At 37.4% G+C, this 72,089-nt stretch overlaps 2 protein-coding genes and 1 long non-coding RNA gene across 3 annotated transcripts; 2 read left to right on the forward strand and 1 right to left on the reverse strand.

Moving 5' to 3' along the window:
- The first annotated feature begins 18,621 nt into the window (after positions 1 to 18,621).
- On the forward strand, positions 18,622 to 19,446 carry LOC106797183 (rhodocoxin). The gene has a single exon (XM_014771242.3). The coding sequence runs from the start codon at positions 18,752 to 18,754 to the stop codon at positions 19,220 to 19,222; it is 471 nt and encodes a 156-aa protein (XP_014626728.1). The 5' UTR covers positions 18,622 to 18,751; the 3' UTR covers positions 19,223 to 19,446.
- Positions 19,447 to 24,254: 4,808 nt separating this feature from the next.
- Positions 24,255 to 26,935, forward strand: LOC106797184 (uncharacterized). The gene is made up of 2 exons (XR_001386327.3): positions 24,255 to 24,589; positions 26,612 to 26,935. It is a non-coding gene; the product is annotated as an uncharacterized lncRNA (long non-coding RNA).
- A 21,901-nt stretch (positions 26,936 to 48,836) lies between these two features.
- Positions 48,837 to 49,732, reverse strand: LOC121173939 (uncharacterized). The gene is made up of 4 exons (XM_041011793.1): positions 49,630 to 49,732; positions 49,084 to 49,557; positions 48,937 to 48,999; positions 48,837 to 48,841 (listed from the first exon to the last, which is right to left on the reverse strand). The coding sequence occupies exons 1-4, from the start codon at positions 49,730 to 49,732 to the stop codon at positions 48,837 to 48,839; spliced, it is 645 nt and encodes a 214-aa protein (XP_040867727.1).
- Between the last annotated feature and the right edge of the window lie 22,357 nt (positions 49,733 to 72,089).

Raw genomic sequence — 72,089 nt, forward strand, 5'->3', positions numbered from 1 at the left:
CTCCTGAATGAAGTCCTTACCGAATTACGAGGTCTTAGTTCTTATGTTGGTGAACGTTTCGACTCATTGGATACACGCTTTGCCGGCATGGATATTCGCCTCACACAAGTTGAAGAAGATGTCTCCTTCATCCGTACTTGCTTTGATCCACCACCACCGCATCCATCATCCTCTTAGCTTAATTGTTATTATTATGACTAAGTCTTATTAGTAATTAAGTATTATTAGTACTTTGTTTTATCGCCGTGTATTTGGCTTTTTGTTGCTCTAGTTATCGTACTCTTGCACTATTATTATATTTCTGGACTTTGCTTTGGTTGGTTATGACAATGTATGGATTTATTTTGGTGTAATGTTTGGCTCTGTTTGGATTTTGATTGTGTTGCTTAGTTCTTTTTGATGTTGCCAAAGGGGGAGAGAACTTGACAGAACTTGGGTTAGAAATCAATTAAAATCATTAAAGTTAGGCATAGGCATACATGCCAAAAGATAGGGGGAGTAAGGGCTGTGTGAACGTGCTATCATCTTGTATATGGTTTGTCTTGATTTCAGGATTGTCATCATCAAAAAGGGGGAGATTGTAGACAAAGGATCAAGCTGATGTTTTGATGATGCCAAAGGGTTACATGTTTCACAAAGCTTTATTCAAGACAAAGAAATCAAAGATATTCAAGATGGATGATCAAGACAGTCTCTAGAATCTTAGAAAGGGTATATTAAATAGGAAGGGAATTCCAATTGAAGTAGCAAAAGGTTTGGCCAAGAAATTTAAGTTAAAAAGTCTTTTACAAGAAATTTACTCTCTGGTAATCGATTACTAGAGGATGTAATCGATTACCAGTGGCCAAAACTGATTTACAACAGCTATTAAAATTTGAATTCAAAAATTTGCACTGTGTAATCGATTACACATATATGGTAATCGATTACCAGCAGTTATTTAATTCAAATTTTAAAGCTTGTAATCGATTACACAAATACTGTAATCGATTACCAGAGCAAATTTTCAGAAAATATTCTCAACAGTCACATCTTTTTATGTGGTTCTTGAATGGCTATCAAAGGCCTATATATATGTGACTTGAGACACGAATTTGCTAAGAGTTTTTCAGAACAAAAAGGTCTTATCCTCTTAAAAAGAAAAATCGTTTTATCCTCTTACAAATTCCTTGGCCAAAACACTTGTGATTCAATAAGGAATTATTTGAGTGCTCAAATTGTTCAATCTATCTCTTTCAAGAGAGATTTCTTCTTCTCTTCTTCTTTATTCTGAAAAGGGATTAAGAGACTGAGGGTCTCTTGTTGTGAAAGAATTCTAAACAGAAAGGAAGGATTGTCCTTGTGTGTTTAGAACTTGTAAAATGAATTTACAAGATAGTGGAACTCTCAAGCGGGTTGCTTGGGGACTGGACGTAGGCACAAGGGTGTGGCCGAACCAGTATAAATCTGAGTTTGCACTTTCTCTTCCCTTAAACTCCTTTATTTATTATTGTTTTATATTCATATTCAAATTGTTCTATTTGAACTAATATTTAAGAAATTCATTATTAAGGGAATTTATAACTTGAATAGAAAGTTAAATAGAATTTTTAATTGAGGAAATAATTTGTAATATCTTAATTCAACCCCCCCTTCTTAAGATATCTGAGACCACTTGTCCAACAGTCTGTTTCTCTGCTTTAAAAAAAAGTGGAAGAAAAAAGAAAAAAAAAAGAACTTCAGATGTCTTCCACTCTATAGATCTTCAATGTCCTCATGTTTTCTCGGTTTCACTTCCTTGGTTTTCACCAGTTGCCCAATCGAATTGCAAGATCGCTCGATCGAAATTAGTGTCCTTATCTTTACTTCCCCTTCATTTCCAATAAAAGATAAGTAAAGAGGGGCAACTGTCATACCCTAATTTCATCCGAGGACTATAGTTTGTTGATCTTTTGATCCTTGTTAGTCAACTTACAATTTTGAACGACAATTACAATGCGAAATAGATGATAATTCAATGTTTTGATCAAGAATGTGAAAGATACCGAAAGGGAGGGGCAAAAGGGTCATTTCAGGGGGTTTTCTGAACCCTGGCTTAGCCTCTGGCTTGGCTGGACCCCCAAATAGCTTAGGGGTGAAGTAACCAACTCGCCTGGGCGAGCAAGGTTACTTCAGGTTGAAGCAACAACTCACCTGAGCGAGCTGCCATGACCCCTAATGCCATCTTTAGCTATAAATAGGTGTGAGGGAGGCTCAGTAAAGGGTTCCAAGGTCCAGCATTGAGAGATTTTGAGAGAAATCAAAGAGAAGAAGAAAGAAAAGAAAAACAAGGTCGAGGCGCTACCGAATTACGACCATAATCGACTTCTACATCGTTCTTCATTCGTCATCCGGTTAGTTTTTGTTTTAAGGATTTGAATGTAATCTATGCACCCTTAGGGATACTTTTTCTTATTTTGTGAATCTTCATCTCCTTCTTCTATCATCAGTAATCTCATTTTCTTCTTGTAAAGTTTTAACCGATCATTAGTGTCGCAAATTATCTTTAAAAAAGATTGAAAGTTAGTAAACAAAATCAAGATAAAACCAACTCATAACTATTTTATTTTCATCAAATATCACTTGAGGTCGCTTCAAGGTCCAATGCCTTAACGCCTCTCTCCTCTTTTCGAAAATAAAAAGATCGTTTCAAGGTCCAACGCCTTAACGATTATCTCCGCTTTTCAACATTTAAAACATCATTTCAAGGTCCAATGCCTTAAACGACTTTTGTTCGCAATTAAAATCAATCTTTCAAAAAACATAAAATCAATGTAACACACAAACTTTCAGACTTAAAGAACTACGTAGGTCTGAATTCCTCATCGCACTTGAGGATACGTAGGAGCAAGGGCAAACACCTTTGTCGACCCCAAAAAATTAAAAAATATAAAAAGGGAAAATACACAATTTTGAAGTCATGTTTTGCACACTCAATTAAAGGTTGTCGTCCCTTGTGGCAGGCGCATGGGGTGCTAATACCTTCCCCTTGTGTAAACAACTCCCGAACCTTCATTTTCAAAATTCGCAGACCTTCATCTTTTTGGTTTTTTCTAACGTTTTCCTCGAATAAACGTTGGTGGCGACTCCACGTTGGCTTTTCGCCTCACCCTCCTGCCGAAGGGTAGGTTGTGACACCACTCTATTTCCCCCACTAAGGATATCCAACTTGGTCATTGCACCCCCCATGTACATACATAGCTTACATCATCACAATGACATTATCAACATCAACAACATCTCATCTCAATGTCATTATCAACATCAACATCATCTCATCTCAATGTCATTTATCAACATCAAAATCATCACATTTCATTGTCATTCTCAACATCAACATCATCTCATCTCAATGACATTATCAACATCAACATCATCTCATCTCAATGTCATTTATCAACATCAAAATCATCACATCTCATTGTCATTCTCAACATCAATATCATCTCATCTCAATGACATTATCAACATCAACATCATCTCATATCAATATTATCATCAATAACAACATCATTTCATATCAATATTATCATAAACAACAACATTGTCTCATATCAATCATTATCATCAATAACAACATCATCTCATATCAATATTATCATAAACACCAACATCGTCTCATATCAATTATTATCATCAATAACAACATCATCAGTAACCACATTCCACACGTACATACATATAAATTTAATGCCTAAGATTCACACTCCCCCGGTCTTCAGACAACATAAGTCAAATAAATCAATAATGTCATTTATCAATAATAGATGTATCACATCCCATTAATCGAAAACATTGTCTTTCTTGAAAACCAGCATGCACAGGGACAAACATATATTCCTATAATTGGGTTCCCTGACCCTAATTTTGGTATCAAAGCCATAAATTATAATAAACTCCCCTCACCTATCATAAGCTCTCTGTCAGCTCCTTTCTGCGTTGCTCAAAGGCCTCTCACGTTCATGTTCATCAGTCCAAACACAGAGTTCTATACACTAAATCAAAGACAATTTAGTATAGATTTCAAAAACAAGTTTAATATCAACATTCGGGGGTCAAATACCCTTATCAAAATAAAATGGGCTAAGGGGGGTTTCAGGTTCTACTACAAAGAAACATCATTTTGAAATTACGATCATGCCAATGTGACCAGGGTTCAGCGAAGGTCCCAAAAACAACATCAATTTTATAAAAAGGTAACTTTTACAATATCTCATTTTTAAGGGATTTTCAAAAGAAGTGTAAAAACATCCTATTACGGTACCTAAAACACAAGAGATACTAAGATAAGCTCAAACTAACTAGGAGAGAGGTATAAAAGTCAAGGTTACCTCAGATAAACTCTGAAAGAAAAGGATTGAGAACTTGTTACTCTATTGAATCCTTGAGGTGGATTCTAAGGATTTCACTCAGATTAAAATGCTCTTCTCCATTCAGTGGTTTAGCGACAAGCAATGGCAACTTGTGGTGGCCATCGGTGGTCGTGGGTGGTGGAGAAAAAGATGTTAGGGTTTAGGCGAGCGTTTGGAGAAAAGAAGAGTGAAAAATCATGTTTTGCATGCTAAAGAAAGTATTTATAATCTACAGATCTCACTTAGCGAGCTCATCTCGATGAGCAAAATCCAACTTTTAGCGCTGAGCGCGACATTTCATGCTAAGCATAATTTCTCCTCGAGTTGGAATTGCACTTAGCATGCTTGTCTTGCCAAGCGAGATGTCCAAAAGTGTTATTTTGTAAATCCCAATGGTCACAGAGTGAAAATGTGGGTTACAAACCTATAGTCCATATTTGAAGGCGATCCAACAGTTAACGAGCCCAGGATTGCGGTTTTACCGAAACAAGTTTAGGTAAAACTTCAAATCTCACAATTTCAACATAGGTCAATCAAACTCCACATAACCTAACATCCACATCAAGCAATCACACATAGATAATTCACACAAAACTCAAACTCATCCAATTCAATCAAATAATCATATAACACAAGAAATACATTAAACATCGATTTTCAATTAGCAAAATTTCATGGTGTTACAGAAAGGATGGTAAATTTAAAATCTCAAGAGAAGAGTCAAAGTGTTATTGGTTGTGACTACAATGAAGAAGTCAACATGCTCATTGGATGAAGAGAGAAACTTCAAGCCATGAGAAGTAATCAGAAATTAAAGGACAAGAAGAATGTTGCAAACATGAAGACCTACACAATGAACATGACATGAAAAACAACATTGTCGCAACACACTCAAAATGGAATTTCTCTAACAGGATGAGTTCATTCTGGACATCGTATTTGGAGTTCCAGAAATGCAATTAAGTTGTTCTTGGTGGCTATGGAAAGCTTGAAAATGAGCTTCAACTTTCATAAGCAAGTATTGGTCTAAAACAACCTGGATCACTGACAAAATTGAGCCTGAAGTTGCAAACGCTGATATGCCTATACAACTTGATATGTGTGCAGTAATTTGAAGACTACTTGAGTTACAAATGATCTTAGTGTTTGTGGAAAGCTAAGAGAAAGATATACATCTTTTATGAAGAAGTCACAAGCTAATATGACTTGTATCTTGGAGTAAATTCATGATCAAGATAAAGATGTCATTTTGTCCTCACAATATAACATAACTGCAATGCTTTGAAGATTGCTTATATTGTAATGGTTCAAATGACATGATACCAATGCCTAAATGTCAAGGATAGAATTCGCTACAACTCTCATGAAGACATCAAAATCCAATTTGGCCATTCAAAGGGTCAAAGAGATAAAAAAAAAATTGTAGTAAGTATAACATGCTATAGCAAGCTCACACCAGAATGTTTGGCATACAAGTTTGTCATGCCATCTAATCAAAGTATTCTTATACGAAGAACATTCATTGGTTTTCCATCTACATCAAAGAACTCTCTCAAAACATATCATCATATGCAGGAAAGCTATGCAAGCCAACATATTTGCAAATGATACATATACAAAGAGCATAACATAGTAAGTATATCATGATTTCAAAACAAGCTTGGAATGGATGTCTTAACTATGCTTTCAAGTGAGAAGATTTAGAAGATTTGAAAGAATCCCATCTATTAATGAAGTCAATTCTTCCTGTTAGACATTAGACGATCTATTACTAGACGACCCAAACATCTCTTACAGTTTTGATGAAAACAAAGATATAAATTTATATTAACCATTTTGTTGTATGTAAGAAATAGGTTTAATGACTGGAAGCAACACTAGGAGATACATATTCATTACTAGATAAGTTGTCTACTAGAAGCACAAAGTACTCATCCAGTCCATCCAAACAACGAGTGGAATAAGCACTTTATTTAAATTATCTATTTATTCCAGTTTATAGGATTATGTTTACAAGGAACATATCTACGAAACTACCTTTTATTTCCTTTTATATGATTAACGGTCATATTGAGTTATGATTAACAGATATGGAAAGTCCCAACCCTATCAGACAGAAATACGCAGTATCCGCTTAATTTAGGAAACAAGATTAATCTGCACAACAGTCATATCATGCAATTTTGAAGATACTCTCCAAAATTAGGAGTGTCTCTCTACCTATAAATATGACGTCAAAGATTGAAGAACATCGATGAACATAGTACATATAAAGACAAGAGTCATGAATCAAGAAATGAGAGAAAAGAAAAACACTTGTTGAGAAACACACTAAGCTTAAGAGAATCCATCCTTTGTAGTATACATAGTATTAGTGAAACATAAGAACCTTATTGTAAATCTACTCTCTGAGTGTTGTAAAGAATCTCTGATTCTATATCAAACTTCTATTAGTGAAAACCAAGAGTGGCTTAGTGACAAAACAATACTTGGGTGTTCTTAAATTCAGGGGGATTCTAAGGGTTGTGGCAAGAGTGGCCTTGAGAATACTTGTAAGCCATAAGTGATAGGAAAAAATACTTATTGTAATCAAGGTTGATCAGTGGAACCCATTACTAGTTGGTAAAGAAGAACTGGATGTAGCTCAGGTTGAGAGAACCAGTATAAAACAAAGTATTTCTACTACTCTTCATTAGCTTATTAAAGTATTTCATTGTCCATTATTGTCACACTCTGGACACAAGGTTTTTAGTGAAAGACAATTCCTCCTTTTGTCATTGGACAAGGTTTTTTTTATAAATTAGTTTATTATAACCTCTTCCATTGCGAAAAGGTCTAATATTTTGACTAACATACTATTCAATTGCCCTTTTAGTGTGATTTGTCGTATTTCACTTCCCTCTGAAGATCTCAATCTTATTATATTCAAAGACATCAAGAAGGCCTTACTCAAAAGATCTATCAAAGACTACATTGAGCATACAACATCATAATGAAGTTGTACTAGTGTCAACATCATAATAGGGTAATTGAGGACTTTGAGAATAAGAACATCATAATGATAGTCTAATGATATACTAGAATCAAGACAAGATAGATTATGAGATTACAACATCAAAATGAAGCTACATCAGAGTCTACATCGGAATGATGAAGAATTTGACTATGAAAATTAAACTTCAAAATGGTGTTCATAATGACTCAAAATGTGCCTCAAAGACAACATCAGTTCTTCCATTTACTGCCACACATGCAGATGACACATCAGAAGACTGAGTTTAAAAGCATATCACTTTCCATATGTTGTCACACACACTGAAGGCACATAAGAAAGTGAATGCTAATTGCATTTGAGAATGCACAAGTGGAAAGCTAAGAATGTCCTTGAGAAGATCTGGCGTGCAACATTAGAATAAAGACTGTAGAAACTTTGTGAAGTCTGAACCAAGGACAGAACACTAACACAACAACAACAATAACCTTCACATGTTACCTATGCTAATGTATGCTAATTAAGAATGAGAAATCTCAATATGCATTGTATCTTTTATATTAGTCTAAACATTGTTTTTGTTTAGCAGAATTTTTAATGACATTGATCAATTCATGTTCCCTTCATATTCTTGTGCTTTATCCATGAAGGTTTTGAAGGCATAATGATTTCCAATAGTCCTTTTGCCCAAGTCAACCCTTATTTACAAAATCACCATTTAGTAAAAGGGGAGTGTATTAGTTTCTAGAATACATGGTATTTTGGTAAAAAAAGAAAAAAGTTTATAAAAAGGAGTGTATTAGTAATAAAAGGTAATGGAAATAGAAACTGGCTTTACAACAATCTAGTCTTACATACGTTGTAGGGAATTGCTTTGTGCACCCAACATATTTGTTGTGCACCCAACATTTTTTCTAAATCTCAAAAACTACCCCTGCTAACTTCTTCTTCTTCCTTTTCCTTCTTTGTGCACCATCTTTATGCACCATTCATTTTGTTCTTTGTTTTTATTCTCGTGAGAGGTGCTCGTTCATTCTTGTGTCCGTTTTGGTCGAGGTGCATTGGTTACGGTGGTTTGTTGGCAAGTGGTGGTGGTTAGTGTGGCTGTTAACAGTGGGGGTATGTTTAATTTTTTCAGCAACTTCGATCTAGTTTTATACGGATTTGTAATCCATATAAAACATACAGATTGACAATCCATAATCCTTATATAACTTACAGATTGTCAATCCGTAAGAACTTTTTTAAAAAAATTTATTTAAAAATTTGTTTTATTGTTTTTTAATATAATTAGTTTTATTATTTATAATATGTTTAAACACATATAGTTTCATAATTTCTAACTTTTCATTTTTAAAGTTTGAAAGTGATACTTATTTTTAAAAAATCTATAGTTATATTTTATTTTAGTCATTTTATTTTAAAACTCATTTTTTAGTCCTTATAATTTTATGAATTACAATTAACAACAAAAATATTAACAAGTAATTCGTAAGTAATTTATCGCAACATAATTTGTAATAAAAAAGATTTGATATTTATAACTAATTTGTAGGTAATTATTTATGTATATATATATTTTTTTTTGTAGCGAGGACTAAAAGGTAAGTCCCTAAAAGAGTTGATTTTTTTTTGTAGCTAGTACTGGATGAGTATTTAAACATTTATAATATTTGTGTAAATATTATTAAGTTAGCTACTTCATGGAAGAAGAAAAAATTATATTGTGTCATATATTAGTTTATGCAAGTATAAATTGTAATATATATATATATATATATATATATATATATATATATATATATTAATGTATTGTATTATTAAATGCAGTAAAAAAAATTAAAAAATTGTGTGATAGATATGTATGGTGTCATTAGGGGTCGTTTGTTTGTCATTGAATTTTTTTAATGTTTTGTTAAGATGGACGAAGATTAATGGATGTATGACAACATAATGTTTGAACAAGTTGATATGAATGAAGAAAATGGAGAGGAACCTGGTGTGCACCAACATATTGATTGTTCTTACACCTTCGATACTTCTCAAGTATTGATATGATTTTGTTTTTTGTTAAAGTAAATGAATGTCCCTTGAAGACTAAACATGTATTATCCCTTTTGTAGGTGTTTGCTACCCGTGATGGTGTTTTGCATTGGGCTCACTCTGTTGCATATGATATTAGTTTTGTAGCAGTGATTATGAGGTCAGATACAGATACTAAAATTAGAGGAAGAACCTCATTTGTTTTAATTGGTTGTGAGAGGAGTGGAAAATATAGGGCCAGAAAGAAAGATTTAGTATAAATAGTTACTAGCAGTAGAAAATGTGAATGTCCCTTTAAGCTACGAGCGAAACCAGTGGTGGGAGGTGAAGGATGGATGGGAAAGTTAATATGTGGGATTCATAATCATGCATTCGCTAAGTCATTAGTTGGACATCCATATGTTGGTCGACTAACTAAGGACGAGAAGATTATTATTGGTGATATGACAAAGTCAATGGTCAAACCAAGAAATATATCTTCTAACATTGAGGAGCACAATGCCAACAGTTATACAACAATTCAACAAGTATACAATCCAAGATATGCATATTGTTCTTCCATAAGAGGCAATGATATTGAAATGCAAAAACTAATGAATCTTCTTGAACAGGATCAATATAGTCATTGGCATAGATTAAAGGATGAAGATGTTGTATGTGATATATTTTGGAGTTATCCCGATACAATCAAATTATCCAATGCCTGTAATTTGGTATTTCTCGTAGATATTACCTATAAAACAAACATGTATAGGTTGTTGTTACTTGACATTATTGGTGTGACATCAATAGGGATGACATTTTCAGCTACTTTTGGCTATTTGGAGGGAGAACATGTAAACAATGTTGTTTAGGCTCTAGAATGGTTTTGAGGTATTTTTCTAAGACATGATGCACTCCCTGGAGTCATTGTTACCAACAAAGATTTAGCATTGATGAATGCAGTGAAAACTGCTTTCCCTGAGTCTACCAATTTGTTGTGTTAGTTTCACATTGATAAGAATGTGAAGGCAAAATGTAAAACCCTTGTTGGTAAAAGAAATACATGGGATTATGTCATGGAAGCCTTAGGAAGTCTGGTGGATTGTCCTTTTGAGTAAGAGTTTGATGACTGCCTTATGAAGTTTGAAATTGCTTGCTCACCATGGCCAATGTTTGTTGACTATGTGAAGCAAACATGGTTGATGCATTTAGGAAACACAACAATTAACAGGTATGAAAATTGTAAATATATTTTGATGTTAAGGTTTAAGGTCTAATAGATAAAAATAATTTGTTTTTGTTTACTTGTTTGTGTATTTCAAATGCAAGGTTGAGTCTGCTCATCGAGCCTTAAAGAGACTACTGCAGAATAGCTTTGGAGACCTATGTAGTGTTTGGGAAGCCATGAACAACATGATCACACTGCAACACACTAAAATTAAGGCATCTTTTGAGACAAGTACACATGCAGTTGGACATGTTTCTAAAGTTACCTTTTACAAGAAACTACTTGGCATGGTATCAAGGTATGCTTTAAACTAGATTGTTGTTGAGTTTGAGCGTGCACATTATGTTGGCACAAACCCTTCTCGTTGTGGATGTATAATGAGAACTACTCACGATCTTCCATGTGCATGTGAGCTATCTAGATATGTCGTTGGTACCATACCACTTGACACAATTCATATGTTTTGGCGAAGGCTAAGTTTTACAAACCAAGGTTTATCTGAGCCCAAAGTCAGCACAACTGAAGAGATGGAAACCATATCCAAGCAGTTTGAAGAGGTTGATGTATGCGGCAAAGTTACTCTAAAGAGTAAACTTTGGGAAATTGCCTACCCTGATGTAAATTCTATGTAATTGCTGCCATATTAGGTATAGGTGAAGATTCTTGGTCTTTAGTTCGTAACCATTTGCTTAAAGAACCTTCAAAATGGTCTGATGAGTATATCAACCTGCTTGGTGGCATAGATAGATTTGAGGAGTTAAAGCGGTCGCTACTTGTTGATGGCTTATCCATGGTATATATAAGTTTTTTGTTATGTTTTGATGGATTAATTTTGCTTTAAATAAATTTAATTAAAATTGTTACGTGCAAGTTACCATGGATAAGTGGATGAATATAACCGACATGGGTTACGTGATTGTATCAAGGTATAATGGCATCCTTGTTTCTCTTTCTCTCCAACAAAGCATGACGTTTTTTCCTCATAGAAGTCAACCAATAAGAGACTATTTTGTACATCGCGTTATATGTATTGGTCATATGTATGACAATCATTTTGTTCTACTAAACTCATGATCATCTTGCTTGTGTAATTTTTGTAATAAAATGTGTTGTGATCATTTGAATGTGTATGTGCCTATGTAACAAGTATTTCTAAGAGACACTTGTCCCTTACCGCCAGTAGGTTTGTTATGGTCAACACATTGTCATTATCATACAAAGCAGCAACCTACATCTTATATTAGTATAATGTAGCAATATACCAATTTGATGAGGTTGACAACGCACTATGTTGATTTAGGAGAAGATTAAACATTTAGTTATAGTTAAGGCAATGTCTATAACTTACATACTAGTGAAATAATTATGAGGTTGTCATGTAATTGATGAATCAAGATTGATTCAAAGATGTTTTGATGATAACAAAGGTGATGACAAAAAGCTCAAAGGTCAATTCATGATAATCAAAGAATGAGTTCAAGATTGAATCAAGAACACTTCAAGGTTCAAGAGGAAATTTGATTTCAAGAATCAAGATTCAAGGTTCAAGCTTCCAAGAATCAAGATCAAGATTCAAGACTCAAGATTCAAGAATCAAGAATCAAGAGAAGACTTAATCAAGATAAGTATGAAAAAGTTTTTTCAAAAACTGAGTAGCACATGGATTTTTCTCAACACATGTTTACCAAAGAGTTTTACTCTCTGGTAATCGATTACCGGATTATTGTAATCGATTACCAGTAGAAAAATGGTCTTCAAAAAAGCTTTCAACTGAATTTACAACGTTCCAATTGATTTCAAAAAGCTGTAATCGATTACAATGTTTTGGTAATTGATTACCAGTGTGTTTGAATGTTAAAATTCAAATTCAAATGTGAAGAGTCACATCCTTTCACATAAAAGCTTTGTGTAATCGATTATATTGATTTGGTAATCGATTACCAGTGATAGTTTTCTGAACAAATCAAAAGATGTAACTCTTCAAATGGTTTTTGACCTTTTCAAATTGGTTTTAAGTTTTTTCTAAAACTCATAACTCTTCTAAATGGTTCTCTTGACCAAACATGAAAAGTCTATAAAAGCAAGACTTTGATTTGCATTTCAAGCATCTTGAAAAACCTTTACAATACAATCCTTTACAATCTTTGAATCTCTTTGAACTTCTTCTTCTTCATTGTGCCAAAAAGCTTTCCAAAGTTTTCTGGTTTTCTAAACCTTGAAAACTTGTGCTATTCATTCTTTTCATCTCTTCTCCCTTTGCCAAAAAGAATTCACCAAGGACTAACCGCCTGAATTCTTTTTGTGTCTCTCTTCTCCCTTTTCCAAAAGAACAAAGGACTAACCGCCTGAATTCTTTTGTATCTCCCTTCTCCCTTGTCAAAGAATTCAAAACGACACAGTCTAAGAATTCTTTTGATTCTTCTCTTTCCCTTATACAAAAGATTTCAAAGGACTAACCGCCTGAGAATTCTTTTGTATCCCCATTCACAAAGTTTCGAAGGTTTAACTGCCTAAGATCTTTGTCTTAACACATTGGAGGGTACATCCTTTGTGGTACAAGTAGATGGTACATCTACTTGGGTTTGACTGAGAACAAGAGAGGGTACATCTCTTGTGGATCAGTTCTAGTGGAGGGTACATCCACTAGGTTCAAAGAGAACAAAGGAGGGTACATCCCTTGTGGATCTTTGCTTGTAAAAGGATTTTTACAAGGTTGGAAAAGAAATCTCAAGGACTGCAGGTCGCTTGGGGACTGGATGTAGGCACGGGTTGTTGCCGAACCAGTATAAAAACTCTTGTATGTTTGTTTCCTTCTTCCCTACTCTTTTAATTTCCGTTGTGCATTTTAATTTTCGCTTTTACTTTTGGTTAAGTTTCTCCTCTACTCTTTATTCACTTAACAAATTAGTAAAAGCCTTAGAAGAGTAAATTTTTAATTAGTAAAGGTTTAGGAATAATTAATTCAACCCCCCCCCCCCCACTTTCTTAATTATTATGAGGCCACTTGATCCAACAGTAATATGGTAATTAACATGTGTTTCAATGGACGTTCATATAATTATTCCTTTTACATATTTGTCAACTATGAAAATATTCATATTAGAAAAAATAGGCAAAACATAAAAGGAAGAAATAATTATGGGTTTTATGGTTTATGGGGTTTAAGATTCATTTATTGTAGGGTTAAGGGTTTAGGTCTGACTTTGTTAATTGTAAGGTGTTTATGGTTTAAGTCTTAAGGCTTAGGGCTTAGGGTTTATGGTTTACCTAGGGTAAGTGTTACAGTTGATTTATTTTACAGTTAGGTTGTATCAGTTAGGGCTTATTGAATTTAGGGTTTAGGGTTTGCTTAGTTAAGAGTTAGTTGTTAGGGTTTAAGGGGTTAGTTAGTTTATGGTTTAAGGTTTATGATTTATGGTTAATGGTCTAGGGTTTATGGTTTATTTAGTATATGGTGTAGGGTTTAGGGTTTAGGGTTTACTTAGTTTATGGATTAGGGTTTAGGGTGTATGCTTCACTTATTTTAGGGATATGGGGTTAGTTAGTTTATGGTTTAGGTTTTAGGCGATTAAGGTTTATGCTTGCTATTTAACTGAGGATTGAGTGTTTTAGGTTTACTCATTTTAGGAATTATGGTTTTGTTGGTGTAAGGTTTAGGGCATACTTATTTTAGGGTTTAGGGTTTATTTATTTTATGAATTACAGTTTGAAACATTGTAGCTAGGTCAAGAACTTAATATTCACATACTACATAAACGCAAATTAAAACCTTAGTCATAACATACTTGTTTGTCAAATAATAACAAACATTAAACATTGTTTAGTCAAATTGCATATATATTTCCTATACAACTTAATCAATCCCAAGAATCTTCATGTGTTTGGTGTATGCCGCCTTCGTCTCGACAGAAGATAAACATTTCGTTGCTCAGTACACCCTTGGTGATTCTTAGGCACTCCTTGGTTAGTGTGTATGCTTTAATTCCAATAGTAATCATCCTCCTGTTGATCAAGTGTTCCAACCTTTCTACTATACGTTGGCAAGTGTCCTATGACATTGACAACAAGGTAAAAAGTAATTATTGTATGCATGACTCATAAAATGACTAACAATGAATTCAAATTATATTATACTGCTGCATGTCGAGGCTTGTCTACATCAGTAGGTGTAGGTGCAAGTGGTTCTGCCATAGCTGCTGTATCGACGGGGATGTCTAGGAGGATCCTCAGGCTGTGTAGGACTCATAAAGGGGCAGATTGTTAGACAAATGGCCTCAGTTATCTTAAGAAGGGGGGGTTGAATTAAGATAACAAGAACTATTCCCCAATTAAAATTTCACTCTCTCTTTTTGGATTAACAATGCACCCTTAACATGAATTACTCAAAAGACAATTCAAAATAAACTTCTTTCAAGCCAAAGATAAATAGCAATAAATAAAAGAAGTTTAAGGGAAGAGAGAAATGCAAACTTGATTTATACTGGTTCGGCCACTTCCCGTGCCTACATCCAATCCTCAAGCAACCCACTTGAGATTTTTCACTCTCTTTGTAAAACTCCTTTTACAAAGTCTGAATCACACAGGGGCAACCCTTCCCTTGTGTTCAGGAATCCTTTACAACAAGAGACCCTCGGTCTCTTAATCCCATTTTAGAAGTAAGAAGAAGAGAAGAAGAAATCTCTCTTGAAAGAGATAGATTGTACAATGAAGATCAATCACAATTCTTTATTGAATATGCAAGTGTTTGACCAAGGAATCTTTGAGAGGATAAGACATTTCAATTCAGAAAAACTCTCTTAATCTTTTGAGAGGATAAAACTTTTTGGGCAATAAAAACTCTTTCACAATTCGTGTTTCCAAGTCACATATAAATAGACCTTTGATGGCCATTCATAAACCATTTGAATAGATGTGACTCTTGGAAGTTATTTTCTGAAAATCTCCTTTGGTAATCGATTACAGGATTTGTGTAATCAATTACAGGTTTTAAAATTTGAATTAAAACGTTTATTAACTGCTAGTAATCGATTACCAATATTGTGTAATCAATTACACAGTCTAAAATTTGAATTCAAATTTTTAGTAGTTGTTGTAAACCATTTTTGGCCACTGGTAATCGATTACATCCTCTGGTAATCGATTACCAGAGAGTAAATTTCTTGAAAAACACTTTTTAACTTAAATTACTTGGTCAAACCTTTTGCTATATCAATTAGGAATTCCCTTCCTAAAATACTAGTGATCATCTTGATGTTGTGTCTTGTATTCTTGAATCATTGTCTTGAATTTAAACTTGAAAGGCGCATTTGCATCATTTGGATCAAATCATCATGATCATCATCAAAACATCAAAGTCATTTGCTTCTACACAAATATCATATAGAATCACTCCATGTAGTCAGTTGCACACTGTCTAGGAGCAACACAAATCTGACCCACCGGTGCAAGGTATTCAGAAAACTGCATCCTTCTATCGTCAATCTTCTCTATAGATAAAGCTGGAGCAACATGGTGTGGAGGAATTGTTTGCACATAACCAAAATGTCGCACTACCCTCTCTGGCCGGTGTATCACAATACATGAACCACATCTAATTTGTCCGAAAATAAGGAGATAAGCTCAAATTCTTTGAATGCACGGTGATCACCATAAGGAATCCAACAGACAACATTTGACGTCAATCTATCCAATCGCTTACGATACGTTGACACTGTTAATGCCTTCCCAGACTTCCACCAACAAGCACGCGGTTTCCTTTCATGATAATCCTTATCGGAAACACACGAAACAATAGTAGGGAAATGCTCGTAGATCCAATACTGCACATATTTAAAAAAAAATTCTAATCAATAGTAAATATAAACTATAAAACTAATAATTGAAGTTAAACGAAATTATAAATACCTGTAATAGTGTGATATATCCTACAAGTTGCCTAGCGGATTTTTTTGATGCATCATTCAAATTGTCATACATATGGACCAATGCAATCGCTCCCAATGAATAGCTTCCAGATTGGCTGAGGTTAGGAAATGCGTCCAAGAATACCACATGCACATGTATGACACTCTTGTTAGAAAACAGTGTGCAACCAACTAGATGCAACAGATGTGCTCGAGTTGCTACAGTCCACTATCTTGCGTCACATTTGCTATGATAAATGTCTCGCATCCAAGATAGGCGAACATATGCCCCATGGCATTGAAATGTCTCATCTTTTGCTTATTGTGTACTGACTTCAAGCAACTCAACTAACAAGTCCACAACTTGGTCTACATGAAGAGCATCAAAGGTATGGAAGGCTCCTGTAATGGGCAGGTGTAGCAAAAATGCCACATCATCGAGGGTGATAGTGAAGTGACCTCTCCTACCAAAAGATGGAAACTACTAGTTTCCTTGTGCCACCTCTATGCAAAAGTAGATATAAGTCCCCTGTCACCAGTGCCCAAGGAACATGCAATCAGAAGACTTAATCCTGTGACAACCATTATGCCTTCAATCTCTGGTGCATGCCTTCCAAATTTTTGTACCTTCCTCCCATGAGAGGACAACTTCAACTCAGGACGTTCTTGAAAAAAATAAAATAAATTACTTCAGGTTAAATGAAAAATAGTTATTCAAATATTACATAATTCAAGTAATAAGTACCTCTCATGCCCAAACTGTGGCTGCCACATGATAAACATAATCTGTCAAAACTGATGTATCATGGGACCTACCTGAAAAACCTTGGGCATCATCACGTACATCATCAGTAACTGACTCCTAAGGCTGTTCATAAACCTCGTCAGTTGGATGATCAACATCCTCAACAACAACTGCAGCTGCCCATTATCTACGTGCAGATGCTGTCGACCTTCAACGCTGAGGGGCTTATTCCACATCACCGCTAACTTGTGTCCCTAAAGCTCTTCTTGTAACTCTGCCTAAAGCACGACATAATCATGTGGTTCTAATCATAATCTACAAATTTAAATAGTAATAACAATTAATTGTTGAAATAATAGTTGAGTTTCATAAACTAACTAAGAAATTGACTAATAAATAAATTTGATTTAAAATATTTAATAAATTACTATTTAATAATTCATAAATAATTATTTTATTATTTTCTAAATAACTTTTTTAATACATTTATATATTCATAAATCAATATAGAAATTCTTTTTTAAAATTTATAGACTTCACATCACTAATTCTAGTAAACTAAAATATATGATGAAAATCTAAGTACAAACTTGTTTTTTTATTTCTAATGAATGACTATTTATTCTTTTTACAAATTAGTATTTGAATACTTTTAAATATTTATAAACAAATGAAGAAATTTAAATTTTATACTTCCAAACACTATATATATATATATATATATATATATATATATATATATATATATAATACTATTAATGTAATAATATTTATACGATTATATCAATAAAAAAATTTGTCATATAGATTTTCTTGTTTAACTAAATTGTACAATATATATTTATAAAAAATTGGAATTTTTTATATATAAAAAATTTATAAAAAAAACTATTTTAAATATCAAATATAATTAAATAACTTATATTTTAAAAATAAATAAATAACAATAATATTTATACATTCATTTTTAAATAAACAAAATACATAAATTAATTAATTATTGAATTAATTAATTAATTATTAAAAACCAACTTCAAAAAACAAATATAATTGATTAAATAAATATTATAACTACAAAAATATTAATTTATTTTTAAATAATAATAATTTATTCAATTATTATTTTATTAATTAATAAATTTTTAAAAAATTAAATAATTATACGGGTTGAGATTTCGTATAATGCATACATATTGACAATCTATATAAATTATACGCGGCGACGCAACGAGAAGAACTGAAGAACAAGAAGAGGAAAAACACAATAACACAGCTTAGGGAGAGGGAGAGTTTTTCAAAATTTTAAGTAAAGGATAATTTAGTCAGTTCACTTAAAATGCTGGATGTACCAGAGATTGGAATGGGTGCACCTAGGAATTTGCTACCTTGTATTCCGCCCATTTCACGGCCAAACCCAATCATTTCTTTTGTTCCGATTTCCCAACCAAAAGACCACTCTCGACGAGCTTCCCAAAACAAGAAGCACCAATGGCAGTCGCGAATCTGCAGAGACTGTCCTCGCAAGCGCACCGCCTCCCCTCCCTCTCGTTCTTCTCCAAATCCCTGATCTACCGCCGCACCTCCTCTTCCACGAAGAAGGTCGCCGACCGCATCGTACGGCTCTCGGCGATCGACTTCGTGGGAAAGAAGCACGAGGTGGTGGGCCTGGCCGGCCAGACCTTGCTGAAGGCCCTGATCAACACGGGCCTGGTCGACCCGGAGTCCCACCGCCTCGAGGAGATCGACGCCTGCGCGGCCCACTGCGAGGTCAACATTGCCCAGGAGTGGCTCGACAAGCTCCCCCCTCGCTCCTACGACGAGGAGTACGTCCTCGTCCGCAATTCCCGAGCCAGAGCCCTCAACAAGCACTCCAGGCTCGGATGCCAGGTCCTCCTCGACCTCGACCTCGAAGGTATGGTCGTTGCTCTCCCCGAACCTAGGCCCTGGGACACTTCCTAAGTCCAAAGCGAACCTCTTTTATTTTTATGGCTCAATAATGTGATCCATGAACCTTTGGAAACATAGCAGAACTGTGGTTGAAGCTTGTATTGGTTTCTTCTTGTTATATTTTTGGTGGTTTTAGACTCCCGTGCCTGTTATTGGCTCGCTATGGATAACTATTTGCAAACTTGTGTTTTGTTATTATGATGATTATGATATGATGAATAGCATTGTTATATTAAGGTCTTGCTTTAACTTATAAGTTTGTTTTGTGGCCTTTCTTGTTTCTCTTCTTCGCTTAGATTTTTTTTGATGTCGTGATAAAAAGGGGGAAATGGAAAATGTGGAATCGTTTTGCTGGTGGAGGAGTTTGTAAATGGGTGATTAGGGTTTTTCTTTCTTGCAAAAATTATAGGCTTAAGGTTTTCGTGGTGAACCTGTTTGCAATTTAGTGTGCTTGATTTTGCAAGCTTGTTGACTACCTTTGAATGTTGTCAACTTAACCAGTCTCTAGGTCAGTGTTATCAATGGAGGACAGCAGAAGGCCCAAATTCCGCCATAGCAAGCCTCCCTTCACGAACTGTCTATGGCAGTTGGCAAAAGAATCTTCCTTGCCATTCTGCGGTGGTGCCGCCATTTAACAACATTGCTCTAGGTTAATTGTCTGATCTGAGGTGGATATTCTTGGATTCTTAATTTTAGTTATGTGTATTTGCAATGATTTTTAGTAGCCTGTTACTGCTAAAATGGTGAGTCGGACAATAGCTAGGCCTATGCAGTTGTCTGAGTTTGGGAGGAAAACTGATCATCTTTCGTAAGATGATGTACAGTAGCTAACAGTCCTCATGGTGCTACATTAGAAGCACCCAATGTAGATAATTATAACCATACATATAAAATGACAGCAATGGAATTCCCCTATAACTATTAACATCATGGTTACTTGAGAGAAACAGTGGCAAAAGAGTATGCATATTTGAGCGCAGATTCAAATCCTAAGTGAATTTAAGAGAAGCATCCAAACAGTTTTTTAACATAAAAGTTTCACATTTTCGAATAAATTTTGGAAGACTAACATTGCAAAGTGCAAACAGTTGAGTCACACACGTGTTGGCTAACTGTATGTTTGGTTCTGCTTATTTTTGCAATTTATGTTGAACCAAACATGCTATATAAGTCTTAACATATACAAACTTGAGCTTATTTTCACAAGGACCTGCGTGTAAATGGCATTGGGGTCAGATACAAAAGGCCCTAGATCACAGGAAGCCATACCGAAGTTATCCCTTTTTGGTTAATTTGATAGACGGTTTGTATTTGGTGTAATGACTGATGAATGTGTTATTTATAATCCTTCTATTGGAAATAGTTTTGACTTCTTAGGTTTTGATGATCAAGTAGACTCAGGGCAGTGTAAAGCTGGTGTGCAGGAACCTATTCTTAAAGAATATTGGGCTTTGCAAGTGTTTTCACAGTTAATTAAAGAATCTTTAATTTGGGAATATTACTATATGTGAGGATCTCAACCAAATAGGAACCCCCCCCCCCCCCCCCCCCCCCCCAGGACTGAATTAGTGTTCTTTAAGCTAAAGAACTAGTTTTGAATTTTGGATATGAAGCAGTTGTTGCTTTTGAAAATACATTTGCCTTTTCAGGTGTAGGAATCTAGGAATGTATTACTGACATAAAAGTTCAATTTTGATTGGCCAACACTAAAAACACCTAACGAACTACATATGTGTTTTGTCCAATTATTGACCCTTAAATCCTTCATGCATGGTTTTTCCTTTAAAGTATAATGATAATTTAATTTAGAGATGGTTTATTAAGCTACAATTGATGTTATTTGGTAGCAGGATGCTAATTAACCGTGATTGTATATCCTATCTGTAGCTGAATGCACACTGTGGCTTCCTCTTGAGTCTTATTTAATTAATGTAGTAATAATAAATAGATTCTTGATTAAGAGGTTGAATTTTCAGATCATTCTGCAGTGCTCAAAAGTTAGTCATTGCATAGTGGTTAAATAGAGAAAGACAGACAGCGATAATTTGTAATGTGGAATTTGGACCTGAATTTGCTACTATTTCCCTATCCATGCTTGATTTTGGTCCGTCACTCTCTTCCCCGATGAAGTCATTACTCCAAAAATGGCAATTTATCAATGTTGTACCCATATTTGATACCAATACGAGTGCCAATACATATAAATCCAAGGAATATCTTCCATTTTTTTAAAAAAAATTGCGTCATACATTTAAGCTACAACTCTGACATTTTGAATAGGAATAAAATTACATACAGCTCTATTCTTTTCCTATTTATCTATCCTTAAAGCTATAGTAAATAGTAGGCAATTGTATAGAGCCAAGACATCTTTTCAGCATAGTTGCTGATAAAAAAAAAATCTTTTCAGCATAGTAGTCAATTGCACAAAATAGTGGCGCTTTAGCAGGATAGTGACCTGGAGCAGCACTTGAGCACTACAAAAATGGAATACAATATTAGCATTGTAGTTTTGGATAGCAGCTGTTATTTTCGTGATAGCATAGGAAATTGCAACTTTCCGGGGCTGTAGTGAGTGCTATACAATGCTGGGTGCGAAAACACTATCTTGTTCTCTGCAAAAATGTCATCTAGGGCTCTTTATGGGGCACCAATGCCCCCAGCCTCCTTCAATGAATGTGAGGCTTTAAATAAATCCCTATTTTCCCACCCACATTTGTGTACTGTACCAGTGGCAAACACCCTTCACAGACACTCATGACCGGTCACCATTCTCCGGCATCTTTGGATTTTAAATTTATGTCCAATTGTCTAGGTTTTTTCCTATCTTTACTAGTCTACCTCCTCTACATTCTAATGAATATTTAGCACCTCCGTTCACACCCGGACTCTCTTTATATTCTGAAAATTGGTTCTCAGAATATATTTTTTGTAATCCCGAATGTTATGGTGTAAAGGGGTATGAAGAGAGAGAAGGGGGAGCTACGAATTTAATTTCTCTTTGTTATGTTCAGAGTGTTTGGGTCAGCGTTCAGGATGCACGTTTTTAAGCAAATCCACGTCCAAATTCATAAAATGACGCAGAAGCAAGCATCCACATTGTCTATTTGGCAGAGTTGTGCTGTTTGGCAAATCGTTTTCACAGTTAAATTGAATGTGACTTTCATCTAAATTTAGGTTAAATCCAAAGTTATCTCTCTCGCTTGTAAAAAGTTTTAAATATAAATCAAGTTATATTAAATATATTTTTAACTAAACTTAAGTTGACAAAATTTAGTTCAACGAAACGCTACTTTTTCAATTATAATTCAAACATATATTAAGTCTAAATAGGCTGCCAGTGACAGAGTTGGGCGTTATGGGTCAAAAAGTATTTGAAATTCTTGTTGTGACTAGCTCGTTACAGCTGGTGATCAATTGGCGCAAGTATAAAAATATATTCACTTAACTTGCATAGCAAAGATCTTGTAGAAAACAATTTATGGGATTCTTGTTTATGGATATGTATGCCGGATCTTGTAGAGGGATATCTGTGGGCTTGAATTAATTGCCAATTGCCATTGGGTAATTGCTTGGGGAACCCAGCATTTTTGTTGGAGCACCCAGCAATTTTCCAAAATGCTGAGAGTGTTGCTAGGTGCATTCAGCATTTTTACTGGTACACCCAACACTTGTAGTGAAAAGGCCGTAATACTACCCCTGACTTATTTTTTTAAAAAAATAACGCAAGACTCTCTCTCTCCCGCCCCGCCTGCATTTCCGCTTCTTCCTCCTGCGTTTTCTTCTCTTTTTCCTCATAGCGTTTTGTTCTTCTTCCTCACCTCAGCCATTTTCGTATTGTTGTTGCTCACATCACCAGCGTTTCCATTTGTTGTTGCCGTTAAGAGGAGGTTGCAGGAAGATGTTCTTCTTCTTCTTCGTTGAGGAGCTTGCCACCATTTGTTGTTGTCGTTTCCATTTTTGCTGGTGCACCCAGCACTTGTAGTGAAAAGGCTGTAATACCCCTGACTTATTTTTTTAAAAAAATAGCGTGAGACTCTCTTTCTCTCGCCCTGCCTGCGTTTCCGCTTCTTCTTCCTGCGTTTTCTTCTCTTCTTCCTCACAGTGTTTTGTTCTTCTTCTTCCTCACCTCAGCCATTTTCGTATTGTTGTTGCTCATGTCACTGGCGTTTCCATTTGTTGTTGCCGTTAAGTGGAGGTTGCGGGAAGAGGTTCTTCTTCTTCTTCGTTGAGGAGCTTGCCACCATTGTTGTCGTGAATAGGAGGTTGTCGTGGTGCATTGAGGAGGCTTCCGCGAAGAGCAATGCCGCCGTCCACCATTGAGGGAGCTTCCTCACCGTCCACCGTCGAGGTAAGCTCCCTAACCATGTCGTTTCCACCATTGTTGCCGGAGTTAGGATGATCGGATAGGGTAGATTGTTGATCTGTAAGTGGAGATGTGTGTGTTACGGATCAAGTTGATCCGGAAGATGCTTACGGATCAACTTGATTCGTAAACTTTCTTCAACAACTTACGGATCAATAAGCATCTTCCGGATCAACTTGATTCGGAAGATGCTTACGAATCAACTTGATCTGTAAACTTTCTTCGAGCAGTTTATGGATCACCTTGATCTGTAATCTTCAATCTTAATTTTAAAAATTGCTAAATATTTGATAAATAGTGAGTTTTTTTTAAAAAAATTAGGAATTTTGGTTATTAGGATCACCTTTGAATCTATGCTAAATATTTGATAAATAGTGTCATTTTGGAGAATATCAATTGTTTTAATTTGATTTAATGCAAATATGTAAGACCCTCACTTTTTGCATACAAATTCCTCACTTGCTCTACTATAAAACCCTCCATTTATAGCTGGTGATCCTCCAAGAACTATTCCTATCAAAGGAAACCCTAGGAACTGAGCCACTACCAATTGTACGAGGAATGACATATATTCTGCTTGGTGAATATGGTGCATACCTCTAATACATCCAGTATTATAAATGCACCTTCAAAATTTAACTTCAACTAATATTAACATTGGGTTTGATAGATTTTTAATTGTCTAAAATTTCTAAAAAAATACACATTTAAACTAAACTTTTGAAATACATAAATGTAATCCTAACAACTTTGCAAATAAGTAATTGACTGAATGATAGCCCTACAGTCAATGAAATCCTGACAACTTGCATGACTTTGAGTCGATGAAATTTGCGTTAGACCAATGAAATTTGAGTGAATGAAATTAGTGATGGAATTTGCGGTACTGATTTGCAGATCATGGTTAGGACCAAAGGATTAGGTCGTGCCTTAGGTCACGTTATTGGTAGAGGTATGGGCAGAGGAGATCGTGATGATTCCGATGATGCTCCACAACGTCGATGACGGGAGAGGTATTTATAATATTGAATTTTAGTTAGTTGTTAATTATACTTTATGATTGAAATTTGTTTTCCTTTAAAAGATGATGTTAACGAATTGTGTGTTCCTTTATACTTCAATTCAGGAGTGTCCTGAGTTGAAGCTGTCCTCTCACGGGAGGAAGGTCCATAGTTTAGGCAGGCTTGTCCCTGCCATTGAGGGACTAGTTGCTAGGACAGGACTAAGTCCTCTGATTGCGTGTTCGGTAGACATTGGTGATCGGAGACTTTTGTCTTCGTTTGTTGAGCGGTGGCACCGAGAGACGTCTAGTTTCCATCTCCCTATGGGAGAGGTGACGATCACATTGGACGACGTCTCGTCTCTTCTGCATCTACCCGTGATTGGCGACTTGCATGCCTTTCAGCCCTTGCACGTAGATGATGCGGTACAGATGCTGGTGGACTTATTGATGGTCTCTACAGAGGCTGCCAGGGCTGAGACTGGACAGTGTCGTGGACCGTACGTACGCCTGCAATGGGTACGTGATATCTATGAGCGCCGATGCCAGGCAGGTCATTTGATGTAAGCTCCATTGGAACTTGTAGGCCTAGGATCTTCTTTATCAATGGATTCCTTTGCTTCTTGGAAGATGAATGTCAGCGCAATGGAGAACGAAGAGAGAGAGGAGACGCCACTTCAAGGAGAAGATGAGTCTAGAAGAAGCTCACCACCATAGGAGGCCATAGATAAGAGCTTGGAGGAAGAAGGAGATGAATGAAGGGAGAGGAAGAGAAGAGCACGAAATTTTGTGCTCTAAAAGAGCTCTGAAATCTTAAGTTTAATTTTCAACTGATCAAAGTTCAAAAAATGCACACACATGACCTCTATTTATAGCCTAAGTGTCACAAAATTGGAGTGAAATTTGAATTGAATTCAAATTTCACTTGAATTTGAAATTGAATTTGTAGAGCCAAAATTTCACTAATTATGATTAGTAAATTTTAGTTATGGTTCTGCCCACTAATCCAAGATCAATTCCAAGATTTTCCACTAAGTGTGCTTATGTATCATGAGGCATGTAAAGCATGAAGGACATGCACAAAGTGTGACTATATGATTACAAATCTTTTTAGAGCAATTTTAAAATTTTCTCACTGGTAATCAATTACAAATCTTTGGTAATTGATCACACATTTATGTAATGAGGAGTCATGACTTTTCAATTTGAATTTTTGTAGTTTCGTTACAGGTAACGATTACAGATAAGTGGTAATCGATTACAACTTTCAAATTTCAAATTTCAAACTTTCTGAAAAAGCTTTTTTTTAAATAATTTTGCTTTTGGTAATCGATTACAATGTCTGATAATCGATTACCAGTGGAAAAATGTCTTTTTCAGAAAATGTTAAAAATATTTTGAAACCTTTTTATTATCAATTTAAAAACTATGTTGTGATGCCAAACCTTTGCAATCACTAAGAAACTCTTTTAACAAAGATAGACTAAGACTTAGCTTTCTTCTTGATCTTTGTTTTCTTGGTCTTGATTTGGACTTGAAATAAAACTTGTGTTGCTTTTGTCTCATCATCAAAACCTTCTTCATACGCATACGTTCACAAATCCTATTTTCATAAATTTCTTGGTGGTATTATTAGTGAAAATATATTCGTCAGATAACCATTTCAATTTTGGGGTATTTGATTTATATAAACACACTTTACTATTGTTTGTGGTTGTTGTCAACACACATTATTACACTGAAACAAAATGAATATGGACCATGTACTGTTATCAAATTGCATTGTTTCTATACTCCTTTGTTTTTGATTGATGTACCATGTAGTCTATTATGAATCCAATTTTTCATGTTCATATTTCATCTTTGTTATGCTACCCTTCAAAAGTGGGTTTTCAGAAATTAATTTGCACTTTTATTAGATTTTAACATATGCTATAAAGTTTGAGCATTGAACACTAATTGCTGATTTTAACACCTTTATCTGTCTAATTTTTAAATTCTTTCATATCTAACATGAACTTAATGTTAATTTCAGGATATGCATAATATAGCATGTATTATTTTATGGAAGAAAAAACGTTCACCCACCTAATTTTGGAAGATGTTGCGGAATGTTGGATTGTATACAATGATTGGAGAAAGTCAGCAAAAATTGACTCTGGATGGAGGACTTTTGCTCAATAACAAAATTTGTAGGCTGGAATACAAATTATCTTTGAGTTTCCAGATCCACTAGCTAATTTCATTTTGTTTTGGATATGTTTATAGCTTAAGTACATTATAGTTGTTGGATATGTAGATTTTTGTTTATAACTCTTCATGATGTAATTTTTGAGATATGCTGGTTGGAATCTTGCTACAAACAATCTTTTTAAATTTATCATTTTGTCAATAGACAATTTGTCATATAAAATGTGTTGTGTTTTGCTTGATTTTGAAATCAATTTTAACATCTTTATCTGAAATATTTTATTTTATATTAATTTTAGTTTTCCTTTTCTAAGTTTCCAATCAAGTGCCAAAAAATTATGTGTGATGTTATAACTATACTGTAGATTTAATTATGTGTGATTTTGGGGTATTGAACTAGTATTAAATTAAAAAAATAAGATAAACTATAAAATATCATTTAGCCTATATTTAATAAGTTCTTGTTTACGAGGATTTGTGTCATAAATTTGATAATAAAATTTATTACAATAAACAAAAATTTATTTTGATAAGCTTCAATAAAACCTTAAGTTCAAAAACTTTATAAGAGTCTTGAACTCTTTTTATTAGCTGAAATAAGCTTCTAATTAACTGTTCTAAATTCTGTCAAAAATAAAAATAAACTCTTCCAAATGTCTCTTAGAGTGCGTTTGAATAGAAAATTTTAACTAAAGAAACTAATTTATCAGAGAATTTGAATTTCCGTAATTTAGAATTCATTGTTTGAATGTTTTTTATGAAAAATTTAAAATTTTGGAATTTTAAAACAGAATTTTGAACAACTAAAAATCTGGAATTTCAATTTCCTTCTAAAAGGTGAGAAATTGAAATTCTCTTATTACAATCTTCTTCAAGAAACACCGTTTTAGCTTTTAAAATATTGATCGAGTGTGAGCATAGAAGAACACATATAACTAGCACATCAATTATATCTTCTCTTTTTTTTTTCATTCATTTTTTTCATCCTCATAATTTTAATTTTTTTTATCCATACACAAAATTTTGAAAATAAAAAAATTTCAATTGAAGTATTTGAAATTCTTAAAATTTAAAATTTCTCAGAATTTTAAATTTCCACAGCCAAACATACTCTTAAGGTGCAGAAACTCAATGTTATAGTAAATCAGTTACATATACCCACGCTTTTGAATTATTTTCATGAGCCCTCCTTTTATTTTGTTTATTAATTTTACGAAAAATTATTTTTAAATGAAAAATATACTTTTATACCAATTTGGTTCAATCTTATCCAATCCAACTGGGAACAAGGATATAAACCTTTCCGCACGCCTTTCCCAAGTAAATTATGAATCAAACTCATTTTAAATCAATTAATATATAAAAAAAACCCTTAAAAAATTAAGAAATATAAGAATTCAATTATATTTTTAGTGTAAATATATAAGTTCAACTTTATAACCTCACTTTTATTATAACTTAATTATTATAGGGCGAATATATATATCCATAAATTTGTCTTGTCCTACTTATAGCTAGAGTTTAAATTTGGTCAAATCAACAAGTAAATCTAAAGTATGACTTTTTTTTCATGTCTATTATTAAGTAACTAATCTCAATTTGCATCTTTCTAATTTTCAAATCAACTTTGGCTAGGATATGATTCCTCCATTGACTTTATTATTAAAATTTCCCTTATTGATTCAAATTCTACAAAATTACGTTGAAAAATACACAAAAACCATAAGATTTAGAAGAAAGATAAAGTATTAAAAATCTAAATATTTTTAACCGTGTATATAGAAAAGATTTTATTAAGAAGGGTTGGTGATTTACATGCTTCAATTATAAAATGATTAAAAGAAAATTAAATCTTAATATTTCTAATCTAGCCTGAAAAAAAAAAAGACTTTGATTAGAGAGAGAACGCCCGTTTTTTAATAATTATATGCTTTAAAAGGATTGGCTAGTTTTATGCTAGTAGTCTATGTACATTGAAACGTAAGTAACATATCTTCAATAAAAAAAAAATTGATATATGGCAATTTCCTTTATGTTTTATCTTTACTTTTTGTCACTTTGTTTATAGCTGTAAGCCTTTAATTTTAAGTCTTTATTTTCGCTTTTATCAGCACTTGTACTGGTTGAGCTCTAAAATAGGGACTTTCTTTAATAGGCTAAGGATCCAAAGTAGACAACTAAAGTTTGTTCCTTAGCTAATCAATTGAGCATGAGAATGTGAATTAAAGTTGGAGTTAATTAATATGCTCGGGTAATCAAAGAAAAATTGCAAACAAGAAGAGAATTATAATCCGTAAATTGGCCACCAAAAAGAACAATTAGGAAGAAAATGAAAGCCCCTGTCCTTGTCGTTTTACGTGTTTCATTATTCAGTAAATCAAAGAATACTCGAAAAAAATCAAAGCCTAATGGCCCCACAAAATATAAAGAATTTAATTTTTTTTTTGTTTTCAATACAAAATCCTCGGAAATATTGGCAAGAGATATTTATTTCCTCTATTCTTTGTTTGTTACGCATGAAAACTAATGGACTGATAGAGAATGATGGAAAAAGGAAATAAGTCTCAATAATTCCATCATTCGATGTCAACATGAGAGGAAAGAATAAAAAACAAAAACACGTGAGACCCACTCTTGTAGTAATCTCTTTATGTTGGGAGAGAAAGGAGAAAAAAAAAGTTGTTTTAGGAAAAAATACTAAAATAACTTTATTTTTCTTTTGCTTAAAAGATGCATGTTTTATTCTTTTTTTTTAAAAAAAAAAAAAACTTACAAAATCACCTTTTTTTTTAAATTCATTTTTTTCTCTAAATGAAACATGTCATTACATTAATCAAACCCCTCCTAACATATTTGAATGCCGCAAAGATTGTTCTTTTCATACTCATTGTTACCTAATAACATCAGATTGAATCCACATAACCAACACTTATTTATAATTATAAAATTATTCAAAAATTCTTGGCATGTTCTTGAAATACCAAGTTTAGTTCAACGGTGTTCCTTATCATATTTGTGATTTCTTTGTTTTGAGTTTGTTACAACCAAGTAGTTTATTTGGCCTTTGAAACCCTCAGTTAGTGGGCACTAAGGCAAAATGGAGATGGGAACTCATGAGGGAGAAAGGAAGGTTATGAAGTGAGATTTTTTAGTCAAAATATGGAGGATGGAAAAGTCTTAATTGGAGATTCAACTAAAATCTTCAATTTGGTGAAGAGATTTGTGCAAAACATGTGGGGTTTCAAATGATTCTATAACATCCTTGATTGTCGACTTCTCGGCAGCTCGTATACTATGACACTTCACGCGGTGACACTTCACTTAACTTCTCGTTGGTCAGAATCCTCCACCGATCAAAAGCCTTCGTAGGTAGCCCTTTCCAAGACTTCAAAAATCAGCTTTTCCTGCTTTCAGGATCAATGATTGTCCCCATAAACCAACACGAGACTTTTCAGCGTGGCTTGTCTTCACTCACACGCTTTCTGGGAAACTTTCCAGAATGTCACCCATCCCATAATTACTCCAAGTTAAGCACACTTAACTATGGAGTTCTTATGTGATGGGCTACTGAAAAGTAGATATATCTTGTTTGTATAGGAAGTACTAATTGATTCATTTAAGTCATCAACAACTGCATAATTCCATACCTGCTTAGCCTTCAGATCTTTCTCTTTCTGGTGTGATTCATTGGGGTGTTACAGATTCTAAATGTTTTGATTTCATGGTGGTGTGGAAAGCGGGAAAGGGTGATACAATTAATTTTTGAAGAGATCATTGGGTGGGACAACAACCTTTTGGCCAATGAATTTCCTAGATTTTTTCTAAATCCTACACAAAAGAAGGAAAATGTCTTAAACATGGTAGAGTGGAAGGAATGTGGAGGTGGAATTTCAATTTTCATAAAGAGTGGTTTTTATGGGAGAAGGAGATTCATGATAGGTTTTGTTTGGTGCTAAGGGGAGTTTCGCTACATGTTGAAGAGGTGGACTCGTGGCTATAGTTGCAAGATCAATACGGTAGCTATAGTGTCAAGTCATCATATGTGGTTTTAAGTGATAGATTGTTTGGCTCAACAATGGATGATATTTTGGCTCACACTTGGAGCTTGAAAATCCCTCAAAGATAAGTATTTTTCTTTGGACACTTGTTAGAAATTAGCTACTAAGTGGTGATAATTTGGCAAGGAGAAATGTGGTTGTTGGTAATGGTGTGTTTGTTTTGTCAAAATAAAGAGGAGTTTGTGATGCACACATTGTTTTATTGTCATTGGGATGAGGATATATGGAAAACATGTTATTATTGGGTGGATCTAAAAGTTGCTTTCTCAACTTCTATCAACATGCACTATAGCCAACATGTTTTTATGCTCGAGAATAAGGAAAAACAAGCACGGTGGAGATTGGTTTAGTGTAGCATTGCATGGTCCTATGGAACAATAGAGATAGCATTTTTTTCAATGGTCATGTATTTCAAAAACAAAAAGTTATGGCAGAGGTTCTCTTCTACTGCTGGTCATGGCTAAAGAATTTTGATAATTCTTTCTCTTATTCGTATGTGTAGTGGTGTGTAAGTCCAGGTGTTTGTTTGATGGGGTAGTGATTTGTACACATAGGGTGGGTAGTGAGTTGGATTGCCTCAATTGGGGGTGTTCTTGTAGCTATATCATGCCTCAGATCAAGGAGACCTAACCAAACAGATTCAAGTGTAAAAGTGTCTAAGTGTGAATTTGTCCATCCTAGGGTTTAGCTTAGGTTTATATATATTTAGCTGTATTGATTGGGTAGTAGTATCTTAGGAAAAGACATGGGTAACTGGCGTAACGGTTAACCCAAGATTCTTGGGTATGCATTCATGGTACATTACTCTCCAATTAATTGATGTAACGACTAGCCTAAGATTCCCGGGCACATATTCATGGTGCAATACTCTCCAACTATGTAATGCCTATCTTAACGTTCAAATAGGCCTTAGTCAATTTGCATCTAAAGGGTTTAATTAGGACTTACCGAGTGTGGATATAGACGATGGTCGATCGACTAGGCCAAAGGTGTAAGACCTTGAACGAGTCACATAAGAATGAGAGGGATCTAGAGGCTGTACAGGTACGCGATTGTATAGTTGAGGATGACTTAAAGGAATTAATTGGTACTACTTATACAAACAAGATGCATATACTTTTTGGTAAGAACTCCACAATTATGCGTGCTTGACTTGGAGTAATTATGGGATTAATAACCTTCTAAGAAGTTTCCTAGAAAGCATGTGAGTGAGGACAAAGCACGTTGAAAAGTCTCATGTTGGTTTGTGGGAACCTGAAACTGGCCAAATACAGGCTAAAGGCCCAAGTGGAGAAGGACGAAGGCCCAAGTGGAAAAGGACAAAGCCCCTGAGTGGAGAAGGATGAAGGCCCAGAGGCAGAGGCACTACCAAGACTACTAATTAATGATGAGAATCCTGAAACTGGCCAAATACAGGCTAAAGGCCCAAGTGGAGAAGGACGAAGGCCTAAGTGGAGAAGGACAAAGCCCCCGAGTGGAGAAGGATGAAGGCCAAGAGGCAGAGACACTACCAAGACTACTAATTGTTGCTGAAGGCCCAAACTAACTTGAAGGTCCAAGTTAAATAAGTTTTCAGTTATAATTTTTTATTTATTGTAATTTTGGCCCAAACTGTTTGGAAGGCCCATGTCTATTTTTATCTTTTTGTTCAGATATACTATAAGTATTTGTTTTTGTTTTCAATAAAGAAACTTTTGGCATTTTTCATAAAATTGGGTGAGAGTTTCTCTCTAGGTTCCTTGTTGAACCAATTATCAGACTTATCAAGGTAATCCTTGTGGCGTCTACCCTGACTTATCTTCCTTCACCGGAAGTGGCGTCTATCCTGACTTATCTTTCTTCACTGGAAGTGGCGTCTACCCTGACTTATCTTCCCTCTTTGGAAGTGGCGTCATCTAAATCTCCATAGCCGGTATCAAGCGATCCGCTCCTAGTCAGGTTCACATCATCTGGTATCAGAGCTTCGGCTCTTGATACAGGTTCTATCCTATCCTATTTTTTTTTCTTCTCTTTGTAATTTGTCCAGGTTCGTGTTTTGTCCTTGTTCTGTTATTTGTTACTTGTAGAGGGTTATGACCATTGGAGTGTTATGACCAATGAGGAGTTGAGTGAAGTGTCATAGTGTGAAAGCTACCAAGAAGTCGACAATTAGGGGCATTACAAATGGTATCAGAGCAGACCTCTCTCCTAGTATAGGCCAGAGTCCTTGACCCTCCCTTTGCGGTTTCGTCGAGGTAACTGTGATTTCTATGCCTTCTTCTAGCCTACCATTGTATCTCTTATGATTTGGTCATCATTATTGGATGTTCTTATGTTTCCTTTTAAAAACCCTTGAAAATGAGACGTTATAAAAATTTTCTTTTCATAAAATTGATTTCATTTTTGTGACCTTTGTTGAACCTCGATCACATTAGCATGATCGGAATTTCAAAATGATGTCTCTTTGATGTGGACTCCAAAAACACCATTTTAGCCCCTTTTTAAATTGAACGGGTATTTGATCCCAAATGTTAAAATTGACCCTGTCTTTGAAATCTATACCGAATTGTCTTCGATTTGGTATATAGAGCTCTACATTTGTACCAACAGACGTGAACCTAAGAGATCTCAAAACAACGCTACAAGGAGCTAACGACAGGATATAGATAGGTGAGGGGAGTTTATGGCTTGTTTTTAGCTTTTGATACCATAGTTGGGGTCTGGCAACCCAATTATGGGGTTGTATGTTTGTCCTTGTTGCATGTTGGTTTTCAAGGAGAAATTGTGTTTTAAACTAATGGGATGTGATATATTTGTTATTGATGAATAAAACTGTGAATATTATTGGGTGGATCTAAAGGATTATATTGGTATAACTGCATGTAACTGTAGTTTGTTGAATTTATTGAAAATGTTGATCGATTCTAATGCATGTTAATTTGTTTTGCAGAGAGAAAAACAAAAAAGGTGATGGCTCCCACAAAGCGTGAGATGGCATGACTTTTGGCCAAAAAGGAAAAGAAGGAACAGGAAATTGTTATTGTTGCAGTGAATGTTGTTAGTAGGTCAGCCACTCCAACTACCCCTCAAGGAAATGCTAATGTGGTTGAGGATGCCCTTAAAACTTGAAAAAGAGCTCAGACCTAGGTGGAGCAATAAGATTACATTCAGGTTAATTCTGAAGAATTAAATGGTTATCCTATGGCTTCAACGAAGTTAGGTGGTCAGTTTCTGCTTGAGGCAATAGGGGAGAACTGGAATCCTCAAGAGTTTGCTAATCCTATAAATGAAGTTGTGTCCTTTTGAGACATTGCTTTTCCCCACTCTGTGCATAGTTATACTCATAACTTGCCAGAAGTTGCCCACCCTATGTTGGAAAAACATAGCTCCATCAGCATTGTAAAAGAGGTGCATGTGGAGGCCAATCAACCAATTGTGATTTTATGTGAAGTGGAAGATCGAGGAAGGGAATTAATGAAAGAGATAAAGGAATTTCTAAAAGAAAGGGATCATCTAGCTGCTAAGGCTGAAAAACTAAGGAAGGGTGTTGCCAATGTGAAGGTTGTCCGAGTCGCCTTTGATCAAGCTAAGGTTAATAGGACAAAGGATTTTGGGTGGAGAAGGAAAATGAAGTGTTCACCAGTCTAGAAACTATAGAAAAAGGATAAAATTGAGCTTCAAGAGAAGGTAACTACTTTGGAAACTCAGGTTACATTGACCACGGACAAAATTGATAGGTTGAAAGGCGAACATGTTACGACAAATATTGAATCAGGTGAGCAATTTGTTGTTGGATTTAGCGCTACTATGGAGCAAGTTAAGGTCTTAGTAGGAAATATGAACTTTGATATGGTCGGCCCATTCAGAGAAGTAGTAAATGGGGATACTGTGGAGGCAGCCAACAGAGACGAAAAAAATCAACTTTATTTTTTTGTTGAGTTCCATTAGTTTAGGAAGTGTTGGCCTTAAAAACACTTTGTTCCCTCATTCAGTTTGTCTATTTCAATTTGATCATATAGATATTCAATTGCAAATATTAAAATATTCTAAGTTTCAAAAGTTACAAAATGATTATATGAATACCAAGTTGCCAATAAATCATGTCGATATCGAGTTATAAACATTAAATATTTTGTTAAAAAAGCTAAAAAGTTTGCAAGTTGAGCATATTGATATCGACTTATGAACACAAATTTTTATAAGTTAAATACTTGTACTTTTATGAATCATTCGTCTATCAAGGGGCTAAAATAAAGAACATAATGTTGCTAAGTTAGAATCACAATTTTGAATAATTAACAGATGGTCGAGATCACAAAAATAAGAACAAGAAATTGCACTGAGATGGTCGGTTTTAATTTGTTTTAAGATGTGTCGTATCCGACCATGTGTGTTTATACCATGGTTGGTTTTTATGTCATGTCAAATTCGACCATGTGTATTTATACCACGGTCATTTTTTTGTTGTGTTGAATCGTCTTGAATTTGACCATGTGTGTTTTGTAATAGTGAACATGATATATTCGAATGTCGAGCATACTTTAATTGAATTGTAATACTTGGTAATTCAAAACATCAACAAATAATATTAGCTAAAAGCATACCAAATAATATTAACAGAGACCAATCGATTGAGTGTGATTTTATGTGCAGTGAGAGATTAGACGGAAGCAAACATCCCAACAAGATTGGCACCTATCATTCCATCCGCGGCTCAAGTAAGCATACCAATGTGGTTGGCACCCTTACTTGTTCCGATCACCACTTTATTGAAAGGAAAATAGAACAAGAAATATGAAAAAATGAAAAGGAAAAAATGCACCTACACGACAATTATCAACTATAGTAGAATTGAAGGATGGAAGCATTCCATGTACTTGGAAATATATAACCTATTAATGTACTAAGTTTGTATGTTCCTCTTCCAATGACTTGGGTAATACTATAAGGTTTGACCCACTTAAGAAATAGTTTGTTCAAGATTTGATTTGGCTGGGCTTTTTTCAACACTAAGTCACCTTCCTTGAATTCCGTAGGGACAACATGGGAATTATAGTTCCTCACAGCCCTCAGTTTGACTACGGCTTCTTGGCTATCGGCCAACTCCCTAATATCCTCTATAGTATCTTGTACCCCCTCAGTTAGTTTTTGCCTTAAAGTATCTCTTGGTCGGCTGTTTCCATGCTTGAAACATCTCAGATGTCGATTGTAATGACCCGCTTCATCACTACAATATCACTACTCTAAACCGCGTAAATTTCAATTTTTTAAAAGAAAACTCTGTTAATTTGCTTCTGAAAAATGAGAGTAAATTTTTCGTGATATACATTCACCAAACAACGCACAATTAATTAAATGGATATATATATATATATATATATATATATATATATATATATATATATATTAACTCGGTACACATCATTCACATAATGGAAAGTAAATTAGTTCATACATATAATTAAATTTGTGATTTACATCCTCAATTCAAAAAGAATTATAGAACTAGCTACAAAGGAGTTGATTAAATAAACACAGCTCTCTCCCAAAATAATCCCAATGTCATCACGTCACCTTGGCGGCTTCATAAAAGAATCTCGCGTCATGCACTTTACTGTTGTCCATCTGCTCCCACAAATGAAGGTTCGCGATCATCATAGGTACCAATCACATTGTACAAAAATTGCAAGTGTGAGTTTATTATAAAAGAAATCAACACAAAAAACAAATGACCATGATTAGTAAGAAAATATTAACAAATACCATAATCATACACAAGCATCCATTAGTCCAACATACACTCAACAAGTAGTCATCAGCCTTCCACAATTCCAATCAATCATGCTTAGTGTGATGTATGCACCTAATCTCAACTCTCAAATGCAATATGGTACCATTCGTCGGGAAATAGTCTAAGTGTGTCCACACAACACTCTCACTTAGGAAAACTAGGCAACAAGTGTCGAGGTCACCCTGTCGTGCACAAACAACTCCGCCCCCCCATGATGATCAGCCTGAGTCTCAAAAGAAGTTCCAAATTGAGTGACATCCCCCCAAGTACAAGTATTCCCTCTCATGAGAAACTACAAGTACTTGCTGACAAATTTTATACTATTTTCATGCAATACGAAGTATGAAACATGGGCACCATCAATGCACTAACCATGGATAATTAAAGATTCTAAGTCATCCCCCTCCAGAAATGCTTAAAGCTCTTTAACCGCTCTATTTCCCCCACCTGGGATATCCATCATGGTCATTGCATCCCCCATGTACATACATAGCATACATCATCACAATGATATTTTCAACATCAACAACATTTCATCTCAATATCATTATCAACATCAACATCATCTCATCTTAATGACACTATCAACAACAACAACATCATGTCATATCAACATAATCATCAATAACATGATTATCTCATATTAATATTATCATAAACACCAACATCGTCTTGTATCAATTATTATCAATATCATTTTCAATAACAAAATCATTCTCTATCAACATTATCATAAACATCAATGTCACCTAATATCAATTAATATGATCAATAATAGTATCATCAGTAAATCACATTCCGTACATACATACATATATAGTTCATGCTAGAGATTCACATTCCCCAGGTCTTCAAACAACACAAGTCTAATAATAACAATAATATCATTTATCAATAACAGACGTACACACATCCCATTAGTCGAAAACATTATTTTTCTTGAAAACCAGCATACACAGGGACAAACATATGGTCCCATAATTAGGTTTCCAATTATGGTATCAAAGCCATAAAATTATAATAAACTCCCTTCACCTATCGTGAGCTCTCCGTCAACTCCTCTCTGCATCGCTCAGAGATCTCTCTCATTCACATTCATTAGTCCAAACACAATGTTTTATATACCAAATCGAAGGGAATTTAGTATAGATTTCAAAAGAAAGGTTAATAATAACATTCTGGGTCAATTGCCCCTGTCAAAACAAAATGTGCCAAGGGGTGTTTTGGGTTCTACAACAAGGAGACATCATTTTGAAATTCCGACCACGCCAATATGACCGGGGTTCAACGAAGGTCACGAAAACAACATCAATTTTATAAAAAGATAGTTTTTACAACGTTTCATTTTCAAGGGTTTTTCAAAAGAAGTGTAAAAACATCCTATTACGGTGCCCAAAACACAAGAGACAATAAGAGAAGCTCAAACTAACTAGGAGAAAGACATAGAAGTCAAGATTAAATCAGAGAAACTATGAAAGAAAAGATTGAGGGCTTGTTCTCCACCGAATCCTTGAGGCAGATTCTGCTCCAATTTTTGTGGTGGCCACTAGTGGTCGTGGGTGGTGGAGGAGGAGTTTCTAGGATGGTTTGGCAGAGTTTTGAGAGAGGGAGGTATGAAAGTCGTGTTTTTTACGCTGAGGAATGTATTTATAATCTATAGTTCTTGCTTCTCGCTAAGTGAGATTCCATTTTTGGCTCTAAGCACAACTATTTGCACTGAGGGCGACAATTTGCGCTGAGCGTAATTCCCTCTCAAGTTGGAATTATGCTTAGCGTGCTTCTCGCGTAATTCCCTCTCAAGTTGGAATTGTTAACCCTCAAATCCCAACGGTCCGAATATGAAGATATGGGTTGTAAACCTACAGTCCAATTTTGAAGGTGATCCAACGGTTAACGAATCTAGGATCACAAGTTTATCAGAATAGATTTAGGTAAAACTTGAAATCTCATAATTTCGACTTAAGTCAATAAAACTCCACATAACTCAACATCCACATCAAGTAAATCACACATGGCTAATTCACACAATACCTCAAATCATCCAAGTCAATCACATAATCAAATAACATGAGAAATACATTTAAACATCAATTTACAATTAGAGAAATTTCAGGGCGTTACATTAATTGATGTCACCATGCTGCTAGTTAGGCATCCCACTAAGCACATCGCCAATCCTTAGCTGGTAATAACCTTAACCGCTTGCATTACGTGCCCAGGGATCTTGGAGCAATAGATAGATCAAATTTGATTATCCCATGTGAGAATATAGCATCGGTCAATTACTGTCGTAACCTACCCTTCGGCGGGAGGGCGACGCGGGGCTCACAGGTGTGTCTTCCAAGGGAGGAAGGCGCACGGAGTCGCCACCAACGTTTATTCGAGGAAAACGCTAGAAAAACCAGAACATGTGGTCTAAGAAATTTAATCGTGAAAGGTTCGAGAGTTGTTTTTACGCACGGGGAAGGTATTAGCACCCCATGCGTCCGTCACAAGGGACGGCAGCCTTCAATCAAGTGTGCAAATATGACTTCAAAATGATGTATTTTTCCCTTTTTTATGGTTTTTAGCTTTTTATGGACCTTTTTGTATTTTTTTTTATCTTTTTGTGGTCGACAAGGGTGTTTCCCTCACTCCTACGTATTCCTCAATTGCGATGAGGAAATTAGACCTACGTAGTTCTTTCAGAACTAAACGTTGGTTAAGTTGTTTTTATCTTTTTTTCGCAAGATATATTTTAACCGAACAAAATTCGTTTAAGGCATTGGACCATTTAAACGATCTTTTGGTTTTTGGAAAAGAGAGAAACATTAAGGCGTTGGACCATTAACGATCTCTTGGTTTTGAAAGGAAAGAAACGTTAAGGCGTTGGACCATTAACAATCTCTTGGTTTTTGAAAGCAGAGAAACATTAAGGCGTTGGACCATTAACGATCTCTTGGTTTTTGAAAGGGGAGAAACGTTAAGGCATTGGACCATTAACGATCTCTTGGGGTGGTCGACAAAAGTGAGGCTTTTGCTCCTACGTACCCTCAATTGCGATGAGGAAATCAGACTTACATAGTTCTTGCAAAAGTAGTAAAGTTATGAATTGATTTTATGCTTTTGAATGGTCCATGTTAATCGATAAAAGCAAAGAGGAGCATTTAAGGCGTTGGACCTTAAAACGGTTTTAAGTGACTTTTGTGGAGAAAGCTTGATTTGTGAGTTGATTTTAGCCTTAGTTTCACTTTGGTTATTAGTCAATTCATTCAAGGAAACTTCCAAAGAAAAATGTCCGATTGATTTTTTTGATTATTTTATTCAAAGATATTTTGATTATTTTATTATTATTATTTCAAGATATTTTGATTATTTTATTATTATTTTGCCTTTTTTTATTTAACTGAGGTTACAGCGTGAACGATCGGCTGGATTATATTTTAACAGTGATTAAACGAGATTACAACACAAATGATCGGTTGAAATTCATTTTATCATTTATTAGGCGAGATAACGACTTAAATAAACGGTAAAAAGGTCGTTAAAAGCGGAAGAAAAGAAAATCGAAAGTGAATGAGATGAAGATGAAAGCAAACAAAACAAGAAATGAATTGAAAGTCTCAGATTCAAACACTTACCGGTTGAAGACCGTGGAACGAACGAAGAACGGCGGAAAATCTTCACGCATTTGCTCACGGGAACGTCTCGGAAGCGTTACGGCAGCACCTCGGCTTGGATTTTCTTCCCGGAAACACGTTTTTTCACCCAAAACAGCTGAAATGCATATAGCCTAGGGTTCATGAACATTTTTGAAACAAGCCCCCTCCCCTATTTATATGGAAAAAGGGAGGTGCTTGCCGCCCGAAGGCTTCTTGAGAAAGATTTCTGAGCACACCCCAATTACTAAGTTCACCCCATTTTTCGTACTTTACGGAAAAGTTACGAAAGCCTTATGGGAGCGTTTTAGACTTGATTTTCCTCTTTTTTCTCTTCCCTTTCACCAATATTAAGTGAAATATGCTAACCCAAGGTTTTCAGAAATTTTACGAAAGCATTATAGAAGCCCCGGATGCCATTTTTTTAACAAAATGGAGGTGGTTGTCGCTCAGAGGCTTCTTGAGGAAGATTCCTAAATGCACCCCGTAATTGATAAGTTCACCCCCCTTTCTAGAATGTTCTGGATGAAGGTTCCTGAGCGCACCCCCTATGTTTGATAAGTTCACCCCCGCTTTTGTGTTTTTGGTTGTTTTCTTTCCGAAACGTCCCAGAACTTTACGAATTCCACCGTGATGAATGTTAAGCCTTCCGAAGTGATCATCAATGGTCCCCGGATAAAATTAGAGTGTAACAATTTAATTACACACACCCCACTTTGCTAAATACACTCCCATTTTTGTGTTTTTGGCCGAATTCTCCCTGAAACATCTCAGAACTTTACGGATTCCACTGCGATGGATGTTAAACATTTTGAGGTCGTCAAACGAAGGTCGCATGCCGATAAACAATGGTCCCCGGACGAAATTAGGGTATGACAGTTGTCCCTCTTTACTTATCTTTTATTGGAGATAAAAGGGAAGTAAAGATAAGAAACTAATTTCGTTCGAGCTGAATCTTTACCCTACCGGCCACTAGCGCAAATCCAAGCAGTAAGAGCCGTGAAGGCATGAAGGCATTGAAATTCCTTCTTTTCTCGTTTAAGACAATTTCAATTTCATTTTCACTCTTCTATTTTTTTAAAGCGTGCAAACAAAGGATGTCAAGTCCTACGAAGCACATTGGAAAAAGATATTAAAGTTTTTGAGGTGAAGACATTGTCGTCTTCAAAATGCAAATGAAGACATTGTCGCCTTTTGAAGGCATGCAATGACTGAAGACATTGTCGTTTTTGAAATGTAGATGAGGACATTGTCATCTTTGAAGGCATGCAATGACTGAAGACAATGTCATCTTCGAAATGTAAATGAAGACATTGTCTCCTTTTGAAGGCATGCAACGACAGAAGGCATTGTTGTCTTCGAAATGTAGATGAGGACATTGTCGCCTTTGAATGCATGCAATGATTGAAGACATTGTCATCTTCAAAATGTAAATGAGGGTCATTATCGCCTTTTGAAGGCATGCAATGACTGAAGACATTGTCGTCTTCAAAATGTGTGAGGACATTGTCGCCTTTGAAGGCATGCAATGATTGAAGACATTTTTGTCTTCAAAATGTGTGCGATTATCATATAGGGTGTCTCCGCATTTTTAATAAAAAGAACTCCCTTAATTTTGCTTATGGAAATAGAAGTAATTTCGTCCCACATACATTCATCCAACAACACACCATTACTTAAGTGAATATACATAATTATATAGAATAGTAACTCGGTACACGTCATACGCATAACGAAAATTAAATCTGTTCATAAGTATAATTAAAATCCAAGTTTTAGATCTTTAACCCAACAAAAAAGAACTTGAAAACCAACTATGAAGGAGTTGATTACAAAACACAACTCTCTCCCAAAATAATGCCAACGTCATCACTTCGGCTCGGCGGCTCCTCACCAGAATTTCACTTCCTGCACCCTGTTGTTGTCATTCTGCTCCCACGAACAATGTTCGTGATCATCACAGGTGTCAACCACACGATACAAAATTGCAAGGGTGAGTTCATTATAAAAAGAACCAATACCAATTCCAAATAATCACAATTAGCAAGGAACATAGGCAAACATGATGAGCATACACAACATTCATTATTCCACACTCATATCCAACAAATATTCATCATCCACATCCAACAATTACTCATCATTCATCCATGGACCCAATCAAGACTACACAGAATGATGCATGCACCTGACTCAAATACTCAGATGCAATGTGGTACGTACCAACAATAACCAAATCTCAGGAAATAGCCTAAGCGTGTCCACACGACACTCTCACTTAGGGAGCTGTGCTGAGTTTGTCGAGACCACCCGGGTGTGCACGTAACAGCCCCCGTCCCATAGGTGATCAGCCTGGGAGCCCAAAGGTATTCCCTACCAAGTGACAAGCCCCATAGTACAAAGTACACATGGCCACAGTTACTCTAACCACACTAGTTACCCACGTCTGGGCCATCCGACAAGGTCAGTGCACTCTACCCCCCATGACATACACTCCATATGACGTATGATCGTGGCCAAAAGCTAGTGCCAATGACCCTGGAAGGTCAGTGCACAGTGCCCCCCATGAACATACACAACATCCAATGTATGAACATGGCCAAAAGCTAGTGCCAAAGACCCTGGAAGGTCAGTGCACAGTGTCCCCCACGAACATACACAACATGCACATGCCAATGCATTTCCAACATCAATCAATATTCCATTTCCATGTCATTCTCAACATAAATATCATTTCGTCTCAATGACGTTATCAACAACAACAACAACCACATTTCATATTCACATAGTCATCAATAATAACAATCATGTTCACATGGTCTTTATTAACAGCGTCATCTCAAATCAATATCATCGTAATTATCATTATCATCACATATCTATTAAAAATCCACAATAGCGACATCAACAAATCAAACAAACACAACAATATCATTCATCACAATACATACATACATACATACATACATACATACATACATACATACATACATATATATATATATATATATATATATATATATATCGCATCCCATTTGTCAAAACATAGGTTCTCCTGAAAAACCAGCATGCATATGAATAACAATTTTTATCGCATCCCATTAGTTAAAACATAATTTTCTTGAAAGAAAAATCAGCATGCAACAGGGACAGGCAGATATCATCATAGCTAGGTTCCCTAACCCTAACTATGGTGTTAAAACGGTAAATTTTATAATAAACTCCCCTCACCTATTGTGAGCTACCCGCGGGTTCCTCGTCGTGTCACTTGGAGATTTCTTCTTCGTCCTTGCTCGTCGGTTCCACGCAAGCCTCTACCATGCCAAAACGAAGGAGACTTAATATGGATTTCAGAAAACAAAGCTAATAACAATGCTCTGGGTCAAACACCCGCGTCACTACATAAGAGCGCTGAGAGCATTTTGGGTTTTACAAAGGGATATCATTTGGAAGTTCCGACCACGCCAATGTGACCAAGATTCAGTGTAGGTTACGAAAATAACATGCATTTCATGAAAGGATAACTTTTACAAAGTCTCTTTGCTCTAGGGTATTTAAGAGGAAACGTAAAACATGCAATGGCAGTTCCAAAGTCATAAAAGATGAAAAGACAAGCTGAAACTAACAAGTAACAAGCATAGAACCATGGTTACCTCGAAGGAAAATGAAAGGTCAGATTAGGGTTTCGTTCTCTACCGAAATCGCAAGCCAAGTTGAAAGATTTCGCTTCGGTTGAAGGGTTCCTCTCGGTGTGGGTCTCAACGGAGAACAATGGCGGTTTGTGGTGGCTAATGGTGGCTGTGGGTGATGGAGAAAGTGCTTAGGATGTTATAAATGACTTTGGAAGAAATAAAGGAGAAGAAATGACATTTTTCCTAAGCTACACGAAAGCAAAGGCTGAAATGCTTAAATGAGAAATGCTCTCGGGAACGGAAGCTTCACGCACACTCCAGACATCTTCTCAAAGATCCCCATGGTCAGATCGTGTACAAATGTCTTGTGAAGCTGAAGACCAAATTTCGAGAAGATCCAACGGTTAACGGAGGCTCAGAAGCATTTTTACCGAGGCAGCTTCATGTAGCTTCCTCAAGAAGCTTCATTAAGAGGCTTTCTCAAGAAGCTTCCTCGTGGCTTCTTTGAGAAGTTTTCTCAAGAGGCTTCTTTGAGAAGCTAGATCCTTATCTACCCACACCTCTCTATTAATTAAATTAACCTCCTTGAAAATAATTACGGATAAAAAATAACACAACGAATATAATCAAACATCAAACATAATTACTAATAATATATAGATATATATCAGGGTGTTACAACTCTCCCACCCTTTCAAAAATTTCGTCCCTGAAATTTACCTTACTCAAACAAGGATGGGTGAGCTTCTCGCATCTGACTTTCTAATTCCCAAGTGGCATCTTCTCTTGATGCACCTCCCTAGATCACCTTGACCAACGGAATCTCTTTCCCTCTTAGGTGTTTTGTTCGCCTATCCTCGATCCTCAAAGGCAATGTTTCATATGTCAAATTCTCCTTCACTTGTACATCATCCAATTCAATCACATGGGATGGATCACAGATATACTTATGGAGTTGAGACATATGAAAGACATTGTGAAGATTAGAAAGAGACAGGGGTAATGCAATTTGGTATGCCATAGGGCCAACTCTCTTAAGAATTTGGAAAGGACCAATTAAGCGAGGTGTGAGTTTTCGAGATTTCAATGCTCGACCAACCCCAGTCCACGGAGTGACTCTCAAGAATACATGATCACCAACCTTGAATTCCAGATCTTTCCTCCTCTTATCATGATAACTTTTCTGGCTACTCTGAACAGTTCTCATCCTTTCCTGAGTTAACTTAACTTTCTCAGTGGTTTGCTGTACCACTTCTGGTCCTAAGGTGAGGCCTTCTCCGGGCTCTAACCAACATAGGGGTGTCCTACACCTTCTACCATACAAAGCTTCATAGGAAGTCATTCCAATGGTAGAGTGAAAACAGTTATTATAAGTGAACTCTATCAATGGAAGAAAACTCTCCCAACTTCCCTTCTGCTCTAAGACACATACCCTCAAAAGGTCCTCCAATGACTGAATGGTCCATTCAGTTTGGCAATCAGTCTGAGGATGGTAGGCTGAACTCAGTCTAAGCTTGGTTCCCAACGCTCTGTACAAGCTCTCCCAAAAATCTAGAGGTAAATCTAGGATCTCTATCAGATACTATGCTAGATGGCACACCATGTAACCTGACAACCTCACTTATATACAAGGTGGTCAACTTCTCTAAGGAAAATCTGATATTAATGGGAATGAAGTGAGCAGACTTAGTCAATCTGTCAACAATAACCCAGATAGAATCTAAACCTCTAGGGGTTTTAGGTAGTCCTACCACAAAATCCATGGAAATATTGTCCCACTTCCACTGGGGTATCTCTAAAGGTTGTAACTTCCCTGAAGGTCTCTGATGTTCTATCTTAGCCTTTTGACAGACTAGGCATGCATACACAAACTTACTAACCTCTCTCTTCATGTTGGGCCACCAAATCATCGTCTTTAAATCCTGATACATCTTGGTAGCACCAGGATGGATGCTCAAATTACTCCTATGTCCTTCCTCTAAGATCATCTTCCTAAGTTCAGGCACATTGGGAACACAAATCCTATCTTGAAGTCTCAAAACTCCATCTGATCCAACCTTGAAACTATTGTCCCTTCCTGACTCTATAGCCTCTAACCGAGTCCTTAGAAAAGGATCAATCTTCTGACCTTTCTTGATATCACCTAGTAACTCACTAGTGATCCTCAAAGTTCCTAATCTTACACTATTAGGAGTAACCTCACATGCAAGACTAAGGTCTCTAAACTGTTCCAGAAGATCCATCTCTCTAACCATCAAGGCAGACATATGTAGAGATTTCCTACTCAAGGCATCAGCCACTACATTGGCTTTACCGAGATGGTAGCTAAGCTCAAAATCATAATCCTTAAGAAACTCTAACCATCTCCTTTGTCTCATGTTCAGCTCCTTTTGACTAAACAAGTACTTAAGGCTCTTATGATCACTAAACACCTCGAACTTAGAGCCAAACAGATAATGCCTCCACATCTTAAGGGTAAAAAACACAGCAGCCAACTCTAGATCATGGGTGGGATAATTCCTCTCATGAGTCTTAAGCTGTCTAGAAGCATAGGCCACCACTTGGCCATTTTGCATCAACACTCTGCCTAAACCCATCTTTGATGCATCACAATACACCTCAAATGGTTCTCTCGGGTTAGGCAAAACTAGCACTGGAGCGGTCGTTAATCTTTCCTTAAGGGTCTGGAAACTATGCTCACACTGGGTATCCCACACAAAAGCTTGACCCTTACGAGTAAGTTTAGTCAAAGGTAGAGCCAACTTGGAGAAACCTTCTATGAATCTCCGGTAATATCCTGCTAAACCTAGAAAACTCTTAATCTCAAAAATAGACTTAGGACTCTCCCACTTAAGAACAACTTCTATCTTAGAGGGATCCACAGCTATACCCCCTTGAGATATCACATGCCCCAAGAAACTAACTTTCTCTAACCAAAACTCACACTTGGACAGCTTAGCATAGAGTTGTCGGTCCTTAAGGGTATGCAACACAATCCTCAAATGTTCTTCATGTTCCTCTCTAGTCTTGGAGTATACCAAAATATCATCTATGAATACTACCACAAAACTATCAAGGTAAGGGTGAAAAACTCTATTCATGTAGTCCATAAACACTCCTGGAGCATTAGTCACACCAAAGGGCATGACTAGATACTCATAGTGACCGTAACGGGTCCTAAAAGAAGTCTTTGGTATATCTTCAGACTTCACCCTAATCTGATGGTAACCTGGCCTAAGGTCTATCTTACTAAACACACACGCTCCTACCAGCTGGTCCATAAGGTCATCTATTCTAGGCAAATGGTACTTATTCTTAATCATTACCTTATTCAATTGGCGGTAATCCACACACAACCTCATGGTTCCATCTTTCTTCTTCACTAGCAACACTGGGGCTCCCCACGGAGATACACTAGGCCTAACAAACTGCTTATCCAACAACTCCTCTAACTGTTTCTTAAGCTCAGCTAACTCTATAGGAGACATCCTATAAGGAGCTATGGATATGGGTCCAGCACCAGGTACTAAGTCTATGGAAAACTCTCTCTCAGGTGGCAGACCGGATATATCTTCAGGAAACACTTCTGGAAACTCTCTAACAACAGGGAGGTCACACATAGAAACCTTTGTCTCTACTTCTAGGCTAGACAAGATCATGTACACTTGAGCATCTTTGATCGAGGCCGTACCCGAATCAACTAAACATGAAAATGCAATAACTAGGAAGTGATCCTAGGTCGTTTCCCAACGAGCAGTGACAAACCAAATGTTCATAATATACTTGCAGTAACAGTGATGATTGGGGGGGTTTGTTTGTTTTGTGATTAAAGAGCAGAACAAGTAAACTGGAATACGAAACTACTAATATTAAAAACGGGTTGTTTCCTCTGATTCAGAAGCCATTCTCTTATCCTGGGTTATGGAGAATTTGTCCCTAACAGTCAACCACTTAATCCAACCCTATTTCAATTTACTAAGCGAAAATCAACTTAGGGTTTTCAATACGTGATTAGGCACCACATACACCAGTTAGCCCTTCGTCCATTAAGCATGAACGCAAGTTAGGCTCAGAGGCAATTAATCGAACACGAAGCGTGCACTGATTAATATTCACGAATTTGGGATAACTGGTGAAGGGAAAACTGCCAGGAAACCACATTACAAGCGAAACCTCAAAGAGAGTTGGGCTTCGTCCTCAAAAGGAAACAACACCAGAAAATCTAGCCTTCCATGAATTCAAACAGAAAACGCAATTGAAACATGAAGTAGAAACGTAAATGAACAGAAACGTAAATGAACAGAAATGTAAATGAAACAGAAACGTAAATGAGAGTAGAAGAAGAAGCAAGAACGAAATTGTAATTAGAAGTAGAAAACGTAAAATTGAATTACGTGAATAGTAGCATCAAAGTAGGAAACGTAAAACCCTAAAACAAAAGCTCTGAATAATGAATAGCAAAATAGAATGCCCTGCACGAATCCCAAGGCTGCTATTTAAAAAGAGTCACTCAAAGTCACTGGGCCCTATTACAATACTCTGGCCCAAAACGAAATAAACACTAAACAACATAAAATAAAATTGCAAAATTTCCTAATTAGAAATTAACTAAGGTAAGCGCTGCTTTATTTGCCCTCTTCAAGTCCACAACCAAAATCCGGATTAAGCCCAATGTTTCATTAATTCCTGAAATTAGATTAAAAACATCAAATTAGCTAAATGGGCCCAAATAATAAAACTGCCTAATTAATTGACAATTAAGACCAATCAGTAATTAAAATGGTGCAAAAAGGGTTTAGAAAATAGAAGAAAATGATGGCACATCAATCTTCCTTTAAAGATGTCACAACTTGGTTGGCAGAGATAAACATCATATCCTTACTCACTCTAGAATCATCAAACACAACACTTTTTATCAAAACAGTTCAAGAAGACATGGTTGGAAGATAACCAGTCCATACCAAGAATAACATCAATCTGACTCAAGGGCAAACAAATCAAATCAATCAAGAATATCCTACCAGAAATCTCCACAAAACAATTCAAACACACATAATAAGTTAACACAGAACCACTAGTAGGGGTCTCTACCACTAGATCTTTATTTAAGGAAGACACAGAAAGCTTAAGTTTTCCTACACACAAACAGGATATAAAGGAATGGGTGGCACCAGAATCAAACAACACAAGTAACGAAATCCCATTTATGAAACATCTACCTTGGATTAGATCTTTGGATTTCAAAGCTTCAACACCATTAAGGGTAAAGACTCTTCCCGTGGCCTTTGGATGTCCAGTTTGACCATTCGGGCCTCCACCATTTTGCTCTTTCTTGAGTCGTGAACAATCTCTTTGAGTGTGTCCCTTTTGTCCATAATTAAAACATGTTACGCCTATATCAGGACAATTCGAGGAGATGTGCACTGGCTTACCACACCTATTACAAATGATATGAGTGGAGAAAGTATTGGGTTTGCTACCGCTACCACCTGCAAATCCCCTAGCAGCAGTCCTCTGATTGTCATGGCGGTTACCATATTGCTTAGGAGGAGTCAAATATGGTTTTCCTCGATGTTGAGGCCCATTCTTTTTGTTCCCCATTGGACCTGTACTCCTATAATAGGCCACCCTGTCTCGGGAGTCTTCATCCCAAATCCGACACATATTAACCAAAAGTGGGGACTGACGAACACCTTGGTAATTCACAGCTTGGTTCACTTCAGGTCACAAGCCATTTAGAAAATTTACACACTTGGAGCTCTCACCATCTCTCCCTTGATAATGGGGAAAGTACCTCATCAGCTCCTCAAACTTGGCTGCATATTCAGCCACAGTCATACTTCCTTGCTTAAGCTCCAAGAACTCCATCTCCTTCTTGTTCCTAACATCCTCGAGAAAGTATTTCTCCAAAAACACTCTCTTGAAAACATCCTAGGTCACATCTTGACCTTCGGCCTATAGGCATTGGCGAGTATTCTCCCACCAATACTCAGCCTCTTCCTCTAGAGTATATGCGCCAAAAGCAACATTTTGCCCCTCCGGACATGCCATAACTCGAAAAATTTTATCAATTTCCCTTATCCAGTTCTATGCACCATCAGGGTTGTATCCTCCATTAAAAGAAGGAGGGTTGTTTCGTTGGAAGCGATCCAACCCCTGGTACTCAACAACTCCACCAGCTTCTCTTCTATTTGGATTCCCTATAGCCTGTGCTAAGGCTGGAAGGGCATCCGCTATCGCACGACCATTTCGTCCAGCCATCACTCCCTATACACACCAGGGAGTTAGACATGGAAGGAATACACACAAACAAAGAACCACACAACAATCACAACCATCAACAATTCCTACTCAGTTACTCTTGAGAGTTGATGCCTCGAGACATTGACACTCTCTCTTTCCATCATTTGTATTTTCTGATTGCTTGCCATATCATTCCATTGCCCTTCACAAATTATACAGGTGGCCAGTCTGATAATCCGTTACCCAACATTGAAATTCATGGTATAGCAGACATCAGAAAAACTAATTCAATATGACTACAACAATCAAATCTCTATAGCTCATTAAAACACAACTAGTGAGTAAGTGCTAATAACAAACAACGAACATAAAAAATCAGCAAACAACCAACACCAAGCATTCAACAAAACAACCAGAGAATGCACAGAAAAACATAGCAGACTCACAACTCACTGGCCGAAAGGTTCAACCTGGCTCTGATACCACTAAATGTAACGACCCGCCTCGTCACTACGATATCCACACTCTAACATTCGATAATTTCAATTTTTATAAAAAGAACTCCCTTAATTTTGCTTATGAAAATAGAAGTAATTTCATCCCACATACATTCATCCAACAACACACCATTACTTAAGTGAATATACATAGTTATATAGAACAGTAACTCGGTACACATCATACACATAACGAAAATTAAATCTGTTCATAAGTATAATTAAAATCCAAGTTTTAGATCTTTAACCCAACAAAATAGAACTTGAAAACCAACTACGGAGCAATTGATTACAAAACACAACTCTCTCCCAAAATAATGCCAACGTCATCACGTCGGCTCGGCAGCTCCTCACCAGAATTTCACTTTTTGCACCCTGTTGCTGTCATTCTGCTCCCACGAACAATGTTCGTGATCATCACAGGTGTCAACCACACGATACAAAATTGCAAGGGTGAGTTCATTATAAAAAGAACCAATACCAATTCCAAACAATCACAATTAGCAAGGAACATAGGCAAACAAGATGAGCATACACAACATTCATTATTCAACACTCATATCCAACAAATATTCATCATCCACATCCAACAATTACTCATCATTCATCCATGGACCCAATCAAGACTACACAAAATGATGCATGCACCTGACTCAAATACTCAGATGCAATGTGGTACGTACCAACAACAACCAAATCTCAGGAAATAGCCTAAGCGTGTCCACACGACACTCTCACTTAGGGAACTGTGCTGAGTTTGTCGAGACCACCCGGGTGTGCATGTAACAGCCTCCCTCCCATAGGTGATTAGCCTGGGAGCCCAAAGGTGTTCCCTATCAGGTGACAAGCCCTCTAGTACAAAGTTTACTTGGCCACAATTACTCTATTTGCTGTGTCGTATGAGCTATGATCACGACCAAAAGTAAGTGTCAAAGACCATGGACCAATTAAAGCGCCTAAGCATCCCCTCAGAAATGCTTAGATTCTCTAACCACACTAGTTATCCACGTCTGGGAAATCCGACAAGGTCAATGCACTCTACCCCCCATGAGACACACTCCATACGACGTATGATCGTGGCCAAAAGCTAGTGCCAAAGATACTGGAAGGTCAATGCACAGTGCCCCCCATGAACATACACAACATCCAATGTTTGAACGTGGCAAAAAGCTAGTGCCAAAGACCCTGGAAGGTCAGTGCACAATGCCCCCCACGAATATACAAAACATGCACATGCCAATGCATTTCCAACATCAATCAACATTCCCTTTCCATGTCATTCTCAACATAAATATCATATAGTCTCAATGACGTTGTCAACAACAACAGCAACCTCATTTCATATTCACATATTCATCAATAATAACAATCATATTGACATGGTCTTTATTAACAACGTCATCTCAAATCAATATCATCATAATTATCATTATCATCACATATCTATTAAAAATCCTCAATAGCGACATCAACAACAAATCAAACAAACACAATAATATCATTCATCACAATACATATATATATATATATATATATATATATATATATATATATATATATATATATATATATATATATATCACATCTCATTTGTCAAAACATAGGTTCTCCTGAAAAACCAACATGCATATCAATAACAATTTTTATCACATCCCATTAGTTAAAACATAATTTTCTTGAAAGAAAAATCAGCATGCAACCGGGACAGGCAGATATCGTCATAGCTAGGTTCCCTGACCCTAACTATGGTGTTAAAACGGTAAATTTTATAATAAACTCCCCTCACCTATTGTGAGCTACCCACGGGTTCCTCGTCGCGTCAGTTGGAGATTTCTTCGTCGGTTCCATGCAAGCCTCTACCATACCAAAACGAAGGAGACTTAATATGGATTTCAGAAAACAAAGCTAATAGCAATGCTCTGGGTCAAACACCCATGTCACTACATAAGAGCGCTGAGAGCATTTCGGGTTTTACAAAGGGATATCATTTGGAAGTTCCGACCATGCCAATGTGACCAGGATTCAACGTAGGTTATGAAAATAACATGCATTTCATGAAAGGATAACTTTTACAAAGTCTCTTTGCTCTAGGGTTTTTCAGAGGAAACGTAAAACATGCAATGGCAGTTCGAAAGTCAGAAAAGATGCAAAGACAAGCTGAAACTAACAAGTAACAAGCATAGAACCATGGTTACCTCGAAGGAAAACGAAAGGTCAGATTAGGGTTTCGTTCTCTACTGAAACCGCAAGCCAAGTTGAAAGATTTCACTTTGGTTGAAGGCTTTCTCTCGGTGTAGGTCTCAACGGAGAACAATGGCGGTTTGTGGTGGCTAATGGTGGCTGTGGGTGATGGAGAAAGTGCTTGGGACGTTAGAAATGACTTTGGAAGAAAGAAAGGAGAAGAAATGACATTTTTCCTAAGCTACACGAAAGCAAAGGCTAAAATTCTTAAATGAGAAATGTTCTCGAGAACAGAAGCTTCGCGCACACTCCAGACATCCTCTCAAAGATCCCAATGGTCGGAACATGTACAAGTGTCTTGTGAATTTGCATACCAAATTTCGAGAAGATTCAATGATTAACGAAGGCTGGGAAGCATTTTTACCGAGGCTTCCTCAAGAAGCTTCATTAAGAGGCTTTCTCAAGAAGCTTCCTCGTGGCTTCTTTGAGAAGTTTTCTCAAGAGGCTTCTTTGAGAAGCTAGATCTTTATCTACCCACACCTCTCTATTAATTAAATTAACCTCCTTGAAGATAATTACGGATAAAAAATAACACAAAGAATATAATCAAACATCAAACATAATTACTAATAATATATAGATATATATCAGGGTGTTACACATGCTACTTAACTTCTCATAGGTCGGGGTAGCATAAATGTGTGTACGGATAACACTTGGGTGTCTCCACATGTCATCGAACTTGATCGTCTCTGGTTAGTAGAGACGAGTCTTGCGCGTCATCGAACTTGAACGTCTCTGGATGACAAAGGTAAAATCTGCAACAATCTTCAACATGATTAGAAATGGACGACTATCATCATCCCGATATCATTGGACATGTTCATCTCTGGATGATAAAAGGGACTTTGATAGTCTTCGGATAGGAAGGGTGTGGGCGACCCTCGGGTCACGATAGCAGAATTGAGACTTTTTCGCGGTCTCGGCCGAAAGACGCTGACATCTCTGGGAAGGGTACAAATGACCACATTGGTCTCTGCGTGTCAACGGGCTCGCTTGCCTCTTGCTGACGAAAGGTGTGGATAACCATAAGGTGTGTCCGCGTGCTACCGGACTCTTGGGTCACGATAGCAAAATTGAGACTTTTTCATGGTCTCAACCGAAAGATGCTAACATCTCCGGGAAGGGTGCAGATGACCACATTGGCCTCTGCTTGTCAATTGAACTTGAGGTCTCCCAATGATGAGGTGCGGATAACCGTAAGGTGTCTCCACATGCTACAGGACTCACTGGTCATGATAGTAGGATGGGGTGGTCGACAAAAGCGGTGCTTTTGCTCCTACGTATCCTCAATTTGAGATGAGGAATTCAGACCTACGTAGTTCTTGATTTTGTGAGACTAAAATAGTCTCAGCCTGAAGATGCTGACATCTCAGGAAAAGGTGTCGATGATCACATTGGTGCCTGCTTGTCAATCGGACTTGGGGTCTCCGAATGACGAGGTGCGGATAACCGTAAGGCATCTCCTCATGCTACCGGACTCACGGGTCACGATAGTAGGATGGGGTGGTCGATAAAAGCAGGGCTTTTGCTCCTATGTATCCTCAACTTGTGATGAGGAACTCAGACCTACATAGTTCTTGATTTTGTGAGACTAAAATAGTCTCAGCCTGAAGATGAGTCATCTCCGGAAAGGGTGTCGATGACCATATTGGTCTCTGCTTGTCAATCAGACTTGGGGTCTCTGAATGACGAGGTGCAAATAACCGTAAGGTGTCTCTGCATGCTACCAAACTCTTGGGTCACTGGATAGCAAAGGGTGTGTGCGGGTTACCGTATAGGGCGTCTCCGCGTGCCATCGGACTCACAGGTCATGATAGCAAAAGGTGGGGTGGTCGACAAAAGCGGGGCTTTTGCTCCTACGTATCCTCAATTTATGATGAGGAACTCAGACCTACGTAGTTCTTGTATCTGTGAGACTAAAATAGTCTTGGTGTTCATTCACTAAAATAAAAACATGCTTTAGTAAAGAAACAAAACCTCCAACTGATTAGAGCAACATATAACTTTTGGTGAAAAACAATGTGTCTGTTGGGGAAGGACAGTGTGCTGATAAAATTTTCTCATAACCACAAATGAGATTTTGGATAACAGTGTTTCATTTCTAAATGACCATTTAGAGGAAACACTGGGTCCAACTGAAATAGAAGAAAATCACTCAGAGTGTATAAACCTTGCACAGGCAAGTGTTTTATCCTAATTTCGAACCATAGATATGTCATGACTTGATTTTGCAAATCATTTCCTATCAAATCAAAGATTACATCCGTGATCATGGATCAATAGGCCCTTTTTTGGGAATAGTGTTTTTCTTGGGAAATTTGGCTCTGAGTGTTTTGGCCTTTTCCTTTTTTGTTTTTGTTTAGTGCGGGGCGAAAAAGTCGGCGGCACACAGATTTTGGTTGGCAATCAAAGGGAGAGGACCACTTCAAGTCGTGGTTTCCTTTCTTTCCTTATTTGCTTGTGACAAATCTGTATTGTTCAAATATTGTCTGGTTCGAAGACCTTTTTGTATATTTCTTTTGTTTTCTTCCGATCTTTGATCAAGAATTTCTTTTTTTTTTTTGCTTTCTTCCAATCTTTGATTGGGAATTTTCTTCTTTTGCTTTCTTCTAATCTTTGATCAAGAACTTCTTTTTCCTTTTTTTTGTTTTCTTCCGAGGGCGAGGATGGACATTCTCACCCTGGGTCAAGGTTTATGGTGAGTTGGGATTTTGGCTCAAGGCTTGTAGAACGGCTGGACATGATATATGTTAGGGCGTTGGTTTGGTCAGCGGTTCAGGGATAAAGGAATGTCCCACATTATTTCCATGATGCACATGCAACAATGATAATTTGGAAATTTTATGCAAAACTGGTCATGCATGCACCTACATGGACACTCAAGCATCAAGTTTTTATGGTCATGTGACACTAGGGCTCAAGATTCATTTTCCCTATTTAAGTCAACCCAGTGTTTCCAAAACATGCTCTTTTATCAATTCATGCATTCATCTGAGTTCATTTTGGGCGTTCGGGAAAATTTTCACAATATTCACCCTTCAGCTGCATACACATTTTTTCAACAAAACCCTTTTGTGTTTTGATCGGTGAATCTTTTTAAAAGAAAGAGCTGGAGTTTATTTCTTTTTGAAAGCGTCTTGGCTTTTTAGTCAAAAAAATATATTTTGTTCTTGTTTTTTTTTGTTTTTTTTTGCCATTTTTTTCAAAAAATTAAAAACAGCTCGTAACGTGGGCACAGTTGATACCCGATATTACATTTTATTGAAAAAAGGCGTGTGAACGAAAGTACACCAAACTTACACACATTTTTGCGTTTCAGAAAAATAATCATAAAGTAAGTACGACCATATGCCAAAAGCGGTAAATTACTCACAATGTGACAAATAACTGCATGTGTAGTCCAATCACAATGGACATAATAATTGGAAGCAGATAATGTCAGGTCACAAGGGAAATAACAGAATAATAGAATAACTGAAAGCAGTAATGAAGGATAAATCACAAGTTTGGCGATCCCAATTGTATGGCTCCGCCTCCTACAAGGAAGTGCAGAAATTCATCATCCCTCAGCTACTCCTGTCTCTGTCTGAGCATCCATTGATGGCCTCGAAAAGCTACTGATGTTCCATGCTCTGGAATCGGTGTTTGTCAAAGCCTGTGTCGGCTTGTGGGGCCGCACTGGAACCCTCTTCAATGGTGCCCTTCTAGGACCGCTTCACGGAGAGCTTCTTCGTAGCCAATTCTAGGTTGCCTCCTAGTAGCGCTTCTTTAACATCTTGAGCCGGACGCGTGATGACTTATCGGTCACGGGCCTAGTACTTTCACTTACCTTTGGCTTTGGACTTGGTCGCCTGCTGGTCGGCCACGTGTCGTAGGCAACGCTCCAGCCTTTGTAGATGAATTGAGGTGGACTCTGGAGGTGGTGGCAGTGCATCTGTTGCCCGCTGCTGGCCGTCCCCAGGCTACTGTGGTGCCTCGCCCTACGCCTGCCTGGGGGCGTGGTACTTCTTGATGAAAGCCAAGTTAATAGGGGGCCTAATGACCTTGCTGGGGGCAACGGGCACTACGTAGAATTGACAGAGGCCCATAATTAGAGCTGGAAACCCCAGGACCCTGTTGGACTTCTTCAGGCCCACTGGGTGTCTTGTGGGCGCGATCCCTGCAAACAGTAGATGCCATCATAAATTAGTTGAGCCATATGCATACTTACCTATGTCATGATGGCATAAACTAGCTAACACTTCGACAGGGGGAAATCAGAGTCGTGGTCGCTGGGCAGAATGTTGCTAAGTAGCAACATCATCCATATCTGCGTAAGAGTGGTCATGTTGGTGCGCAGGATCAACACTCGTCTCCTTGCAGTGGTCTAAGTGAAATCTTGCCCCGGTATGCATAGTAGCTGTGTGATAGCCTCCTCGTCGAAGCTAGAGACCTGCCTCCTCCTCCGGTTGTGCTCGCACGGTTGGCCCTCCTCCGAGATCAGGGGGTGACCCAGGAACTGATAAAAGGAAACTACCGACCCCTTACCTTGAGTTCCCTGAAGGCGCGGATGTGGAGCCCTCTGAAAGCGAGGACTTGTAGCCCACTGAAGGCGAGGGCATGCAGTCCTCGAAAGGCGAGGATGTGTAGTCCTCTAAAGGCGAGGACATGTAGCCCTCTGAAGGCAAGGACGTGTAGCCCTCTGAAGGCGAGGACGTGAAGCCCTCTGAAGGCGAAGATGTGCAGTCCCCTGAAGGCGAGGACATGAACTCCTCTAAAGGCGAGGACATGAACTTCTCTAAAGGCGAGGACGTGAAGCCCTCTGAAGACGAGGACGTGTAGCTCTCTGAAGGCGAGGACGTGCAACTCTCTGAAAGCTAGGACGTGCAGTCCCGTGAAGGCGAGGGCATGCGGCCCTCTGAAGGCAAGGACATGTTGCCCTCTTGAGGCAAGGACATGTAGTCCTCTGAAGGCGAGGGCGTGCAGCCCTCTGAAGGCGAGGACGTGCAGCCCTTTGAAGGCGAGGACATGCAGTCCTCTAAAGGCGAGGGCGTACTAGTACCCAAGGGTCCACCCTTATGAGAAGCAAGAGATTGACTCATCGAGAGGGTCGGTCATCCCAAATTCAAAAGATTGGACATTAGATGTAGGACATCTATGCAGTTAACATGATTTTTAGGGATGCAGATGCATACAACCTTTGTCTTGAAATGCGGTAAATGTGAACTTCGTATGCAACAATGCAATGTAATGGAAAGTTGTACAATGTTCATGACATTCTTTCCATATTTTGTGATTTGATTTTGATTTGATTTTTTGGAAGACACAGATTAACTATCCTTTTGAAAGAGGTGATAATTCATGCGACCTCATCCTATCTTTGCAAATCTCTTCGGGAACTCCCTCAGAGTGCATGTCCTGTTTGATTTACTCACTTGACAATTTTAGAGTGACGGCGATGGAGCTGTTTAATTAATCCACTGAAATCCCAAGGTTTGTCACTCCCTTTTTTTTGTTTAAAAACATCGACGGGTGAGAACTTTTGACCTGCCCCTAGGTTCACCTGAGGCTCATGCATGGTGCCTTTCATTGCCCCAGTGTAGGGCTCTGAGGTATCCATCGTTGTTTTGTTTTCACAACCTTGTAGCAAGGAAGAATGAAAGAAGCGGTTGATTCTCAAAAAGGATTTTCAATGACGAGAAACAGTTTAAGGATTTTTTAGTTGACAGATTAAGTCAAATGACTCATATTCTTGATAACTCACTTCTCTCTCAAAAAGACAAACTTTCAGGAATGATAAAATGAGGTTACATTAATGTCTATATTTTTACTTGAAAACACAGTCAATCAAATTTTTTTTTCTTTTTCTTTTTGAACTTTTATGCTTTACTCGTTCTTTACGATTTTAAGTGACTTTTGCAGACAAAGCTTGATTTGTGAGTTGATTTTAGCCTTAGTTTCACTTTGGTTATTAGTCAATTCATTCAAGGAAACTTTCAAAGAAAAATGTCCAATTGATTTTTTTGATTATTTTATTCAAAGATATTTTGATTATTTTATTATTATTTTTTCAATATATTTTGATTATTTTATTATTATTTTGCCTTTTTTTATTTAACCGAGGTTATAGTGTGAACGATCGGTTGGATTTTATTTTAACAGTGATTAAACAAGATTACAACACAAATGATCGGTTGAAATTCATTTTATCATTTATTAGGCGAGATAACGGCTTAAATAAACGGTAAAAAAGCTCATTAAAAGCAGAAGAAAAGAAAATTGAAAATGAACGAGATGAAGATGAAAGCAAACAAAACAAGAAATGAATTGAAAGTCTCAGATTCGAACACTTACCAGTTGAAGACCATAGAACGAACGAAGAACGGTGGAAAATCTTCACGCATTTGCTCACAGAAACGTCTCGGAAGCGTTACGGCAACACCTCGGCTTGGATTTTCTTCACGGAAACACGTTTTTTCACCCAAAACAGTTGAAATGCAAATAGCCAAGGGGTCATGAACATTTTTGAAACAGCCCCCCTCCCCTATTTATAGGGAAAAAGGGAGGTGCTTGCCGCCCGAAGGCTTCTTGAGAAAGATTTCTGAGCACACCCCAATTACTAAGTTCACCCCCCCTTTTCGTACTTTACAAAAAAGTTAAGGAAGCCTTACGGGAGCGTTTCAGACTTGATTTTCCTCTTTTTTCTCTTCCCTTTCACCAATATTAAGTGAAATATGCTAACCCAAGGTTTTTAGAAATTTTACGGAAGCATTACGGAAGCCCCGGATGCCCTGGATGCCATTTTTTTAACAAAATGGAGGTGGTTGCCACCAGAGGCTTCTTGAGGAAGATTCCTGAACGCACCCCGTAATTGATAATTTCACCCCCTTCTAGAATGTTCTAGATGAAGTTTACTGAGCGCACCCCCCTGTTTGATAAGTTCACCCCCACTTTTGCGTTTTTGGCTGTTTTCTTTCTGAAACGTCCTGGAACTTTACGGATTCCACCGCGATGAGTGTTAAGCCTTCCAAAGTGATCAGAAATGGTCCCCGGATGAAATTAGAGTGTAACAGTTTATTTACACACACCCCACTTTGCTAAATACACTCCCGTTTTCGTGTTTTTGGCCGATTTCTCCCCGAAACATCTCGGAACTTTACAGATTCCACTGCGATGGGTGTTAAACATTTTGAGGTGGTCAAACGAAGGTCGCATGCCGATAAACAATGGTCCCCGGACGAAATTAGGGTATGACAGTTACAGTACACCCTATATAAACCCAAAACGCTTGACCTAAAGAGACAAATTACACTTTACACTTGAATGCTCTTGGAATATGTCTCCTTAGCCTAAGGCACGATCTAGTTTCAGGAACATATCCAAACATGCGAATTGGTTGGCTTTCGACACTTCTATGGAGAATGCATCCACTTAGAAAGTGGGCTCAACAATCTCAATTGGGATCATGGCATCGACACCATAGACTAAAGTAAAAGGTGCCTCATGGGTGGACGAATGGGGGGTAGTGTGGTAAGACCACAAAACTCAAGGAAACTCGTTGACCTATGAAGTCTGAACATTCTTAAGGGGCTTCTTCAACCCATTCCACACCACTTTATTCACGGCCTCCACTACTAAAGTAGTTAGTGGCAATGATCAGGAACTTCAATTATCGAACCCCTTGTAGGAAAAGGTTGAGTATGTCAACACCGCACTTGTTGAAAGGACAAGTGGATAATGGAGAGTGTAGACGCTAAGCTGGTAGTGCATATCGATTGGCATGTTTCAAACAGGGGTGACAATTCTTCACGAACTCTATGCAGTCAATTCTAAGCGAGGGCCAGTGACACCCGACTAATACCACTTTATTTCACAAGGAATGATCCTCAATATGACTCCCACTAATACTTTCATGTACTTCTCTAATAATTGCCTCGTCATGTGATGGAGTAAGGCATCGGAGGAGAGGTGTGTTGAAACCTCTCCTGTAGACTTTGTCAATGATGATCGTATATTTGGATGCTTCTTTTATATATTTTGCAACCTTTGTCTAATCAATCAACAAATCACCACTTTCCAGGTAACGGATAAATGGCCCCATCCAACACTCCATCTCTATTTGGAGGAACATGATCTGATTGACGGCCAAGACAATACTTGGTTGTTCCAAAGTTTCTTGAATCATTATTCGGTTATCGTGTTTCTTCGAGCTTTCCAACCTCAACAAAATGTTAGCCCTGTCATTTTGTTCCCTAGGGAGTTGATATGGGTCAAACCTTTTAAAGTGTTAGGTGATCTCCTTCACTTTCTCCAAATACTTGGCCAGTTAGGGATCCTTGGCTTGGAAATCACACTTAGCGTGCAACAATACCACCCTAGGATCTCCTTTGGCAACTAACTATGTAACTTCCATCTCTTGAGCAAGGCACATACTTGCGAGTAATGCCTCATATTTTGCTTGGTTATGAGTCAGACTGAAATTAAACTTCAAGGATTGCTCCATTACCACCCCATCGAGACCTTCTAAAACAAGTCTAGCTCCCCTACCTGCTTTGTTAATCGCTTCGTCAATCAATAGTACCCATGGAAATGAAACTACTTCAGCAGCTAGTGGCTGAGTCAATTCCATCACAAAATCAACATGTACTTGCCCCTTGATAGCATCTTTTTTTAAAAAAAAAACAAATCCATATTTCGATAACTCCTCGACCATTTCACTATTAGCCCTACCAAGTCAGGTTTCTGTAAAATTTTCCTTATTGGTTTATCAGTTCAGATGATGATGGGGTAGCTTTTGTAGTAATGCCTTAACTTCAACAAGTGATTAGTAACACCAAAGCCATCTTCTCCAACTTTTGGTATCTCGATTATGCACCACGCAACACCTGACTCATAGTATATTGGCCATTACTCAAACCCAATCTCATGTACCTCAACCCAAAGCCTCCTTACACTTATTAGTCCATATGAATCTTTGGTTCTTGCACAAACAACTAAACAAAGGGATTGCCTTGTCTACCGACCTTGAAAGGAATCTCAAAAGGAAGTTAATCCATCTGGATAATTTCTTAACCTCCTTCATGTTGTTTGCATTTCTAATATAGATGACAGTTGGGCACCAATCAAAATTGGCTTTGATCCCCCATGAGTAAGCATAAAACCAATGGATTTTCCTACAAGGACACTGATCGAGAACTTCTCAAGATTTAACTTCAGCTAATAGTGGCTCATCGTATCAAATAACTCCTATAGGTCAGTCGAGTGTTTGTCGACCTCTATAGATTTTACAAGTATGTTGTCAACACACTCTTCCACATTTCTCCCGATCATTTTGGCTAAGATTCTATCCATCAATGGTTGGTATGTTGCTCTCGCATTCTTCAATCTTAACAACATAACTTTGTAGCAATAGTTGGGCTAATATGCAATAAAGGTCATTTTGTCCTCATTGCTCGGGTGCATTCTGATCTGATTATAGCCCAAGTAAGCATCTATGAAACTCAGCAATTGATAGCTCGAGGCACCATCAACTAGGCTATTGCTATTCAACAATGAACATGAGTCCTTAGGGCACGCCTTATTTAAATCGGCGAAATTGACACACGTCCTCCACTTGTCACTCGATTTCTTTACCATGGCGACATTGGTAAGTTAGGTCGAGTATTGGATTTCCCTGACATGGCTGTTAGTCGGTCAATACGACTAACTTTTGTGTAAGAAACTGTTGTAAATTATATATGACTCCTCCCATTTATAGTTGTTTTTGGTAGTATTGTAATTACTTTTTGTTAATTTAAGTAATAGGTACTCAGTATCCCAATTTTGTGTATTGAATGATCATTCCTTTTCAATTTCTGGAAAAATGGGCAAGATTGGTGAAGTGCAGAATTTATGAACTTGCTGAGCCACGCCACGCACTGGGCAAGCCATCCACTAAGCGCACTATCCTTCGGCTAAGCGCACGTGAGAATCTGGAACACGGAAAAGCTGTACAGAGGCGCTGAGCGAGTGTGAACTCGCTAAGTGCACCACTTTTAACCCTTAGGCTAAGCGAGAAGACTGACGCCAAGCCAGAAGTCACTTATGTGCGCTAAGCGAGCTCATCTTTCACTAAGCACGCGCCCACCGACAGGATTGCCTACTTAAAGCTGAAATCTTGATTTTGGAAGGGTTGTTGAGTTTTTTTTAAAATTTTTGGTTGTGGAGAGACTGAGAGAGAGCTGAGCTTGACGAGGAAGCCATCTTGCGAAGCTTTGGATGAGATTTTGAGAGATTGTGAGGCTTCTAGAGGTGGAGGAGACATCCCCACTACTTGTATTTCTTCTATCTTTCATCTTCTCTTCTCATTGTTGTAAAGGAAGCTTCCCTGCTATGGAGAGTTAAATCCTTGGTTGGTTCTTCCTATGGGGTACTTGATGTAAATATTTTCATATCTATCTAATGATGTTTTATGTGTTCACTGTGCTATCAGTACTTAATTCTAGTATGGTTTTGCCTTGATCACGCAACTGCATGCTTAGTTAGGGTCACTCAATATTGGGAAATGGTTTGATCCTTAGAAACTGATAGGACAGGGCTAGCTTATCGTATTTTCACGAGACATCGGGGTACGGTAACCACGTTTTTGTTATGTTATGTCTTAATGCGATTCTAGTTAAGTTTAGTCCAACAAGAGACATTTGAGGACGACGCTTGATTAGGATTAGACTAAACATGCACGAGACATCGGGGTTTAGTAGTCCAGGAGACAACATAGAACACATGAACATTGTTAGCTAGAGAACATCCTTAATAACATCAGTCACCCAGTAGGAAGACCAACACGTTGTCTATCTGTCTTCACACACCACTACTCACGTGATTTGCTTTTGAATAGTTTAGTTACATATTTGTCCATACCACACACCAAACTTTCATCCCAAGACACTTATTTACTGAACCACGGCTTTACCAAGTAAAACAAGTTCCTCGAGAGTTCGATACTCGGTATTCAATTACCATTTTATACTACTTGCGTGATCCGGTGCACTTGCTGGCCATCGAACAAGTTTATGGCGCCGTTGCTGGGGAACTTCTTTCTATTTGGAAAGTTTAGTTCAGTTCTTTAAGTGTCTATTTTTTATTCTTGTATTATTTGTGAATATTTGTTTTTGTTTATATTTATTTTCTTCTTGAATTGGATAACCGTTGTTTCTGTCAGTGTTTTGTATGCATAGATCTCCTACAGGTAATTTAGTTCCTCTGGACTTGGAAATTGAAGCCACTGTAAGAAGGAACCGAGTCGAAAGGAGAAGGAAATTGTTGCAAGATAGGACAGTAGCTTCCAGTTTAGAAGAAGAAGCTCAATCCTTTGATTCTGCATCATCTTATTCACCGTCATCAAAGGAATCCACTACAGATTTACCAGAAGCATCTGTGATGGCTGTAGAACATCAACATAGGGTTACCCTTGAAGATTACTCTAGTTGTTCTATGCCGCAATTCTTTACAAGTATTGTGCGGCCAGAAGTCCAAGCACATAATATAAACTATCCTCATTCTTTGATTCATCTGATACAGGGCAACCTATTTCATGGATTACCAAACGAGGACCCCTACGCACACCTAGCAACATACATAGAGATTTTTAACACTGTAAAGATTGCAGGAGTGCTGGACGATGCCATCAGACTCAATTTATTTTCATTTTCCTTGGCAAGAGAAGCCAAGAAGTGGCTCCATTCATTCAAAGGCAACGGTCTGAAGACGTGGGAGGAAGTTGTTGAGAAATTTTTGAAGAAATACTTCCCCGAGTCGAAGACTGTAGAAGGGAAGGTTGCTATTTCATCATTCCACCAGTTCCCTGATGAGTCCTTGAGTGAAGCATTGGAGAGATTTCATGGTTTGTTACGCAGGACTCCCACTCATGGATTCTCTGAGCCAATTCAATTGAACATGTTTATAGATGGACTAAGACCGCAAACCAAGTAGTTAATAGATGTTTCAGCAAGAGGGAAAATAAAGTTGAAAACCCCTGAAGAGGCAACTAAATTGATTAAGAATATGTCTGCTAGTGATTATGCTATCCTACGTGACAAAGTACATCAATCCACCGTGAAAAGCTTGTTGGAGTTATCATCACAAGATGCTTTGTTGGCACAAAATAAGTTGCTCTCTAAGCAACTTGAAATCTTAACAGAAACACTTGGTAAGTTGCCAACTAAACTGTCTACTGGTCAACCTTCACATTCTTCGGTTTTGTAGGTTACAGGTTGTACCATTTGTGGTGAGGCTCATAAATCAGGTCATTGCATTCCTATTGAAGAACACACTCAGGAAGTTCATTACATGGGAAATCAACAGAGGCAAGGATACAACCAAGGAGGATTTTCAGGTTTCCAGCAAGGTCCCTACAATCGGCAAGGGCAATGGAGATCACACCCTGGCAATCAATTCAATAAGGACCAGGGTGGACCTTCCAATAGGCCACCCCAACAAGGGCCAAATATTTTTCAGAGGACCACCAAACTGGAGGAGACACTAGCTCAGTTTATGCAAGTGATCATGTCCAACCATAAGAGTACTGAGTCAGCCCTGAAAAACCTTGAGATCCAGGTGGGTCAACTGGCTAAGCAGTTAGCTGAGAAGTCATCCAACAACTTTGGAGAAAATACCAAGAAAAATTCCAAGGAAGAATGCAAAGTTGTTATGACAAGAAGCAAGAAGCTTGTGGCGGCTGAGGATGAGAATATTGTCACTTTGAAGGAGCAAGTTGTTTTGAAGGACACTACTGATAAAAAGAATGATGAGGTAAAATATGAAAGGAGTCAGTGGAGAGAAAAACCAATAATTATCAGAAGGAAAGAAATAAAAGACAATGAAAAAGAAATAGAGGGAGAAAAACAAAAAGAAAAAGAAGAAAAAGAAAAAGTTGAAAAAAATTAAGAGGAAAAGAGTAAGAGTGAAAAAACAAGAGAAAAGAGTAAAGAAACAACTTTATATGAGGGAAAGGAAGTGTCATACCCTTTGGTACCTTCCAAGAAAGATAAGGAACGCCACCTGGCGAGATTCCTAGACATTTTCAAGAAACTGGAAATAACAATGCCCTTTGGAGAAGCTCTACAACAAATGTCACTCTACTCTAAGTTTTTAAAAGACATGTTGACAAAGAAGCACAAGTACATTCACCAGGAAAATATAGTTATGGAAGGAAATTGCAGTCCGGTGATCCAAAAACTCCTTCCACCGAAGCACAAAGACCCTGGGAGTGTGACCATTCCTTGCTCAATAGGTGAAGTCACAGTGGGAAAAGCTCTCATTGACTTGGGAGCCAGTATCAATCTGATGCCACTCTCCATGTGTAGAAGATTGGGAGAGTTGGAAATCATGTCCACTAGAATGACTTTACAGTTGGTTGACCGCTTCATCACCAAACCATATGGAGTAATTAAAGATGTTTTGGTCAGAGTAAAACATTTTATCTTCCCAGCAAACTTTGTTGTAATGGATATCTGTGAAGATAATGACATTCCCTTAATCTTGGGAAGGCCATTTATGTTAACTGCAAGCTGCGTAGTTGACATGGGAAGAAAGAAACTGGAAATGGGCTTTGAAGATCAGAGGATCGATTTTGATTTATTTGTAGAAGACAAGCCTGAGCCAGATCAAAATGTTTGCTTGCAGGTAAGGGATGTTGAACAGGAGGTCCTGAAGGTGAGGGCCAAATTTGATATCACCCATTGAGGTATATGCGTCAAGCTAATGAAGTTAAAAGAGCGCTTCCTGGGAAGCAACCCAATTCTGATTTCTTTCATTTTGTTTTTCATGCATTGCATAAGTTGGAATTTGCTTTATGATCATTGAAAAAAGGGTATATCAGCTTATACTAAGTTATAGATATTGGGGTTTGATCTAAATGTTTTGAGAAAGTGGACTGAAAATAACTTAAAAACATTTTCTTGAAAACAGTCCACTCGCTCAGCGCATATCATGTGCTGAGCGTATCTCCTCCATGCGCTAAGTGAGGCTAGCCTACGCTAATCGCTCAAACCCCTGCATCTCAAGTTGATTGGGCTCGCTAAACTGGCCATGGGTGAGCTTAGCCCAATTCAATTCGATCTGAATTGGGCTAAGCGAGAGTACACTCGCTAAGAACATCGTGTTTGTTGGCTAAGCGCGGTGTACCTGCGCTAAGCCCTATTCCTTGCGGTCAAATTACTGGTTTAATTGAGTTAAGCGCGACCCATTCGCACTAAGCCCAATTCCTTGCGGCCTAAATAGCACTAAGCTAGCAACCACTCACTAAGCGCATACCCCCTCTGTATGCAAGATGCAGTATATTCGCTAAGTCGGCCTTGAGCCCGACTTAGCGAGAGTTGTAGGATTCCTTATCTGCACACTCACTTAGTGTGCTACTTTGCGCTAAGCATAGTTCAAATAAAATGTTTGAATTTGAAATTGGGCCCAGCATGTCGGCCCACCAAGAAAGAAGGCGAGAAGCCAAACGTCTCTCTCTCGCTTAGTGGGTTGACTCGCGAAGCGAGTTGGTCGAAAAATGGATAAGTAAAGTGTAACAGCCGTTACACTTACACTTACTCCAAATATTTCAAAAGTTTTCTTGCAACCTCTCCCTTCTAAAATTCACGCATTGCATCTTCAAGCTTCAATCTTGTATTTTGCATCCAATCTTCATTGAGCATCTTCGATCCAAGTAAGTTCCCAACTTCATGTATGCTTCTTCTCTTGTTAATACCTTAGGATAGAAGACATTAGGTTAGATTTTTAATTTTTAGGGGTAGATTGCAAGTAGAATAAATAAAAGTTAGGATTTTGTTAGGAGTTGTAAGTGGTAGATAATTTCAATTATGTTGCATGTCTGATAGGGGCCTATTAGAGGCCTAAAAGAGGAAGTCGAAAGACTTCTTCGTCTGTGTTTTTTCTGGAAAACGCGATGAACTCGCTAAGCGCGTCTGATGTGCTAAGCGAGTTCATCAATTAAGCCATGAATATATGCATTTCCAAACAAACTTGCTTAACTAGCATGCCTGCGCTAAGTGAGTTCATCCATGTTGTTGAATGTTCATCTTCTTTATGAACATCGCGGCTAAGCAGCATCTGTGTGCGCTAAGTCTTTGAACACATCATTAATGACAAACTTGTGGCTAAGCGAGTGCTGTCTCGCTAAGCCCAGGTACCTTAGACAGATTTTTCTTGTTGACTACCTCGCGCTAAGCCCAGTTTATCTGAGCTAAGCACTATTCATTATGGTAGTGATTGGGCTAAGCGAGTCTCGTCGCTAAGCCCACATAACTTAGTCAAATTTTTGAAGTGTTGCTCGCGCTAAGCGCCACCCCTGTGGGCTAAGCGCTATTCGTTGCGGCATGCATAAGGCTTAGCCAATGTTGCTCGCTAAGCCATTGTTTGAAATAAAAGTACTCTGGGCTAAGCGAGTGCCCATCTCGCTAAGCCAATTATGAAGAGAAAATTTTTTTGTCATAACTGGCTAAGCGCAACCCTGTTGCGCTAAGCCAGAGTGTTGTTTTTTCTAAGGGGCGCTAAGCGAGTTGTGTCTCGCTAAGCGCACGTTGCCAATTTCAGTTTTTATTTTCTGTTTCAATTTTGATAACTTCTGGTCTAATAAACTGATGGGTTTTTTTTTATTGTAGATGGCATCCAGGAAGAGAAAGAACACTGCTTCTAAACCTTCAGCTCAGTATGATACCAGGCGATTCCAATCTTTGGAAGCTTGGAATAGATACACGGACAACATTCTTGGCCGGAGGGACACAGGTAAGGCAGGAGGCTGCTACTCCAGAGAGGTCACCACAGATTTCACTAGATCCACCCTCGCTAGTGGTGGATCAATCTTCTCCTCAGTAGCTAGCAGACCCTCCTACACCAGTGCATGAGATGCCAACAGACCCTTCGACTCCATTACTGGAGATTCCAGAGGACCCTGCCACACCAGTCCTGGGACTGACTACCACTCCTCCAGCCACTCTTGTGCTACATTTTACAGATGAGGAAGGCACTTAGGATCAGGATACCCAGCAGGATGACCAGTCATAGGAGTTTTAAATTCTTGTTCTTGTTTTTTTTATAAATATTATAATTATTATACTTATGTCTTTAGTACACTGTGTTGTGATATTGGTTTACTTTTGATTGTGGATAGTAGTATGCATGTCTAGAAGCATACTGAACAGTTTGACTTGACTATCTGAGTATGCAGTGCAAACATAATTTTTTTTTTATGAAATTGGTGTTGTGAATTGATTGCATGAATGGGTAAAGCATATGTTGAAATCATGAGTTTTGAATGAGCATGTATGTAGATGAGAAAGAACAAGAAAGTAGGATCACAGTTAGAAATGTTAGTCAATGGACAGATTGATTGAGAAACAAAAGCTTGAACCATAACCCGGTGAGAGTATGAACTTAATTGTTGAGAGAACGACTAGCATAGAGAAATGATTTTTGTATCAATCTCTGAATTTTAGAATGAAATGCATGAATTTGGATATGATGAAGGCCATTGTTGTATATACAAGCCACTTGACCAAAAGCTTACATGTTTATCAATAATGATATCATTTGCACCCATCTTTGAGCTGAATTGTAATTGTCAAATTGAACCTTGAGCTTTGAATTGTCATCTCCATTTACCATGTTTTGGTTTTAGGATAGCACATTGGTTTAAGAAAATTTTTCCCCAAATTTGGGGGTGTTTGTTTGATGGATAATTTAAAAGGTAAGAAACAACAACACACACTGCAAATTAATAAAATGTTTTATGTGTTCAAAAAAAAAAAGTTCAAATAAAGTGTGTGTGCTGTTAGAACAAAGTCAAGTGAAAGACTAGTGAGTAAGCTAAGTGGATTGAAAAGACAAATTGGGTAAGTCTAGGATTTGTGCTCCCTTAGAATTCAAGCTTTTGCATCCTAGAAAAACCAATATTTTTTTGTAGTCAAGCCTCACTACAAGCTAATAAAAGTTCGTTTGATTCAATTTGTTCATTTCTAACTTTATGGCAAGAGATGAAGTACAAAGATTGGACCTCTTGTTAGTTGTTATTGCTAAATAGCTTAAACACTTGTGCATGAGTGATACAGTGGCCGTGAGAATTTGGTCAAGTATCTTTCCATGAAATCTGTCTCCTGCCTAGCTTCATTTAGTTGTGTTTGCTAACTAACATGTTCTTTTCTTTGAAAAACTGCATGTCTTGTGAAAAGCAATTGATAAAAGCATTTTTGTTTCATTTGTTATCATGTAATTAATATTTTGTGAATCACACACCTTTGTACATAATCACTGCATGTTTTGTCACTTGAGGACCAGTGAGTTGTTTTATATTTGCTTGAGGACAAGCAAAACTGTAAATTTGGGGGAGTTTGTTAGTCGGTCGATACGACTAACTTTTGTGTAAGAAGCTGTTGTAAATTGTATATGACTCCTCCCATTTATAGTAGTTTTTGGTAGTATTGTAATTGCTTTTTTGTTAATTTAAGTAATAGGTACTCAGTATCCCAATTTTGTGTATTTAATGATCATTCCTTTTCAATTTCAGGCAAGATTGGTGAAGTGCAGAATTTATGAACTCGCTGAGCCACGCCATGCCACGCGCTGGGCAAGCCATCCGCTAAGCGCACTATCCTCCGGCTAAGCGCGCAGAAGAATCTGGAAGAAGGATGAGATGTACATAGGTGTTGAGTGAGTGTGAACTCGCTAAGCGCACCACTTTTAACCCTTAGGCTAAGCGAGAAGATTGACGCTAAGCCAGAACTCACGCACGCTAAGCGAGCTCATCTTTCGCTAAGTGTGCGCCCACAGACAGGATTGCCTATCTAAAGATGAAATCTCAATTTTGGAAGGGTTGTTGAGTTTTTTTAAAAATTTAGGTTATGGAGAGATTGAGAGAGCTGAGCTTGATAAGGAAGCCATCTGGCGGAGCTTTGGATGAGATTTTGAGAGATTGTGAGGTTTCTAGAGGTGGAAGAGACATCCCCATTACTTGTATTTCTTCTATCTTTCATCTTTTCTTCTCATTGTTGTAAAGGAAGCTTCCCTACCATGGAGAGATAAATCCTCGGTTGGTTCTTCCTATGGGGTACTTGATGTAAATATTTTCATATCTATCTAATGATGTTTTATGTGTTCACTGTGCTATCAGTACTTAATTCTAGTGTGTCTTTGCCTTGATCGCGCAACTGCATGCTTAGTTAGGGTCACTCAATATTGGGAAATGGTTTGATCCTTAGAACCTGATAGGACAGGGCTAGCTTATCGTATTTTCACGAGACATCAGGGTACGGTAACCTAGTTTTTGTTATGTTATGTCTTAATGTGGTTCTAGTTAAGTTTAGTCCAGCAAGAGACATTTGAGGACGACGCTTGATTAGGATTAGACTAAACATGCACGAGACATCGGGGTCTAGTAGTCCAGGAGACAACATAGAACACATGAACATTGTTAGGTAGAGAACATCCTTAATAACATCAGTCACTCAGTAGGAAGACCAACACGTTGTCTATCTGTCTTCACACACCACTACTCACGTGATTTGCTTTTGAATAGTTTAGTTACATATTTTTCCATACCACACACCAAACTTTCATCCCAAGACACTTATTTACTGAACCACAACTTTACCAAGTAAAACAAGTTCCCCGAGAATTCAATACTCGATATTCACTTACCATTTTATACTACTTGCGCGATCCAGTGCACTTGCCGACCATTGAACAATGGCCAACTATAATAATTAATTCATCTCTTCAACAATTGTTTTCATCTTTTCTTGTCCGAACTTCCTTCATTTCTAAATGATTGTTTTTTGTCGAGGGGTTCAAAGCCAATCCGTGACAAAAAAAAGTTCAGATCTATGCCTAGCATATCATTTGGACTCCATGCAAAGGCGTCTAGGATGCACATTAAAACCTCCAATAGGGCAACCTCAACCTCAGGTGTCAAGGAAGTGTCGACATTAAATTTTTTGCCTTATGTTATCTCTATCTCCTGCAACTCTTAGTTGGGCTCAAACGAAAATTGATGAAATCATGTTGAGGATCTAACTCCATAACATATACTATGTATTGTCGTGCGATCCATATAGGTCTCTTCTTGCTCAAAGGCTATCCTGGCAGCACTTTCGAGTGATCTCCTGGTTAACATTTATCTTGCCGACCGAGCCATCCTCTAGTGGGAATTTCACCTTCAAATGTGTTGTCAACACTATGGCTCCCAACTTATTCAATGAAAGGTTTTCAAGCAAAACATTGTACTA

Source organism: Glycine max, chromosome 18, assembly GCF_000004515.6.
Source record: "Glycine max cultivar Williams 82 chromosome 18, Glycine_max_v4.0, whole genome shotgun sequence".
NCBI classification, from domain to species: Eukaryota; Viridiplantae; Streptophyta; class Magnoliopsida; order Fabales; family Fabaceae; genus Glycine; species Glycine max.

Bases quoted from the DNA above. Each gene is read 5' to 3' on its own strand.
- LOC106797183 (XM_014771242.3), top strand. From the start codon at position 18,752: ATGGCAGTCGCGAATCTGCAGAGACTGTCCTCGCAAGCGCACCGCCTC.
- LOC121173939 (XM_041011793.1), bottom strand. From the start codon at position 49,732: ATGGAGTTCTTGGAGCTTAAGCAAGGAAGTATGACTGTGGCTGAATAT. The intron at 49,558-49,629 runs GTGAGAGCTCCA...TGAATTACCAAG, and splicing joins CCATTATCAAGGGAGAGATG to GTGTTCGTCAGTCCCCACTT. The intron at 49,000-49,083 runs GTAGATGTTTCA...GTTTGTGTGTAG, and splicing joins ATCCAAAGATCTAATCCAAG to GAAAACTTAAGCTTTCTGTG.